The 72,089-nt window shown below is 45.9% G+C and overlaps 4 protein-coding genes across 6 annotated transcripts in view; 2 read left to right on the top strand and 2 right to left on the bottom strand.

The window, feature by feature from the left end:
• Positions 1 to 4,867, bottom strand: part of LOC142559586 (uncharacterized) — a 15,457-nt gene extending 10,590 nt beyond the window's left edge. For all 3 annotated transcript variants that reach the window (XM_075671168.1, XM_075671170.1, XM_075671169.1), the window contains exon 1: positions 4,711 to 4,867. In XM_075671168.1, the coding sequence (XP_075527283.1) occupies positions 4,711 to 4,736 (26 nt within the window). In that variant the 5' untranslated portion in view covers positions 4,737 to 4,867. The remainder of the gene's footprint in view (positions 1 to 4,710) is intronic.
• Positions 4,868 to 15,004: 10,137 nt separating this feature from the next.
• On the bottom strand, positions 15,005 to 48,357 carry LOC142559273 (uncharacterized). The gene is made up of 6 exons (XM_075670896.1): positions 48,231 to 48,357; positions 45,853 to 46,000; positions 43,281 to 43,438; positions 39,975 to 40,042; positions 35,714 to 35,803; positions 15,005 to 15,045 (listed from the first exon to the last, which is right to left on the bottom strand). Exons 2-6 carry the CDS (start codon positions 45,988 to 45,990, stop codon positions 15,005 to 15,007), a joined length of 495 nt encoding a protein of 164 aa, XP_075527011.1. The 5' UTR covers positions 45,991 to 46,000; positions 48,231 to 48,357.
• Positions 48,358 to 58,287: 9,930 nt separating this feature from the next.
• Positions 58,288 to 66,294, top strand: LOC142559584 (uncharacterized). The gene is made up of 3 exons (XM_075671165.1): positions 58,288 to 58,356; positions 62,974 to 63,104; positions 65,246 to 66,294. Exons 2-3 carry the CDS (start codon positions 63,010 to 63,012, stop codon positions 65,901 to 65,903), a joined length of 753 nt encoding a protein of 250 aa, XP_075527280.1. The 5' UTR covers positions 58,288 to 58,356; positions 62,974 to 63,009; the 3' UTR covers positions 65,904 to 66,294.
• Positions 66,295 to 70,389: 4,095 nt separating this feature from the next.
• The window catches only part of LOC142559585 (uncharacterized), an 8,541-nt gene continuing 6,841 nt past the window's right edge, over positions 70,390 to 72,089 (top strand). The window contains exon 1 of the mRNA XM_075671167.1: positions 70,390 to 70,455. The gene's annotated coding sequence lies outside the window, so the exon portion shown is untranslated. The remainder of the gene's footprint in view (positions 70,456 to 72,089) is intronic.

The following is a 72,089-nucleotide window of genomic DNA, read 5'->3' as shown; positions in this document are numbered from 1 at the left end:
GTTATTTGCGAGGCACTTTTTTTTATTGTGATAAAGACTTGCCCTTAAGGCATAATTCTTGATGCGTATATGTGTATTAGATGTGAGCTGTGAGGCCTGTGTTGTGTATGAATTTAAGCAGTGTTTTGTGGAATCTGTTGTCATGTATCCAGCGGTCATAGCTGGTTGTCACACTGTAGCGGAGGCCGGCTTGCAGTAGGAGACGCGAGCGTTCCGATTTTAAACCAGTACATATCCATATTAGGTGGTAAGCATCTGCTTCCATCACAGGAACGGAGCAGTATGGACACGTAGCACCCAGTGGTAAATGCGACCAGTTCCACCTTGAGATAACAGCCGGTGTAAGGGTCACCCCGGCCCGAAGCCTCCTAAGCACAACTTCCTCCGCCCTAGTACGGTGAAGGGGGAGGGAGCAGACACACGGTGGGATAAGAGCGCGTGTGTCCTGCCGGAGAAATCTTTTACGGGCTCGGAGCGAGTTAAGTGGTTGAGGTGGGAGGGGAATAGGCGGAAGATCAGGATTAGGAGGGCAGTGTGCCTGCTGGTCAGCAGCAATGTTGTGAGGATTCGGTGAATGGCCTTGAATCCAGTGTACTTTGACGCAAGTAGCTGTTTTACTATTCATAGTGTGTATTGTCTCGCAGATTTCCATTGCCTTATCAACCTTCTTGAGTTCCTGAATAGCCGCTAAAGAATCAGTGAAGATATCTATTTGCTTGATGGTAGGCAGCTTAGATGTCGCATCCTGCACAGCGTCGTGAATGGCTTGAAGTTCTATTACTAGAGCGCTGGCTTCCGTAGATAAATAGCGCTGATGGCCGCTGATGAAATTATGCGTAGTACTCAGGAATGATGTCCTTCCGCCGTCTGGGAGAATGGCAGCAAGACTTTGCAGGTGTTAGTGCATGATGCATCGACGATGTTGTGTTCGTCAATAATACCTGTTGTATCGCTGCGTCGTAACTTCGTTGGCTTGTTAGTTGTGATGCTGGTGAATTCCCAGGGAGGCATTGGATAGGGATGATTGTCAATCCGAGAGCCGCGGTGAAAATGAGCATGCGACGGAGCGACAGCCGGAATAAGTTGCTTTTTTATTTCACGTGCTTTTTCACAATGCAAAATTAGCTCTGCAATTGTGTTGAGCTGGGCATGTTTCTGTAAGGTTGGTATCGGAGTGATGCGGGGCAGTGCTGTGATTGTGCGCATAGCATCGCGATTAATCGTCTCCAAACGTGCCAGCTGTGCCACAGTCAGCCGTTGAAATTGTGCCTGATAAAAAATTCGTGGCTGCAAGACTGCACGCACCAACCGTCGAGCTACGTCAGTACGAGCTCCAGCTGCTTTTGCTACAATGCGACGAATAAGGTGAAGTGTTTTTGTCGAACTCTGTCTGATTTTACGGAGCCAGTGTGCACCACCGCCGTAGTGGTGAATATCGAGACCCAGTATGCGGACCTCAGAAGCCTCAGGGATTGTCACTGCGCCGAGTCTAAATGTAAAGGGGTGCTGCGTGATTCTTGTACGTCCTTTCTTGTTGGCCACCACAACATAGCTTGATTTTGGGCGGAAATGTCCAACCCTGCTTTCCGAGCGTAGTTGTTCAGCCCATCAAGGGCTTCTTGAAGCTGTTGAGTTTGTCTAGATATATCTTTATGCACGGACCACAAAGTGACGTCATCCGCATAGATTAAGAACCTCACGTCTGGAATCCGATGTAGTTGCCAGGCTAGAGGTATTAGAGCAACGTTGAAGAGAAGAGGAGCGAAAACCGAACCTTGTGGGACTCCTCTGTTCGATGTGAAGTATCCTTCTTGCCTTCCATCTACTCTAATCGCAAATGTGCGATTCTGAAGGAATGAGTAGATGAATCTTATCACCCGCGGTGAAAGTCCCAGGTCGATGAGGTTAGCTATAATGATTTCATGGTCTATATTGTCATAAGCTTTCGTTATGTCTGTTATGCGAGGCACTTCGAGAGGCTAACTACGAGGAGACGTGTACGTTACGTATATCTTAGTGTACTACAGCCTTCGATACTGCTTCAGTCACGGTCGCACGTTGCCTTTCCGCATAATTGGCCACACGCCGAATGACCCAAAAGAAACGGGGTTAAACAGCTGTGAGAAATTTAGGGAAATGAAAACAACCGTCGAATATTAGGGATATGTGTAGAAGTCTGGTGCGCTTAAGGCATACATTCAGGCCGACGGTATAAGTACACGCTTAACGTGGACATTTATTGCGCAACTAATTTAGCGCCGCACAAACACGGGCTCACAGGTAATACTTTGTAGGGCGAAATTACGGCTACCTGAGCCCGACCATCTTATCGCGCATGAAAACGATGTAGCCAAAATACTATAAAGGAAAAAAGGCGTGGAATATCGTTATTCAATTAGTAGGTACTTGTGTCTTGCTTTGGTATATTTAGTAGCGTGCATCGCAAACATAGGTATAATGTCATTAGTTGTTGTTTCATGACACAAAACAGAGGTGCCCTGGCTCCTACTCCTGAGTTGGTCAAGCTATAGACCACACTGCCCTGTTGGCTTCGCGTAAACACCGTAAGGTGAAGCTTAACAATAATTCGCGTTAAAATTATGCACATCTGATTCGCATGCTAGCAGCGGACTTAAGAGGAAGCTCTAGCTCGCGGGGTCCTGTCTAAGTACAGTGGAACGGAGGAACCGTTTTTCTCTGTAATCGCTGCACTAAATCTGGCGAGTTTTTTGCATTTAAAGAAGAAAAAAGAAAGGTAAGATCCATTGACCATTGGAAAGAAAAAGAAATTAAAAAATGGTTCGAGATTACAGATTTTGAGAAAGTAATGCTATCACGTTTAAAACTCCGTAACTGAGAAATACAAATGATGCCACAATTTTGCAAAACACATCTGATAGTACAATAAAGCAGACTAAATTGATGTATTATACTCGGTTCTCAAGTGCACCACTAGTGTGCCAGTAGGACACTTGAGAAACCCTGGTAAACATAGTAACATAATTACTTATTGTATAAGTTGTCATGTCAACCCAACTCTACGCCTGTTATTGATGTAGAGTTACGAATTTGTAGATTTCCTGCTTGTTGTTCTTGCAAACGAAAAATTTGGTAAAAGATTGATGCTAAAGAAAAATTTCGCTTTGAACGGACACTACAATATAACTTTGTCAGTCAAACAGAACAAATTTAATTGAAATTGGCACGCGTTATCTCGGAAAAAGCGCTTCTGTGTTTTAGATACATTTGAATAAGGGGCATTGAAATAGGGCCCAAGATAGAGGTTGTGATAATCTTCATATATGTAAGTTGTACGCGTAAAATTGTGTATACTTTCTTGGTATAGAACGTTCATTTCATCTAATATTGGTTTCTACATCGTACAGGTCACAGTGCAATGGTCATAACATTCTTCTGTTTACGCATTATTTGCTTGAAAAGCAGCTCATGCGGATGTCAGCTGAATGACGTGGACTCAGTGACGTCAGCAGGTTGAAGGCGATGCTTTGCGCTTGCGGAGAAAATAATGGAGAGGAGAGATAACCACTTCACTGTGGTGGCTCTGAATGACTCAGCATGTTCTGTGGGAAGCGCGAGGGAGGAATGCGGCTTCATACACGCCCCATACATAACGCGCCTCTCCGCCTGCTATACGGCGGATCGCTAATTGCCTCAACTGACATTGACGCTGACATTCATCTTTAGGTGGGCTCCGTCAGAACTTCCAGCGTCACAAGCAATTTTGTGCACACATGTCATGAATTCAACTGTTATATAAATAAAACATGGTGGCTACATAATGCAATATACCACGTAAATTAACCTGTTATTACAAACCATCAATATATTTACCACTGTGCGAGCATGTACATCAAAGGGGATTCGCATCCGCTGAGTCTCATAGCGAGGGATGATCCGCATAATTTTTTTTTCGGTGAAACTATTTCGTGCTGGTGACGATGCCGGCTGCTGGGCTGTGTTTTCATTTTTCTTCGAAGGGGACGAGTTGAGAGAAACGTTTGCGTTGCTTTGCTTGGCAGCTTGAGCTCGAGCACAGCGTGTTGATTAGAGAAGATGTCGGTCGACGTTCGGAAATTCCTCAAGCAGCTAACCGATGAAATCTCGGCAGAGCTTACCGAACGTCACTGCTCCATTCTTGTGTAGTGCAGTGAACCACTTCTCATCTACTGAGACTCAGCTTTGTAACTTGCGCAGAAGCAACAGCTACAGCTATTTATGCTTTACACACGCAGTTGCACAGATCTGTGCACATTGTTGCACCCATTGTGCACATTTATGTGTGCACAAATTTAACCCAAGGCCAAAAGGTGAGAGAAAGGTGTGCGTGTGCAGCAAGGTGGCCTTTGTCCGAAGCGGTAATTGTAGAGGCAATGGCTACGAGGCATGCGCAGAAACATACATGGTGCTAATGTTAATGAGCAATTCTGCTTGTCCTTGAAACATTCAGTTTTAGTTTTTTTGGGTAAAAGTCAGCTGAGTGGCAAACACGGCAGGCAGACATCCCAAGGACATTTAAAGACAAAAAATATGGACTCCGGGGAAATGCGCCTAATACTCTTCATTTTCATGCATGCTTATGCGCCATGTATTCAGTGAACGCGAACACATTGTATCGTTATATGTCATCCGATTGTACTCTTGGAGTAAAACGTCTAGACACAACAGCGAAACTCACTTAAATGTGCTTACCTTTTATTTTCAACGGTGTGCGACATATACAGAGTGAGCCCAACTGATTGAGCTTCTTGGTTTTCCGTGAAACTTTCAATGTCAAGTCGGATGCAGATATTCTTTTTGTCTTCGTCGCTTGTGGCGATCCCGACGAAACGGTTGGTTTCCGAAATCATCTGCGGGCACACGAGTAAGAGTCATCATTCGCACCATGCTCGACATTTGAACTCTAACTATTTTTATTCACTGCTTTCGTCGACACATGAGTGCAACTGCGACCTGAAATAACGGGCTTTGCCTGACGCATGGACCAGAACTCCTTCGATTGATTTCAGTGAAGCGAAAACGCGGTTTACTTGAGCATGACAGTTATTTGATTGCTTCGCGTCAGAATAGGAATAACGAGCACTACATGGCAATGGATGAATGGCGAAACGAAGTACTCGTGGTGAATCGATAGCCATCTTCTTAGTCTAAAACAGCGTCGCATGCTAACACTACGTACTTAATTCAGTGCATCAGTAAGACGGCGGCACTATGACGATTTGAAAAGAGCAGGCAGCAATATTTTGCGTACAAAAGACAGGACAAACCTGGCCATCAGCAGTCGCAGCTTCTTGAATATGGCCGAAATACTCACGCATCACCAGAGCCCCAAGACAAGCGGCAGTGAAGCGCTTAACATAAACACAAAGTAGTGGCGGCGCCTATGAGGTCTCCCTCAGATTGAAGGAAATCGGCATTACATTTGTATTCATGATCGCCATTAACTTGCAGTTAACAGGATACTGATGGGCCCAACCATACATCTTCCAACAGTGACCCATCAGACCGTGCGTCATGGTGCATAAAAGACGAATCGCGTGCTGATTAAAACATAAACAATGACAAAAATTGAAACAAAGTCGTAGTGAAAGAAGACGAGGCTGACGTACATAGCCCATGTAATTTGATGCACTGCAATTGGGGGCACTATAGACAATGCAAAGTTGCATATTTGCATGTTATTTTTATATTATTTGCCTTACTTTCTTCGTACTATTGTCAGACGCTATATTTCGTAAGAGACCTTGTATTTCTTTTTTTACATGTGGCGTTTTTTTTTCATTGGCTATTCTTTAGGACCGTCTACATCAACGTCGCCATCTTTAGCGTCAATGTGGTTGACCCGTGTCCTTTCCTTTCTGATTAAGAGATTAGCTGGGCTGATTTTGGAGGTAATAAAGCCTATGGCGGAATGTAGTTATTTTCTATCATATTGATGCTAATTACGGCCGTGCCGTTAAGTATACCTATGTGTGACTAATTGTCATTTTGTGCATCGTTGAGAACTATATTTTGATACTTATTACGACTCGCAGAGATGAAGGAGAGGGCCGAAAGGACCGTTTATCGACCAGTGGGCCGGATAGATGCTCACATACCACGCATGCGAAACCCACGCGATTTTGGCAAACAACTTGTCTTTAAATGCCTTGAAAAAAAAAGTTGTTGTTAATAAAACCTCGGTATACTGTGTATGTACCGTAGCTGGAAGCACAAGCTATGTAGGCCGAACATCTGTCTTTTCTGAGTATACAAAAACTCAACTATTTTCAGAGCGGGAAGCAACGAAAAGTCATGAAATTTCACGTCCACGACAAAAATCGAAATGGCAATCAGTTCAATGAATAAAACTGTCGTAGCACAGAGTTTAATTTGATGGCTGGTTCTTGTACCAAAACGCAAAATACAAAAAGAAGTGATCCCACCTGAACAGTATCTAGCTGTCTCAGTTAAATTGATAGTAGCTTCAGTTCAGTAACACCATTATTTATAACCGTAACCAGTCTCATCACGAGAATGCTGCTTCTGCTTAGAATTTCTGGCTAGCGAAAGATGGAAGAATGGCACTTGACTACAATTTTATGTGGTTAAAATATAGCGTGGAATGCAGTGCAGTTCACGTTATTTCTGACCTGACCCTGCTGACACCTTAGGGTGCCCTGTCGAAGTTGTCTGGTATGTGGGGTTGGTAGCGAAAGTAATTTTGTTCGTTAGCTAGGGACTGATCATTATTCGATCCTCGATCTATTCGCTTAGAAGCGAAGAATAGCACTTGGCAACAAATTGTTTCATTATACGTTGCTCGATGGTAAAAGCAGTAGGAAGGAAATGGCCAAATTAAGAAATATTTATATATTTTTTTAAATGTTCAACTAATTGAAACACCACGTATATGCTGTTCTTCATTTTTCGTCGGGAAGTCGTTGTATGAGGGTGCATTATTCTTTCGCCACACAAAGCACCCTGCAAAGATACTTGCCTGCGAAAGGGATTGGCGATGCTGGGCGTCATTTTCAGCGGAGTAATTCGGGTTGTCATCTTCAGCCTTCGCATATCTGTTAAGCGATGCTACTACAGCGATGACAGTTAGCACACTGACAGCTTTCCTCTTCAACATACTGGGAACACTGGGCAAGGGAAGAGAGCAAGGCATTGAAGCTTTAGCATTATTTAAACTACAGACTTATGGCAGATTAAGTAAGTCTGCATTGTGCAGGTGTGTATAACGCAGCCGGAAATTTTATTCGGCGGAAAGGGGTGCGAACGGGCGCACCTGTTCGACTAGGCACAAGGAGAGGGAGGAAAGTGGGAGGGGAGATGGGAAGGCCGCATACTAGCACAGGAATTTTATTGGGGAGGGGGGGGGGAGTCGACGTGCCCCGTGTGCAAGCCGCTGGCTACGCCACTGCGCGTGACCACAGGCAACCGCCGTCGAAAGAAGTATAACCTATCTCAATGCGACGTTTATGGGGTACACTTATCACCATAATCGTACTGTTACTGCTGCTCAGCCCACCGTATTCGAGAACGTTCCTCCACTCAACAAGAGTCCCCCTCGACCCAAGCAAGTATAGATAGGATCGCCAGCCTTCGAGAGAAGGGGTCACTGCGTATCATGATCATCGAGGCCATTTTCGAGAAGTGCGCGGTCTTAATCAGTGGGGAGGGTGGCGTGACGCACAACTTGTGGAGAGGAGGAAGAGTTTCAGGGTGGGGAGTGTTTGAGAATACGGGGCTAAGACGTTCTGAACGACACTTTCATTAATTATCAGGAGCTCGAAATGACTGAGCCCGAAAGGCTTCGCGACTTCCAAGGGTGCTTGAATACTTGTAAACTTTTCCATAACTCTGCACTTCTTAGTAATGGTTCCTCGAAACTAAGTTAACTCCTTGAGCCTTTCGGTAAAACGGGAGATGAAATGTACTCTAGCTACTAGGAATGAGCGATTAACAGATGACGCTGTACTATACTTTTACTATTGCTTACTGTGAGTTGTTCCCTTGGTTTACTATTGAAATCTTAACGTTACCAAAGTCTATATGGGTAATTTGTTAGTTGTGTGCTCGCTTTTAAGGTATTAGCACTGCTGGCTCCCTATCATTCTAACGCACAAGCTACGCGCTCCACAGCCACCATCTTATTGCAGGCTAGCTCACACACTGTCACGAAAGTTGCAATTCGATATTACGAAGTTTATGACGAGTATTTGTTACATGTAGTTACAAACACATTACACATATTTGTATTCGTTACAATCTCGTATTGGCGAGAAACGTTTTAGATTTTCTTCATTATACCCGATGATTCGTTATGTCAGTGTTTGTTATAATAATTTTTTGCAGTGCCGTAAAGTGCAAGAGGGAACGTAAGCGATATTTTCCAGAAGGCGCACGGCCACGCCAGACGCAATGGCACACATCTCCGCGAACGAAGTTACAGCTTACAAAGGTGGCCGTTATCGTGAAACTACCACAACGGTACGCTAAGGCACAAGAACAGTAGAGCTATCAATTAAAATTTAACAGAAGGCCAATTTTGCTCTCAACTGAAGGCCAGACGGCTATCAAAAGAAAGCCAGGATAACTGAAAAGATGTTGATACCTACATGGGGAAGCAATCGACTACCGCTCGTAAAGAAGGAGATGATTGAACAGCTGGAGTGGGTGACGAAGGACAATAGTGCTCTGTGAGGTATTCCGCATTTAAGTACGCAGCGGCTGGCTACGCAGGCAAGGTAAAAAGCACCTGTGTTGGTTACGTTATCTCTCTCATAAAGACGCTTACGCATAACTGCGTTCCCGCGTAACTTGGCATACATGGGCGACGTATAACTGAACTAGCTTTTACGAACAGTAAGAATTTATTCTTTCGTTGTTCCCTTGTGGCCTTGACAATGCATCTGTCACTTTTTGAGCGCTGGGTCGTTCCGGACGAAGCAGCTGCAACTTTAGTCAAATGCTTTGCAGTCGTAAAACTCTGGGGCGATTTCTAGCGAACTATGCTTCGCCGAATGTACAGCGCCAACTACTACTACGTTTTTTTGTTTTTTATACATTTATTACGCCATTACACAAGTGTACTGACGCCGCAGTAGACAGACTCTGTAGACGTGGGTGTAGGCGTATAGGCAAGTTGGTTCGCTATGGGAGCCCATGGTAAAACCACAAATGAGGCAGTGTATAGGGTGGCATGGGTTGGGTCCCTTTTGAAGCTGAAGAAGCGCAGAGCAACATTAGTTATGAAGAAACGCTAATGCTGAATTCGAATGGCAGATCGCGAACGCTCGGCAGCATCGCGCACGGAGTGCATCGTTGCGACTGAGATCACTCTCGTCAAGTCTGCGAATGCAATGCCTGCGCTGCCGCGGGGGCACCAAGTACAAGGAAATCAAGTGTGAGGCCGCTAGACTAGAGGTGGATCGGAGATCAGGATGCCTTAGAACACGTACCTATAGAGCGAGATATAAGAAGGAAGAAGAAGCATGTGCTTGCTGCGGTAAAGCTATGGAAACGAAGGAGCATGTTTTATTAGAATGCGAAGCCCAGCGGTCGATTTCGGCACTACTGGCCTCCTTGAAGCCCTTGGGTTCAGCGAGAGCAGGGGAAAAGTAAACATGTTCCCAATAGAGACTAGTAAGAGACGATAGGAAGATTGGTGGAAGTAGGGAAACGAGAAAAAAACGGAGAGCTACAAAAACAAACTTCACAACAGGGGGTCAAAAAATTTGGTTATGGGAAGTCATCGTGTTTTTTTTCTCTCTTTTTATTTTTTTCCCTAGGTAGGGCATTAGGCAGTATAATAGGAAGAGCTTGCTGGCGAAATCCACCGCCCCGTTCCTAAGGAGACTTTCATAACATCCATCCATCCATCCATCCATCCATCCATCCATCCATCCATCCATCCATCCATCCATCCATCCGTCCGTCCGTCCGTCCGTCCGTCCGTCCTTCCGTCCGTTCCATCCATCCGTTCCATCCATCCATCCGTCCGTTCCATCCATCCATCCATCCATCCATCCATCCATCCATCCATCCATCCGTCCGTTCCATCCATCCGTCCGTTCCATCCATCCATCCATCCATCCATCCATCCATCCATCCATCCATCCATCCATCCATCCATCCATCCATCCATCCATCCATCCATCCATCCATCCATCGGGTTGGCCTTATCACCATCACCACCCTCATCTGGATGATCTTGGCATTCCGTGCGTTTTTCTTCCGTGTAGGAAGAATCGTCATTGTACTTGGGAACTTAAAGTGTTTGTGTCGGAGCTGTCACTATCGAGGAGCAGGAACAAAAACGCATGGCACGACGTAGCGTCCATGTTTTCCATGTCATCCACAGCTGCCCGCGACCGGAAACAGGTGACCGTGACAGGAAGCAGAGGCGGGTGAAGGAAACACGTCACGCGGACTTCCGGTCAAACCTGCCGATTTCCGCGGAGCAAGTATTTTTGCTCCGCAGAGGGATCCGGAATGAGTCCCAATTGGCCATTGGAACACACAACTCACGCTCTCATTCTGCCATTGGAATAGGATTGCTCCATACAGAGCAGAAAAACTTGATCTGGGTATACTATTGGAACTGAACATAACAAACATGGATCAAAATAAATGGGCGGCTAAAGTGCACAAGTATCTGTACCTGAAAAGTGCGGACACAGAATGGAAGAAGAGGTCATGAATGTTGGCCACCAAATACAGGGCGATTAAAAGTGTAGATAGACAAGGAGGAATTGTCAAAAAGAAAGTGAGAGAAACAGGGATGGTGAATGGGATAGAAAGAATGGAAAATAAAATGAGCATGGAGAGTTACAAAAATTAGAAGAAAGAAATTGCAAGGGAATTACAATCTGCAGAATATTATGAAGGGAAGTGCCTTCCTATTTTAGTGCCCAACTGGTTGCCCAGGGGCGAAAACATAGCGGCGCAAATATTCCGAATAAGAGGAGCCATGTGTACAAGGCAGCGAAAATCCTGAGTTTACTCAGCACATCCTAATTGAATACGAATGTATTCACCCACTGGGACCCGCAGATAACGCGCTCGTTCAATTAGCGCTTGCATTTAAAATGGACGGAAGCACCAACCGCTCAGCCGTCGAGATACGGAGCAGACGTTTAGAGTATTGGTGGAAAAAAAGACGAGCCATTTCACTATGTGAAGGTGGCTGGCCAGTGAAGCTGTGTAGCATCCGGCAAAGAGAGGTGACACAGAATTTTGGAACAAAGGCGCGAACACATTTATTGTCTCGATCGGTGGTCATTGTGACGAAAGGTACGCACACACATTTGTTTTTATACATCCGTGTTCGTTCGTGTTATGCGTCCGTTATATGCGTTCGTGTTTTCGCCATACACTGAGGCAAAGAATTTGAGACCGAAATCGCCGCACAAGACTGGCAGTGTGCCAGTGCTGTCAGCGCCTTGGCAGACAGGGAGGGCCAGCATGAAAACGCTGGCATTATGAGCGGCATCGGAGCCAGCTGTGGAAGGCGACGGTGACGACGACAACAACGACGTACGCGCGACCAGTGGCACGAGCCATTGCTGCTGCTGGTGCTTGTTTTCGCTCACACAGATTTGTTGACGGACACAAAAAATGTGCGGAACCCAAGCCAAGAAAGAGCTTCGCTGTAAAAATCAGGGAAAGGATTGATGTGACCAGATCGGGTACATGCATAGGTAGAGGTACAGGGTAGATAAGTTTTGAGAAAGAGGAAAAAAAAAGATTTCGCTGATGTACACAAAAATGTTGCAGTGAAAAGGAAGCACAGCACAGATTAATAAGTCAAGCAGGTTAGGTGTCTGTTTGCCACCGCCTCATTTCCAATGGGAGCCCAATAAATCATCATCATCATCATCATCATCATCATCATCATCATCATCATCATCATCATCATCATCATCATCATCATCATCATCATCATCATCATCATCATCATCGTCGTCATCATCATCATCGTCATCATCATCCCGAATGCATGCACTTCAATCTTGCAGTCGAACCTAAGCGTTGTATCTGTCGTTCTAAACGCGCTGTTAATGATCGATACGGTGAAATGTACATCCTATTTAAGGAACAGGTAAAAAAAATCTAAAGTGTGAGCTTATCAAATCTGAAAATTCGCTAACCGCAAAAAAAAAAAATGCTACGGACATTTTTAGGCACCTCCAAGAGCAGGCTTATAGGGTAAATGATCAAAGCTTGCTAAAAAGAAAAAGAGAAAGAAAACGAGTGAAAGGTGTGCGAACTGCCCGCCACTGGCTCTGACTACAAAAAAATCATTCGTATCCGGGGAATAACCTTGTTTCAATTTTTTTCGGTAGCTCCTGTGTTTAAAATAAAAATTAATTGTTTCTCTGCGTATTCGCTCCGCGCATCGCATGAATTTTAAGTTTCAGCGAAGGAAAAGTTCAGCTGGAATCTAGTCCTGCGTGCTTCTTGTACTTGCCCTAGATTGTTTCTAGCGCTAGTTCATTAGGCCTCAATTCTAGGGTACGCACAAACTAAAAGCTCGTTATAATGAAGTCGAAGGAATAACAAGAATTGCTTCGTGAGATTCATGAAGTCGAGGACTTGACGGAAGCCCGTCTGGTCGGGAGGCATCATGAAGAAGGGCAATAATACAAAAAAAATACTGAAAGAATACAAGAAAAGACGTTTCGGCGCCCCTGACGGGAGCCTTGTTCACAATGAAATCTTATTATTAGATTCATTACTTCATCGCATCTATTACTGCGTGTACAGCGACATCAATCTCCGTGAGAACATCAAAGGTATTTCACTTTCTTCGTCAAGTGAATTCTTTCGGTACATCACGTTTCGTTCTAACGAGCTTCGGCTATTAGTTTCGACAAATTTGGGTGGATCCTTCCGGTGGACCCCAATCCCATCGTCATTGTGGGCGGCTTCAACGTCAATGCGGATCGTCCCGAAAGGAAAGTGGTTCTCGGCGTTTCTCTTGAAAAAGTTCGGCCTTCAATGTGACACCAAGACCAATGTATCCACGACGCGCCATCGGGCGTGCATAGGCCTAACGTTCGCTAAGAACATCTCCAATGTCGTCACAGAGTCCATGGCCGTCTGTCATAGAGACCATAAAGCCATAGTTACAGTGGTCACGAGGTAAACGTAAATACAAATAAATATAACAACGCGCATATTTCTGCCATAGTGTTTTGTTGTTTTGTTTTATTTTATTTATAGTTACACACAGCTGTAGTGGTCACCTACCTTCACAGAGTGGAATGGCTTTGAATTTTTTTTTTCTCCCAACCAGCCAATCAGCGCGGACTAAAAGCGATGTCTCTGAAACTTCGTTGAAAGAGCCACTGGCGTCACGGCACGTGACCCAAAACACAAGTGTACTTCAAGCTGCCTACTGACAGTACTAAGTTGGTTGCACTCTTGTAAAGCACACGTGGATTTCACGAGGATTGGAATGAGTTAGTTGAGGCAGCATGTACGTATGAAAGTTATATGCGCGCTGAGTGAAAGTTCCAGCCAACGGGATTGTGCAACCCATTCATGCTGGCCCTCTAAGTGCCGCAATCAAGCGCAGTTCTGTTCGGCAGAACCACGAGCGGAACTGCTACAGAAAACCTGCAGAAATAACGTGGGTTCACAGGTATCTCTAATGCATGCCGACCAGTTGTAAAATTCTGTACTGTATATGGGTACACTGACATTTTTGTTTTAGTTTTAACTATTTGACATTTGTCAGTGTGACACAAGAGACACAAAAATGTTATAAGGTTGTTTGATCTGTGTCGTACTTTCTGGTAATCCCCGTTCTTCGATTGACAAGCAGCACACATCACCTTTGTGCTCTTGAAGTCGTCGCGCGTAGAGGCCTTACGCGATGAAACCGTCTGATTGGGAGCTTGCATTTCGGCATCGCTTATGAGCAGTACTGCGCATAGACACATATACATAAATATATGTTCGGAACCCTCTGGCGAATAAACAGAAGCATTGCCGGAAATTACACCTTGCATAGGATGAAAATAGGGAGAACTTTACTCGCCGTTGTTAGTTGCAACGGTGATACCACTTCAATAAAGACTAAAGCTTCACCAAATGCCCTTAAGTAAAAGCTTCACTATTACCGCTTTACTAAAGCTTCGACTCAGGTAGATTCCAACACGTGTGTTGGATTTGCATATTTCTTTGTTATTCTTTCGCTTACGACATTGACATATGTGCACTCGTGTACGACGCTCGTAAATCGCATGCTAAATGACATGTGCGTTATCGGTACAAAAGTTTTTTTTTTTCATTGGGAGACGGGGAAGAAGACATCTTTGTGACGGCGGTTTGGCAGAAAAAAAAAAAAAAAACGTTCTGCATGGTGAGCAGATGTTACGCAAGCATAAGCGACTTCCCGCTCGTGAGCCAGCATTGCAAGTGGTTTTTTAATGTCTGCTCGCAGCGCCGGCGTTCAATTGCAGCGTTATGCGCCGTAAAAGAGAATGACGCATCATACGTGACATGCGCATCAGCGGCCTGTCGCTAACGCTTCAGAAAGGCGGAAATTTTCGGGTCCCAGAAATTGCAGCGATGCGTGCCATCTCTACGCGGCAATCTACAGTGTTAAATTTCCTGTCGTCTGGCGCCGCTCGTTCCACTTCAAATTAATTGAATTATGTGTTATTTATGGGCCAAGAACCACGACCTGGTTATGTGGCACGCCGTAGTGGGGGACTCCAGATTCGTTCTGGACAACCCGAGGAGGAGAAGGAGGAAGGGAAAAGCAGAAGGCAGGGAGGTTAACCAGAATAACGTCCGGTTGGCTACCCTACGCCGGGGAAATGGGAAAGGGGAACACAAAGATGAGAGGGAGAGAGAGGAGGGAAGGAAAGAAGGAAATTAGCGGTGAGTTCACTGACGCGTGTTGCATAATAGAAATTGCCTTAATATTAACAGACCTTCGCACGAGCCCATCGTCCTCAAGAAGAACAAAAGCGCCTTCACCACTTTATGGGCCGTCGAGCGATGAGGGCGGTGTTCCAGCAGCACCTGCACAGAAAGTGGCCGATTGTCGAGTTTTTGGAGAATGTTGGCAAGTTCTTGTCTTTCTGGGGCATATCGTGGACAGTGCCACAGCAGGTGGTCGATATTTTCTTCGGTGCCGCAGACCTCGCATGCTGCACTGTCGGTCACTCCAATTAATGTAGAGTATGCCTTTGTGAAGGTAACTCCTAACCAAAGGCGACAGAAAAGCGTAGATTCACGTCGAGGAAGTCCGAGTGGAGGTCGGAGTTGCAGTGAGGGGTTTAATCGATGCAGTCACGTAAGTCGTACGTTTGGCGAGTTCCACTCGGTCAGTCAGAGACTGCGTGCCAGGTGTCGAAGCTGCCTTGCGGCGTCTATCCGCGAAAGCGGAATTGAAACGCTGTGCTCTTCTTGATGTGCTGTGCGAGCAGCGTTATCGGCGGGATAATTGCCACTGATTCCACAATGGCGAGGTACCGATTGAAAAATATCCTCGTGACCTTGTTGTTGCACGTGATGGTGAATTTTCACGATTTCGTATGTCAGTTGTTCATGAAATCCGCGTCGCAGAAGTGACTGCGTGCACTGTAATGCTAGATTGTTTACCCGGCATTACCCGAGGTTCTTTACTGGTCACAGCGGATGGGATTCAATCTCGCGGCCTCGCGAACAGCACTGGAACGCTATTGCCACTCAGATACCATGGTGCTTCGCTTGTTCTCCATCGACACGAACGGCTAAGTAGCACAAAGCAAGATTCCATACCAACCGAACGCGTAAATGTGACACTCGACCATACTTTTTTCTAGAGCCGTGAATCCGTGCGCGGCTATGCAAGGAAATCGATACCTGTACACTGCTGGTCGCTTTGAAATAAAGAATGCTGGCGATCAGGGTATTGGGAAGAGTGGTACACACAGTGTTCAGCTCGGTGCCTTGTATCTTGGAGCAGCTGTGTTATTAATCTCTGCTCTGCAGTGCAGCATTCGATCGCTCCAGACAGAACTGTGGATAGCTTGATTGTAAGAATCCGAAAGGGTTGCAGTGCAGCTTTCTTCAAGGTGCACAGACAACCGAAACGTGGAATCTACGAAGAGATTTCCACACGAAAGGGTCATTTAGTCATGGGGAAATGGTTATAGACTTTCAAAATGAAAGGAAAGGGTTACTCTCACGAAGTGTTTAGGAGGCATGCTGCAGTCGATGCACGAGGCGTGCTGACTCCGGATCATGTCCTCCACCTGGGCTTCGCGGACGCCCACGCAACTCACAGCAGACGAGTATTTTAGCACTCTGACCCCATCGAAATATTTCCGCCGTGAGAGGGATCGAGCCCACCACCTCGTGTCTAGTACAGCAACACCATAGGCCCTTATCTACCGCGGCTAGTTCCTGCGCTTCTTATGGGAACTACACAGTCAGGACCAGCAACCGTCTGTTGCCTCCCCCCCCCCCCCGTCCTTTCTTGAAACGACAACTTCAGTCGAGGCAGGAATTAACCCTCACACCTATTTCATTAACAGCTTATTACTATCATTAGCACCTAAATCTTAGTTTATGCGGTTGAAGCTACGATTAACTGATTTGTACGATTGATCTCATATGTGAATTCTGCATGAAGCTATTCACTGAGGTGCACAGCACACTGACAATGACCTTATGCCGCTACGCAAAAGAAAGAGAAAGAAAGGTGCGTTCCTGTATCCAAAAACACTGGTGTGGCATGCTGCAAGTGTGCTCTAAAAAATGCAACTGTTTCACCCGAAAGGGGAAGCAGCAACGATATACGCATCGCGATGCGTATGCATGTTTTAGCCTGTGATAAAAGGTCTCGGAAAAAAAAAAAACATTGAATGTGAATGTGGAACACGTCGTAAGCGGAAGGTTGAAGTTCAGCTTTAGGTCAAGGTAATAAATATGCTCTGTGGTCACACCGAAGATGCTATCTAAATGGCGTCCGCTTTGTACAAGTGTGTGTCCGAAAATATTTAACCGCTATCAATGGTTACTGTAGGAAAATATATGAAACCCCAGAATTCGCAGTCACTTTTGACGTGGATAACCCGGAGAAATAACGTGTTTTGTCAATTTTATAGCATATCGTAAGACATAGCGTGTCAGAGATGCTTGCCGTTGCCATCTGTAGAACGTAACGGCGGGCAAGCATTCTTTGTATACACCGTAACTTAAAGACAGACTGACTGAGTGATATTGGTTATTGGCGGTACTTATAACATGCCAAGACAACACACCGGTTATGAGACACGCTGCACTTGAGAGCTCCAGATTATTTTGAGCACATGCGTTTATTTACCACCTACCGAGAGCTCGGAACATGGGCGTGCCTGCATTACACCACCATTGAAACGCGGCACCGCGGTCGGTAATTGAATCGGGGACCTTCTCCGGGGCAGAATGCCGAAGCTTCTAGGAAGCTCGCTACCAAATGTGTAGTATGAAATCGCCGCAGAAGGAAGCCCCCAGACTTACTTCTTTTTCAACATCACAAAGCAACAGGTGGATTGGCACCTCTAACCTTGAGATCAAATTGCAAAGCGCATTTGCAAGCATCGCCCCTTACCCTCTGGCAGCCATCGCTGGAGGATGTTTAACTGAAATCGAAACAAAACCATGGCTGCGTGCCCGCCTTGTGGCGGCGCAGTAACAGTATGCCGTGGTGTAGCGGGTTTTGTTGTCCCCCGTTTCTGAAAGAACGTCAGCGTAAATGGCAGCTGGAGAAGGAAGAGAAGTGTTTTCCGCTGAAAGTGAATCTACGTGGCAAAAGCTGGCGGCAATAGCTCTATCGGAGCGCCACATATCAACAGCTGTATGGGGTGAAGCTCGTCGCAATACATCATCATCACCACCATCATCATCATCATCATCATCATCACTTAACCACCACCACCACCACCACCATCATCATCATTAGCATCATATTTTGTTGCGATAGCAATTATATGGACACTACATGCGTATTTGTGCCTGCGCGGTCGCCATCGCCGTGATGTTCTGCACAAAGTCCAAGGGCGATAGCATCGCCGCCAGGCGCATCATGCGGCATGTGAGTGATAGCGTGCGGGGGTGACGACGGCGATTCGATTTCGCGCGCAAGGTAGGAAAGCGGGAAGGAAGCGCGCCGCGTCCGTCGCGCGCAATGCACGGAGTTGGTGCGCAGGGAGGCGTTCTACTCGATCGTCTCCTGTGATGGGGGACACAGCCCGCCGGGTGCTGACGCAATCGTGTGTGCTGCTTTGGCCATTTAGTTCCCGTTGAAGTGAGAGGCAGCACGAAGGTCAGTTTGCTCTCTGCTGCTGCCGCGTTTCCTCACTACAACGCTTTGAAAGCGAGTTTGCGCGTGCCTCGAATGAGATAGGTTAATGTTTGTTTGTGTGCGCATGACGCTATGCTTACTAACTTAGTGAGCGAATGTTTACAAGTGTATACAGCTGACAAAACGACTATCCTTACTTCGTATAGCAGTCTACTAATTTGCTATCGCAATCCACGCATCGCCTTTGGGCAAAACTGAGACATTTCTTTAATGTGCACCGCAAGAAGAAGACCTCTCCCAGCGATCTCTACTTGCGCCTGTCTTGCGTCAGCTTATTTCAGGTTATGCCAGCCCCGACAGGGTGGAGTACGGCGCGGCAGCACACTGGAGGCAATCTATTGGTCCAATTCTGGATGACGTAGCAAAGTGTCGCCTCAAGGGGCGCTGCTTTTCGCTCGCTGGAGCCTCCTATTTTCGGTTTCGCGCTCTTTGCTCGCCGAAATTTGATGTGGTAGAGCTGCGCGAGTAACCGCATTTTTACAAATCCAAAAGTCGATATGGCTTGCAAGGAGAGCAAGCTTCAATTTCTGTGAAGTAAGCTCTCCAATAAGCCAGCTACAGTAAGCTTTCTGAAACTAAGAGTTTAAAAGCTAATAATGATTTTTTCTTGATTAGGGTATAATTACAAAGTATCATCCATCACCCCGTAGTCGCCATCATTGATGGCATGTCTGCGAAGGAACTGTTACTTTTTGTTTCAAAACTTCTATTTTTAATTATTACTTAATGGTTTAGTAAAAATCACCTGGTGTAATGCTATTTCAATAATACGCTAAACAAATCAATGGTGCTGAAAGAAGCGCTCTGCGTGCCTCATAATCAGAAAGTGGTTTTGGCACGTAAAACCCCATAATTAAAAAAAAAAAAGAAGCGCTCATTTACGAACAAAGTACAGGGTGACACATATTGAGCCATGACGGAGAGACTTTCTAGGGCCCGAACAATAGCTGAATAATGGCCACGTCCTGCCACCAACTGAAGGTACCGCCGCAGCACTAGCTTTGATTCGACAGAATGAGCTCGCTGACACAGGAATGCCAAAACACACCCGCCGTGGTTGCTCAGTGGCTATGGTGCTGGGCTGCTGAGCACGAGGTCGCGGGATCGAATCCCGGTCACGGCGGCCGCATTTCAATGGGGGCGAAATTCAAAAACACCCGTGTGCTTAGATTTAGGTGCACGTGAAAGAACTCCAGGTGGTCGAAGTTCCCGGAGTCCTCCCCTACGGCGTGCCTCATAATCAGAAAGTGGTTTTAGCACGTAAAACATCAAATCTGAAACGGCGAAACACTGTTTATTGCAATAGACATCACGCGCAAGAAGTACGCGCGCAGGAAATAACGTAGCCCTATTTCCTACGACCTTCTGCATCAGCAACGGACGACGAAATAATGCTGCCACGATCACGCAGGAAGCCTCGTGGCGTCGTGGTGGCATGCTCTCGACGCAATCAATAATGTTGGTGAATGCCCCTGCATTTATTAAAGGACGTACAATCTTCGTATTTATTCTTCAGTGCTCGTGCCTTCTTTCTGCTGGCTCCCGCAATCGGTCTGGAAACAATCACGCTTACGCGGGGGACAAAAATTTCTGCATCTGTAGGTCTCGCTGCTAGGCAATTTGTCGTCGGCGAAGACGAAAACGTTCTGGTGCCCACCTGCGAAAATGGATGTCCAATGCAGCCGTTGATAACCGCCACTACAACTGTTGAATGGGGGTACGCAATGCCTAATTGCTTTAGTGTAATGGTAATTTAGAGTAATGGCAGTAACGGTAATTTTTGGCAGCACGCCACCGCTGGTCGTATATCAGACAGCTTTAGAATAACGTTTGCAGCCAAACGTAAATGCATTGTGTACGTAAAGAAAATAATGCCGTCCTCACTGCGCATGCTACGATAGTTATTGGGTTTCTGTGGTTTACGTGCGCTCTGATAACGTAGCTTATTTTGCGAGTTTACCGTTCCTGGTGCTTATGGACACTAAGAAATAGTGTTGTCGAACATGGGGGGGGGGGGGGGGGGGGGCGGCAGCCATGGCTCCCTCTCCTGCGTGAATTCTCGTGATGGCTACGCTCTCACTAGCGTTGATCGCCAGTAAATATTGTAATGAGCTTTTCCTTTGTCTAAACTCAACTGAAAGGTTAGTTATGAGCGAATAGCGCTTCCATTTTCTGTCGTCGTTCGGCGATTCCGGCGCCCGTATATATATATATATATATATATATATAGGCCTAACGAGACGCGTCCGCATAGCAACAACAGGATGGTCGCTAATGGATCGTCTTGCCTCGGATATGGTTGGCACGAGGCACCAGACGGAGCCCTCTTTTATAACATCTCTTTAACATAAGGCGCTTCCGTACGTTAAACTACAGGACTTCAAAGGACGCACACCTTAACGTCCCGCAAAGGTGCTTGCGTTTAACCTACGTAAGGCGGCAAACGCTATTCTAAAGCTGTCCCTTTGCCGCTCTTCGTGTTCACGCTGCTCCTCTGCAGCCCTAACTATGCGTTGCCTACACGTAACGATGCTGCAATGGTAATGAAATTATCTACTGGTCTGGTTCTCTTATATACGAACCGCTAGTGACGTGACTCCCCGCGGGGCAAGCTGACGTTGCCGTGGCAACTTGTGCAACAGTAATCTTTACCGGGAAAAGTGTGCGGGGGGGGGGGGGGGGAGGCTACACGCTTAGCAACTGTTATCAGGAGCGCGTTATCGTGACTTTTGTGGTTAGGATGCTGATTTATTGAAACAAATGAGGTCTGCACGGTGCATTATTATTATTTTCAGCTACAAACAACCGGGGATAAGTAGCGTAGAATGATATCATTTGCTACGTAAAAATGATAGCTATAAGAAACTGGTCTTGCGTTGGGAAATGTTTTTTTTTTTTACCTCGAACAAGGATTGCAATCACAGTCCTACTGATCGGCCATCACTGTCTCATTGTATGGCTGCATAACTGCATTTAAACCGCTGAGTTGACGCGAAATAGGCTAGTCGGCAGTGAATCAAGGTATAAACGTTTACAGCTGCTGTTACTATGATAGCGTGTGTTCTGACTACAAGTCAAACTGCCACGTGCAAAAGTACCAGAAAAAGACTGGGATGGAGCACGATTTTTTTTCTGGTTTGTGGCTTACTTGCATCACATGTGTTGCCATGTTTGCAAAGAATGATCGTCACGGCAGATTGTACGCCCTGCGCGTGTTTCTTTAAGATATAAAAGAAATGTCGTAGGTGATATAGCGGCCCATAATTATTTGACCAAGATGGTCATCAGTAACATAAATTAGTTCTTTGCATGGAGACTAAATATAACTTCAGTTATGAGGCTTACTGTTTTATTCAGTACTCCGTGTGACTGTCAACTCCCGCGCAGTCAATGCACGGTGTAAGAGCGTTTTAGCATTCTGCAAATATTTATGCTGAGCGATACGCTTGCGAATCAAATCTGTTATCTTGCACTCAGTAACACATTGCATCGTGTTGAATGCAGAAGGATGGTTGCTATATCGGAGAGCTTGAAGTGGACCTATGCACCGTAGTTCTTTGACAGGTATAGACCTGACCAAATGCAATGTTTAAAAGTTTTAAGCTATAAGACTGCGTTGTTTCATGGGGAAACTGGCTAGGCGTTATATTGAACTTGAAATCTGTGTTTAGCGTTTCTCTTATGTCATCGCAGTTTTCTTAGCTTTCGCGAAAGAAATGTAATTGTGCACCACACGCCCTAGGCAAGCTCAAACGCTAGCCCGGGTCACAAGTTTCTCCTTTATACATTTCATGTGTCCTCAGCTAATGTACATGCCTGTGCTACAAACTCCTTGGGGATTCCGTATTTTTAAAATTTTGTATAGTTTACTGGTGGTGGTCCATAAAAAACAACTTTTCCATTTCAAGCTTGTGTAGTGATAAATTAAGGTGCTTTTGAACGCATCGAAACCGGGAAGGTAACTTCACACAGAGAACAAACCATGCTTGCTATTCATTAACCTTTTGTGGTGCTCTATATTGTCTTGGTTTGATGTTAAAAAACTTGGTATGTATTTTGACTAAGCGTCATGCTTTCCTCCGTCTGTTAAATGAGTTACAGAGCACGCCCTTCGGACTATGTCCAACAGCGGATGACTTCCTGTACCCAGGCCTAGGCAAATATACTTGGCAATGCAGCGTGCAGCGTTTGGCAGTAAACATTATGCTTACATAACCTGTAGTTCCCTGGAAGCGTGATACGTGGTGATAAACTTTATTGAAATGGGGAAGGGTAAAATGGGGACGCGGCTGAGGGTTTGGGCTCAAGTAAGGCCCTGGGCCTGCTTGGCCTTTTCCGCCCAGTCCACCAGTTCAAGCTGTCGGTCGACGTCCCCGGAACTGAGCCAGGCTGTCCAGTCAGTCTCGCTGCTGACGGGGGGATGAGAGAACGGGAGCGAGGTGCATTCCCACATTATGTGTGTGTGAGTGTTCCTGTTTCTGAACAGAGCCTACATTGGTCGGTTTCCTTGCCCCCTGTGATTTTGTTAATGCATTTTGGGTGTGGGTGTGGGTATGTGATAAGCGGCCGATCTCTGAATGCTGTCGCGTTTCACTGTTACATGCGAAGCTTAAGCAACCTCCAAGTTTTTGATCGTTTTCTATGTCCACAATGCCACATAACTGCCGCCGTTACCATGCGGTCACCGTGGCTGGGTTATGAGCCTACGACCTTCACAAAAGAGCAGAACGCCATAGCTAATAAGCTGTTTATCCGAATGCGTAACTTGCCGCTGGTTCTAAGCAAACCGACTGGTCCCGAAGGAAGAGGCACATGTGACAAATTCCGCAACCAGTGAAAGTTAAGCACACGTACATTTACTATGCACAACAGCACATATAGCAGAATACCAGTAAGCCTTGATCGAAAATGTAAAGCTCTTTTACAAGCCTCACGCAGTCGTTTCCAAGTCAAACGTCACAAGTTGTCACACTCAGATCGGAACGGAACCGCATCAGCAATAGCAACGTAGTGGTAGCTCAAAAGTAGCCAGCTGCAATGTAAGCATTTGCTTTGTCGAAATTTTGTGGGACAGTTCTATGCCTTTACGTTTCTTCGAAACACATCACTTGATAGCTTATTCAATAAATCAGCTTACAATAAATGAACTATCAGTTGGCGGACTATGGCATCCGCGTCGTAATTTTCGCAATGTTTTTTCACCACATGAGTGCGGCAACGCTGAACTTTGCGTCACAAATTGGCCGCGCTGCCCTCCTCCCTAGCTGCCCCTGCCACCGTGAGAGGCATGGATTGTTTACAAATGCCCAGGAGGAAATATATAACCGGCAAATGGAGACCTCAGTAGAGGATCTGAGATTGCGATAAAGCAAGCGTCGCAGGGTTTCCGGGGCATCCATGAACAGCGGGGGTGATCAGAGTTGGAACCCGGACTGGTCCGTGGGTTCCAGTTTTGGTGTCATGGAGGCGTTGCTAAAGCGTGCTTAGTAATGACACGATGTAAACTAAAGAGTAAAGAATTAATGCAGGCCTGGCGCGAGACAGCAGCACGCAAAACCACCAACTGTTGGCGCTAAGTTCAGCGCTACCATAACGCCGAATGCTTCCCAACTCCACCCCCCTTGCAAAGGCGCGTCAAGTTGTCCGTTATCATCTAGAGTGCTAAATACATTTGGGATAGCAATAAACTACACGAACACATTTTGCGTCGTATAATGATGTTGCACTATACATACAGCAGAAAGAATTTTCTTATAGTGGCATACCACTTTCACACACGTAGCCTCTCATACGACATTCTCCCTTCCCCAGTACGATAGCCAAAGGCACACAAGCTCTGGTTAACCTCCCTGTCTTTGCTTCGATATCTCTCCATTTCTATCCATTGGCCCTAGCGTCATGAGCGCTAGCACCAAAGCTGTTCTTTGCGGAAACCTCGTTTAGAAACAGGTAGCGAAGTCGCCGTTCTTTTACTCCTACGATACCGAAGGACGGGCGCTTGGCCATTTCCTTTTTAATGCATTCTAACAAGCGTTTGCCCGTTTTGGAGTGCATTTATTATCCCACGACAATAATCTCCACCTAACGTTCGCAAATTTCCTAGCTTTGTTTCCTAGCTTTCACTAACGCTGCGCGCCCTGTAATAGCAGTTCACGAATGGTATGCGCGTTATAAGCGCGACGTAGCATTCTTCACAGGAAAGTAGCGAGCGCATCCTTTTCCAGAAAGAACACGCAAGCAAAAGGGATGACGATTGCTGCTTGCGTACAAGATGCGCCCCGAATGGTGTGAATTACCTGTACTTAGATATGCGGAGAATCACAGTGCACGCCAATTGCACTGCATGCTCACTGACCTGGAGAGGCAAAGCAGAAGACTGGGTCTAAAAATTAATCTGCAGAAAACTAAAGTAACGTGTAACAGTCTCGGAAGAGAACAGTAATTTACAATAGGTAGCGAGGCACTGGAAGTGGTAAGGGAATACATCTACTTAGGGCAGGTAGTGACGGCGGATCCGGATCATGAGACGGAAATAATCAGAAGAATAAGAATCGGCTGGGGTGCGTTTGGCAGGCATTCTCAGATCATGAACAGCAGGTTGCCATTATCCCTCAAGAGAAAAGTGTATAATAGCTGTGTCTTACCAGTACTCACCTACGTGGCAGAAACCTGGCGGCTTACGAAAAGGGTTCTACTTAAATTGAGGACGACCCAACGAGCTATGGAAACAAGAAGGATGGGTGTAACGTTAAGGGATAAGAAAAGAGCAGATTAGGTGAGGGAACAAACGCGAGTTAATGACATCTTAGTTGAAAAAGAAATGGGCATGGGCAGGACATGTAATAAGGAGGGAAGATAACCGATGGTCATTAAGGGTTACGGACTGGATTCCAAGGGAAGGGAAGCGTAGCAGGGGGCGGCAGAAAGTTAGGTGGGCGGATGAGATTAAGAAGTTTGCAGGGACGACATGGCCACATTTAGTACATGACCGGGGTTGTTGGAGAAGTATGGGAGAGGCCTTTGCCCTGCAGTGGGCGTAACCAGGCTGATGATGATGATGACTCTGCACACGCTGCTACTACACTTCGGCGTGCCCTTATTAATGCGAATAGCATTACTTGCCTACTTCAGGTGTTTTGAATCCATCCATCCATCCATCCGTCCGTCCATCCATCTATGCATCCGTCCGTCCATCCATCCATCCATCCATCCATCCATCCATCCATCCGTCCATCCATCCGTCCGTCCATCCGTCCGTCCATCCATCCATCCATCCATCCATCCATCCATCCATCCATCCATCCATCCATCCATCCATCCATCCATCCATCCATCCATCCATCTAGCCAGCCAGCTAGCCAGCCAGCTAGCCAACTAGTAGCCTCCTATGACGACCGAGTGACCCAAGTTGACTTGCTTGGGCCGCTAGGTGTGAGTTCGTGGGCGCGATGCCGTCGTGGTCTTTGCATACGGCTCTCACCATGCCATCATCGCCACACCATTGCCATCATACAGTCGTCATGCAGTCTTTGTCACACGGCCGTCGCGATGCCATCGGTATCATTCGATCGCCGTCATTGCAACTTCGTGATCCGACTCTTGTCATGCTGTCGTCGTCATGCATTTCCCTCCGACCCCTGATCCGAGCTCACCAATTGCTTGGGCCACTAGGGATATACGCTCGTGGCTGTGATGCCGTCGTTTCCGTTGCATCGTCGTCATTCCCCAGCTTTGTCATCCGACTCTCGTCATGCCATCGTCTTCATACCATCGTTTTCACGCTCTCGTTTTATAATCGGCATCACTTTACTATCGTCATCCCACGGTCGACATACCTTCGTCGTCCTACTGCCTTCGTCGTTTCATCGATGTCAATTACGTCATTCTATTGTAATCATACTGTCACCATTATATCGTGTAGATGCCGCCCTTGTCATACCGTCTTTGTCAGACGATTGTCGAGCTCCTATGGTGGCGCCACCGTCGTCATAGTATCCCCCGTCTTATTTATCCGCTTGCCGTAATACACTCGCCATGAAGACATTGCCACCATGCAGTCGTGGTCATCTCATTCTACTCATGGCGCCGTCATATTCTCTTGTCACACCATTCTCGTCATATTGTCATAGTCTTCACACCATCGTCATAATTTAAGAATCGACATTTCATTGCCGTCGTACTTATACAGCCTTTGTCATCTCATCGATATCATTTGTTTTTCGTTTTTCCATCGTCACTGCATCGGCGTAGTACAGTCTTCGTCGTGCCACTGTGGTCATGGTTGACTTTGAAAAGTGAGTGCCATAGCAAATTGGGACGATATCGCACTATGTGGCACATAACCGAAGCAACAAATGCCACAGAATTACTCCTACAAGTCGTTAATGAACGCCACTTTGGGAATATTGTCTGTAGCTATATTGCTTCAATGCTATTCCCGTACCATAAACAGTAATCGCGAGATGAGTTCTGCCGAATATTTTTTTACTGGTTAGATTTGCCCTGTAATCTGGCGATGGATAAAATTACTGGAGCCATAGCAAATAGACTTATAAGCAAACTCACCGGCGTTGTCCGCGTCGGGTTTGTGAACGGCGCGGACGAAAGGTCCGGAAACCTGCTGTTCCGTGCGCGGCGCCAAGTAACACGAGTCTGGCCTTTGCTACACAAGCCTCCTCAAGCCGACGGAGCACGTACTATCAGCATATGCTATCAATAGTGCTATCAGGCTATCAGCGTCAAATGAAACGTGAACAGTGGAGCGCGTTGCCCAAGGGGGGGGGGGGGAGGGAGCATTAGGGAAGGTATAGTGCGCACAGTCCAGTCATCCCCATTGACAAGCGTGCAGGTGTGATTTGGCCGCACTGTGCCAGTTTGTGAGTCAACCGGCCAAACGCGCTCGTCACGCCTAAGCCGGCCACAGTAGCGGCTGCCAGCGATATCGCGCTGCGCAAGTTCGCCGATTGAAAGAATGAATGTGGCGAACAAGTGGCAAAGTACACAAGTGAATCTATGTGCAGTGATGACGGTGCAAACTCCACCACACGCACCGCTCTTCGCGGCGATAGCACTCATGGCTGCCGCGAACTGTGCGACAATTCTCGCCGTAAGCTTCAATATTTTACCTTTTGTTGTCTTTTATGTCCTCCCTCTCAAATATAAGAACAAATACGTGCGTACCTATCAATAGTGATGCCTGGAAGGCGCGCACTGTACCTTCTACCTATGCTTGGGCCACGCGCTCCGCTGTTCACGTTTCATTTGACGCTGATAGTAGTACGCTGAGTGCCCTGCCCGACACTTGCATTCCCATCGCACACCAACTAATGCTGATCGCAATAACGGTCGAAGTTAGGCCGCCACGCGGACTAGCTACTTTGGCGAGTGGCGCGGGCTCAAAATCCTATAGCGAGCGAACGCGCCAAGCGTTGCACTGTTATCTTCGACTGCTCACCTTTATTCTCGGTCTCGAAGCGTGCAAACGTGTTCCATTCCGCTCACCTAATAGCGACGTATAGCGCGTCCACCCCTCCCCCCCAAAGAAAAGAAAAACGAAGAGCAACAGTGAATGCTCGTGAGAGAACTGTCGCCATATATATATATATATATATATATATATATATATATATATATATATATATATATATATATATATATATATATATGATGCAGTGGTGAAGGGGAACGCAGACGATATTTCGGCACAAAAGCCGGGGGTGGGGGGTGGAAGGGGTACACGAACGAGAAGGTGCAAGAGCGTGCGCGCGCGCGCACAGCTGGCTCGGCTGATGAGCAGCAACGTACAGCAGCGAAAGTTCGCCAACATAATCTGAATAACACTTCCTTGTGTGCTCACATCTGTTCACTTTGCGCATCGTTTTGTTTCTTTTTCTCTCTTCGTACATCTAAAAAGACCACTTCAGTTCATCTTATTTGATGACATTATTGTTCTTTTTGTTGTTCATTGTGTTTTTCTGCTTTATTTTGTATTTTCTCCCTTATATTCTTGATGATAGCCCCTCCACTCTTTAATGCTCTGTATGCCTGTATGCCCTGAGGGTACAACAAATGAATAAATATCCACATATTGAAACAATTGCACACCTATAAGTTATTCCCCCATATATGAACTTCATACCCCTGTAGTTATCCCAGGACAGCGGAAAAGCTTTCCACACAGTTCGTAAAACCCAGTTGTAATATTCTTGAGCTCGTTCATCAGTAATTTACTAGAAAGGGCATAATTAGCCACATATGCTTTCCTATGCATATGCATATGGGCCTATGCGTTGCCCATAATTCGCTCGCTGTTTCTCGTGGAATATAAATAAGTTTGTTCGTTTCAGTCCATCTTCTACCCCCTTCCGTGGTAGCTCAGTCACTATGGCGGGACACTGCTAGCTTAGCTCGAGCTTGCCGGTTCGTAGCTCGTCCGCAGTGGCTGCATTCCAATGGGAGCTAAATGCAAAAAAAGCCCCGTTTGATCAGGCACACGTGGGCGTTAAAAATGCCCCGGATGGAGGGAAGTAACCCGCATACTCCTACTACGTGGCGTCTTTAGCCAGATCGCCCTGTTGGTCAATAAAACTGCAGAAGTAGATTGAACTGGATGCGTTACGCTTAAAGAGAAACGCTATACAACCGAGGGTTTGGGGGGGGGGCGGAAACGCAAGCATAACGCGTCCAGACTACACTGCAAAACAAATCAATGACGCTGAGGTCGGCGCTCATCTGCGAACACAGTGTAGGCTGACACATTTTGCGCAATGTTGGAGAGAGTTTCCAGAGCTCGACCAACAGCTGAACAATGGTCACGTCTTGCGGCTAACTGAGGGCGTCGCCGCAGCACCAGCCCTGGTTCTGGAAAATGAGCACTACGCAACGAGAACGGCAAAACACTGTTTATTGTAGCAGACAGCAGGCGTGAGAAGTACGCGCTTAGGATAAAAGAAATATAGCCATACTTTGTCCAACTGTTCGCGTCAGCAACATATGTATAGATAATGTTGCTATGATTGTGCCGAACCCTTGTGGTGTCTTCGCGACACTCTCTCGACTCGATCAGTGTATGCTCATGATTGCCATAGCATTCGTTAAAGGACGTACAATCTTCATATTTATTCTTCAGCGCTCGTATCTTTGTTCTGCTGCTTCCTGCAGTCGGTTTGGAAGCATTTAGCTCCATAATTGCCGATACGTTTACAAAGCTCCTTTCTGCATTCGTCGACCTCGCTGCTTGGCAAACGGGCGTCGGCGAAGACGAAGTAAGGTCCAGCTGGACAAGCGAATAACATGCGTGAGGTACAGAAAAAAACAACACGACTCAAACACACAGCAGGACACGCGTGCACTTTCATACGGTCATGTAAAACTCTTGCTTGGGCTAGTTGGTTGACGCTTGAATTAGTAAAGCCAAGGCACAGAAGACCAGGACTCAAGAAGAACACAAACGACCTGGACACAAACGACCTGAGTCCTGGTCGTCTGCGCCTTGCCTCTACTAAGCCAAGCATGAACCAACTAGCCCAAGCAAGAGTTTTACTTGAGCATATTTCTTCTACATTGGGGCGCCGGTCCTGTCGTTTGTGTTCTGCGTGAGTCCTGGTCTTCTGCGCCTTGCCTTTACTAATTTCATATGGACACGCCGGCATGCATGCACGCTTTATCTTTACCCGAGCTGCAATAAGGCAATTTTTCCTGTTTCTTTTTTTGGCAAGAAGTGTCAAGATATACTAAAATTGAGCTTGTGTATACTGCTAACCGGAGGACATGCAAGGAAATTAATTGTTTCGACAAATTTTTTTGTGAACCGAAAATTACTGATCATCTCAAACCAAGAAGGTTCAAAAAGAAGATAAAAGGAACCGGAAAGAAACTTAGCAAAGATGCTCTTGAGGTGGCGTATGGCTCCCGCAACCACGTCAACGAAAATCCTGGCCACCGGGGCGCTGAGTCTATCAAGAACCGGCAGAGTGAGCTTAATAAAGGGACACTAAAGGCAAATAATAAGTCAAGGTAAAGTGATATATTAGTCCTCAATAATTTCTAAGGAATCAATATTATCGCGAACAGAGCCTTAATTGTCGAGAAATTGAGGTAAATGCAGTACATGATTGGAGACTACCGCGGGGCATTCAAGTACTTGGCCAATGACGAAAGCACTCCTCAGTTCAATTCTGTCTCTAGTACTCAACCACTCGTTGCAGAAAACGTCCTTGTATTGTATTATAAGACGAAATAAAATGCTACTTGTCCAGTTCTATTTTACTTTTCGAAATAAGAACTCCTTGAAATAACCCTGACAACGACGCGGTCGGTCGAAAGGTTTCGTTTTCGTTAGACTCCGAGCCGCCCACGCTTTCGCGTTTCAATAGTTATCGCATAGTGCTGCACTGGTTTTGCTCGCTCATGAAACCCGCACAAATCGCAAGTAGCAGAGAATTCAACTTCCATGTGATGTCGCGGGATGCCCGAACGGTCTACGCCACTTGACCAAAAAGCAGCTGCAGCGGCGAATCCGCCACTCTGTCTTGGCTCGGTACCGCCGTCTGTCGGGCGCCGCTTTACTCACCGACGGCAGCAAAAGGTGGTGACGGCGTATGCAACGTCACCACTCCTCCGGTTGGGTGGCGGGAGATTGAAATTGCGATAAAGGTATACGGATCCTTCAGATGCAATTTTCTCGTAAACTAAGTACTTTGTTGGCACGAAACAAGTGTTGCGAGGTTTCTGGAATGGTATTTAACCAGTCCACGTCCGCTTAGTATTTGCCTTTAGTGCCCCTTTAAATTAGCTATAAAGACAGGGGTCAGGCAAGGAGACACAATCTGTCCCTCATTTTTCACTGCACGTTTAGAAGTATTCAAGCTATTAGACTGGGAAAGAGCAGCAGTGAAGATCAACGGCGAGTATCTCGAGAACTTAGAAGGGTGATGGTTTCGGCTAGTTGGTTTCTCATTTTAGACTGTGTGGTACAGCGCGAGGCAGGGACAAGGGACGCAAGAAAAATGAGCACAAGCGCTGGTGCTCGTTTTTCTTGCGTCCCTTGTCCCTGCCTCGCACTGTACCATACAATCTAAAATCTCAACAACCTTCGCTTTGCAGATGACAATGTTCTGTTCAGCAACACTGCGAATACATTGCAACAAACTATCGTGGACCTTAACTGATAAAGTGCCATAGCAGACTTGAGTATTAACATACGGAAGATAATAGTAGTATCCTGGCAAGGCATCAAGAATTAATGATCGCCAGTCAGCCTCTGGAGTTGGTGCAGGAAAGCGTTTACCTTGGTCAGCTACTCCCAGGAGACCCTGATTATGAGGAGGCTTTTACATAATATTACCAATTGCTTGGAGAACATACGCCAGACATTAACAAATCTTGACTTTAAGCGTACCAATGTCGTCGAAAATAAAAGGGTACAATTATCGGATTCTATCGGTGCTACTAAGGGTGTAAAAATTTGGAGGCCAACAAAGGAACTCGATAAGTTAAGGACCGTGCAAGAGCGATAGAACGAAAAATGTTAGGCGTAGCGTTAAGATAATGAAAGAGAGTGCTGTGGATAAGAAAGTGAACGGCGATAGCCGATATTCTAGTTGACATTAAGAGCAAAACTACAGTTGGCCAGGCCATGTAATGCGTAGGGCAGGTTAGCGGTGGACCATTAGAGTTGCCCAATGGGCGCCAAAGGAAGGAAAGCGCAGCCGCTGACGACCGAAAACTAGGTGCGTGGATGCAATTAGGGAACTTGAAGGCGCAAGTTGAATCAGCTAGCGCAAGAAATGGCTAATCGATACCACTGGAAGCAGTCTTCGTCCTGCAGTGGGCCTAACAACAGGCTGATGGCGATGGTCATAAAATACCTTTACAGATATTTATCGTCTACGTTGTTCCCGCGCCAACGTTACCACGCAGAAGCACTTAGTCTTGCCAGGAGAGGGTGCAGGAGCTCGCGTGCCTGAAATTTCTCACCCTGCATCTACAAAAAAAAAAAAAAAAAACGTTCTCTGAAAGCGAAACTTTTTCTCTCGCTTCGTTCGACTTTTCGGGCGCTGCCGCTGCTGCTGTGGTGTGGCTCGCGCGCGCCGCCGGGTTCCTTGCAACACCACCAGATGGCGCTCGCGTCCGCACTGAGTCTGTGCGTAGTCTGCGCATGCGTGGTCTGTGCGTATGGCATGGGCTGTGCTTGCTTTCCTACGCGACAAAAAAGATGTATACGTGTTGTGCTGTTGAACTCGCGTGCTGGGCTGTGATAGCGTAAGCATTACAATCGGCCATAGCCTGAAGAGAGTGCTTGGAGCTGGCGTCTCAACAGAGTACTGGTCACGTGTGCGGAAGGAGCACGTAAACACGCGCCAGCAAAAACGGCTCCAAAGCGTGCACTCAGCGTCGACGACACCCGAGTCCCAAAGAAGCGTCACGCTGAATGGCAGTGCCTTCGCGCTACGCAATGAAACGTGGTGCAAACCGCGAATGTATGTATTTCAACGTGCCCATACAATTGTACAATAGTCAACTGAATCATGCACGGCCGAACTATTATATTAAATTTTAACACTTCTGCCGCGATGCGATCTGCCATGCGAGACAATGACAAGGCTCAACTGTCACAGATTATGAAAAAGGACGTACAACAATGCCTCAAGCAAACAACTCTCATTGTGTGTTCTGTGGATTACGCAGACAAACATCAGTGGTGCACGCAAGATAACGCTTAGCATCGACTCACCGCTCTCGTATTGGTCTAAACGCTTAAAAAATTGCACATTCGCCGCCATGATCGCCGATCATAATCATCGTTCAAAGCAAACAGCATACAAAGCTTCGCGCACATCGACTCCCACATCATCCGCCAATTCTTTTTCACCCACCTGCAGACAAGTGGAAGTCCCGACTTCCGCAACATCCCTTGTTTCACCACCGTGGAGTTCCATGAAGTGTTTATCATTTTGTAAACCTCCGTCATGCTTGAATTGAGCCACTGCCACAATTTCTGCATGGGGAGCACCTCTACTCCTTTGTATAGCTAACGATACATGACATAAGTAAAGCTGATTGAATATTATAGGATAGATTTTTTGTTATTTGCTATAGGCGGCGTTAGCCTGGAAGTCTGGGCCGGCAGTTGCTCCGCTTGTGCGTCTTTCGCTGTTCGGTGATTTGCTATCACGTATGAACGTGTTCAGGGTCGCCATGACATGCATACAGAAGCCGTGAGACTTCCTTAAGCGCTATCCTTAGCCCTTCGCGCAACACTTCCGGTTACACAAACGCGCGTGGGAATTAACGTTCCTTTCGGCAGTGAAGCGCTTACACGAACAAATGGGGTGTTGCACACCGCCACTTTCTCAACATTTCGTAAATAACCGAGACGTTGCTCACGCGGTTTCGAAGACCAAAGCGGATGTTCGCAGCGATCTTGTTCGGTTCTTTAGGTTAGAGTGGCTCTTTATCACTGACGCTTCGTCACTGTTCAATGCACATTTGCAAGGACCCAAACTGCGTTAAGTTAACAGCCAATTGCGTTCTCTGCAAACTGGCCGCTGTTCGGAACTTTGAATGTTTGTCTACGCGGGTGTGCGTCTCTGACAGTCTTAGTCAGACCTGTATGCGTTACAGAAAAAAGGTAACGCGTTACAATTACACACACTTCATTAAAATATGTAATTGATTACTGTTACCAGTTACTGCCCCATCTAAACAATTGAGGAATCACGCAAGAGTAATCGCGCACTACTTCGTTAATTTCTACCAAACATTTATTAGAATTGTACAAATACAGTGAACAGGACGAGCTGGCCTGACACTTTCAGTGCGTTCTTTCCAGCACTTCATGCATGCATTGCTTAATTATCTACAATAACACTTGGTTTTAATATTTTTGTAGGTAATCGCCCCTCGTCTTTGTTCTCAACGCATCGGCAGTGACACTCAAAAGTCGCTCGAGGAGGAAAATACAGGAAAAAAGGGGGAGGTTCGCCAGTTCACCCGGTGTGGTTTCTCGAGGTTATGGTGCTGTTGTAACTTATACGGGTCTCGAGTACAAGGTAGCCCTCACTGCGCCATCTGGATCGCTAATCAACAGCCACGCTTGATTGCTGCTGGGACACGAAGAACAAGTTCCAGGTTGGGCCAATTAAAATTTAAATGTTGGAAAATTCGTCCGTATGTAAATTGCTAGCAACAACGTCCTATGTTGCATGTTTACCCGCGCTGGTGGGGTAGTGGCTCTGGTGTTGCGCTGCTAAGCCCCTGGGCGCGGGACTAAATCCTGGCCGCGGCTACAGCATTTAGATAGGAGCTAAATGCAAAAAAAAAAGCCGTGTGCCATGCATTGGGTGCACGTTAAAGAACCCCAGGTTGTCAAAATTAATTGGGAGTCTCCCACTACGGCGTGCTTGATAATGATATCGTAGTTTTGGCACGTAAAACCCCAAAATGCAATGTTTTTTTTTTAAAGTAGCACTCGACCGTTAGCGAGAAATACCAACACGGGTTCAAGAGGAAAAGAAAAGAAAAAAACAACTGAGAGCCTGATTTCCCTTTCCGGACATGCTCTTTCGCGAGGCTGCTGCTTGGCGTGACCTCAGGCGTTATGTTGTTGCTTTCACCAAAATAAGCTTCTCAAAGCTGCGCCGCCTGTTAGAGCAAGTCTCGTGGATAACGCAAATGATAACATGCAATTGGTCACTGACAAAAAAAGTTATTGAATTACAGTGAACGTTGATGAGTAATCGCTAAGTCACAAGTTTACGAAGAAATGTAACTGATAACAAGTAATTATTCACATGTAATTCGTCGAGTACAAGTCTGTTTTACTGAATGCAAGTTTGTGCATGTTTTGGTGACTCCAAGAATGTCCGACTCAGACACAATGCCGATTGATTTTGAGCCCAGAGACCTTCATGCGAAACTGGGTACCCTAGATCAGAAGTGAATCTTGCTCTATAGCTACGAGCGGTGTTGAGCCTACGATTCGGGGAGCCTGAGCGAGTGAGTCTTCAATTTTGAAGGAGCCCGCCTGGTCGTGTCCTGGTGAGTGAGTTGTGATGCGCGCGGAGTCCGTGAAAACCCGACTTGGTTTGATTTTGGTGCAGCGAAGTGACTTCGGTGGTAAATATTTCTATTTTTTTTTCTAACCTTTCTAACTGGTATAACCTTGTAAGCATCTCACTTCAGCAAAACGAAATCCTCCTAAGCTTGTCGATTGAGGCTGTCATCAAAGGCCGCGGGCACCCCACGTCAGCTGATTCAGACAGTGCATATTGCGCATGTGTTGCAAATTTCACGTGCACCATATTTTGCCCAGCACATATTGCGCATAATAATTGGCGGCAAAAGATGACCACTCACATTGATCGCCATTGTACTTCGGCACGACGATGAAGCAGGTTTGGTTTTCACTTGGAACAAGCTCGCCACGTACCTCTATCACATGAGAACCTTGGACGGACAGAACAGAGTAAACGCGAATAAGCACTTCGCCTCATAATTCGGGGCCGATTTTTCGTACGCATTCTCACTGAAATGTGTCCCAGTGGTAACTGAAATTTCCGAAGACATATCTTTTTCCAAGTGAGGCCGTTCTTGCGTAAAATCTTAGTCCGTCACACCTCTAAAAAAAAAAAAAAGAAAATTGCAGTCTATGTGGCTTTTGCAGACCTCGATAAATAACTGCCATCTGTTTTACGTTGATTTCCTTTTTTTTTAACGCTGTTCGCGCGGAACTTTAAATTCACGAACGACATGCGCATTTTCAGCGTAACGAAGAATTCTTGTTAGGAAAGTAGTGTGTGCCGTGTTTTCAAAAACACACACAAAAAAAAAGAAAACTCACTCGCAATATTCCTGATCATTATTGACTGGGGACAAGATATGCCCCAAAGTGTGTAAACTTTTTCTTTATCGTGTATATATATATATATATGTTGAGCTACCTCAACTACGTTGCGTAATTTTTATCAAGCTGTCTCCATGTCTATATAAATCATGCTTGCTGCCTTATTAAAGGCTGTTGGGCGATGAAATCGCGGTTATTAAGTCTGGCAGCATGCGTGGGTGTCTGTATTCTTCCTAATACTGTCTACTTCTGCCGTTTCTCCCTCCAGTGCAGCCATGAAAAGCGCTCCGACCAACACATGGCATGGCAGAACTTCTACTACGTGTAAGAACACTTTGAAGCTCGACGTGTCACCGCGATCATGGCCCACTCAGAAACGCGACGAAGAGATGTCGCGCTCCTTCGTAACAGTGACAGAACAGTAAAAGCTTCACTTTCTGAAGTGACAGAATTGAGAAAGTGATAAGGAATAATAAAATGATCAAACTAAAGAGAACGGAACTTACGAAATTGCACTTCTTTTAATCATTTTCTTTTATCTTTGCGCTACACATTTCCTTAGCCCAGCAAACGCCGTGAAACAAGAAAAAAAGAATGATTATTCTACAATCGGAAATAAAACAATTCTGATAATACGTTTCCCCATTTGCTTTGTGCACGGTAGGACAAAATAGCAAGACTCTTGTCCGATGAAAAACTACCACGCATCCGCACGCTCTGCCCAATGGCTTCCGTGGTGGAGGCAGAGAAAGAGAGAGACAGAGAGAGAGGGACGGAGAGAAAGGTAGAGCGAGAGATAAGCAAGGCAGGGATGATAACCAGTCAAGAGTCTGGTTGGCTACACTAAGCTGGGGGAAGGGAGAAGGGGAAGAGAGAGAAAGGGGAGAGAGAGGGCGTAGAGACGAGTACAGACAGTCATTGGGTCAAAGCCGCTTGTGCAAACCAGACGTTCTTAGAAAGCAGAATAGTGCCTTCACTGCCTTCTGAGCCAGGGTCGCGTTCAGCCTTTGCTCTACTAGCGTGAGCGTTGTGCGTACTGGAGATGGTCGATTATTATTTTTATTCAATTAACGAGTAATCATTAATCATTTTAGCCTTTAGTCGATTAATCGCCTTGTATGCACGGTTTTTCGTTGATTAATTGATTAATTGAAAGTTTAACCGGGCACGTCTGAAAAGGTTGAAACACAGTTATCTATTTTCTTAGGACCCTATTAATTATTTGCGAGGTGTAACCATGTCTAAAACAGAAGTGTATAAACGTTTGATAAAGCATAATCTTTAACTTGCTGAACAATAAATATAGTTGACGCTAGTGCGTTCTTACAAGACAAACGATATGTCTAATAATATGACAATAAGTAATATACATGGTACTAGTGAATCCCTGTACAGTACAGGTAAACAAGAAAGAAAGAAATGTGACAAAAGTGAGAGGTGAAGTCCAATTGGAGCGTGCAAGAAATTGAAATTTACACAGGGGAAAAGAAGATTACTGACTTAACATTTTAACCCACATGCTCTTTTCTGCAGAGCGAAGGATTGTCAATTGGCTGGGATGTGTGGGCGAAACCGACACCTTCTGCGAAGGGCCACATAACCCGCATGCTTTAATAGATGGTGATGCTCAGTGGATACCTCCACATGTAGGAATCGCCGGAAGTGGCTGACTGACTGGCTTTACATTGCGCTAAAAACAACTGTTGATGCCCTGAAAATTTGTGCAAGCTTGATGACGCTCGTCTGATGATTCAACGCCACCTACTCAGGCAGCATGCGGGCCAGCGCGTCACTAATGTAACTTTCCCGCCCGGTGTTCACGGTCAAGGCTTGCTTCGTCGTGCTACAGCTCAACTGCTTAAGCCGAGGGTTGGCTGTGTAAACGTGTGCGAGCGTTTCCACAGACAAGGACGTGTGACCAGCCAACCGTGCACATCTTGCGGTTGCTGCGAGACACTTCAGCCCTGGATATTGGAGTGCGCCGCTTTCAGTGCGCAGCGCATGTCGCTATAGTGAGGGGCGATCATCTCCTTGGCCTGCGGTGTTTGACACTCGACGAATGCAGTGGTCGTTCGCCTCGACGCGATTAGGCTCATCGCGTTCGTTTTACTTTTCTATAATTAACTAACTTCGGTTGACATTTGTAGCAGAGAAACTATTTTTTTTTTCTGTTTAACATTCCGTAGCAGCATGACCTGCAGTGACCTGCCCTACTGTGTGTTCTACTTTATTCTTTTAGATTTGTCCTATTGCTCTTTCTTTCCTCATTTCTCCTTTCCTTCCTATCTTTTATTTCCGTGTTTCTGTCACCTCATTTCTGAAGAGTAGGCTCGCTTTCACTTTCCTGTCACACACACACACACACACACACACACACACACACACACACACACACACACACACACACACACACACACACACACACACACACACACACACACACACACACACACACACACACACACACACACACACACACACACACATATATATATATATATATATATATATATATATATATATATATATATATATATATATATATATTCAGGACAAATAATAGTAACAACAATAGTTCCATCACTTGTAAGGCCTTCGATAGATCATAAAAAGGATTTGATGAAGACATTGTGCAATTATGGAGTACTGGAATCATACGTGAATATCTTAGCAAATATCTGCAAAGGTTCCCTGCTACCCTAGTTCTCCACAAGATAAGCGGATAAATACCTATCAAGAAAGGGGTTAGGCAAAGAGACACAGTATCTCCAATGCTATTGTCAGCATGCTTAGAAGCATTTGAGCTATTAGACAGGGACGGGTTAGGAATGAGGATCGACGACAAATATCTCTGCAACGTATGGTTTCCAGATGAGATTGTCTTGTAGGGCAATGATTGGGCTAAATTGCAACGAGTGATTGAGGACCTTAATCGGGATAGTGTAAGAGTTGGGTTGAAGATTAATATGCAGAAGACAACGTTCAATAACTTGGCAAGGGAACAAGAATTCAGGATCGCCAGTCAGCCTCCAGAGTATGTACATAGAAGTACGCCTATGTAGGCAAATTACTCACAGACCACTCTGATCATGAGAAGGCAACTTGCAGATGAATAAAAATTGGTTAGAGTGTATACGGTAAGCATGTGCTAGATCCTGACTGGGAGCTTACCACTGTCGTTGAAAGGAAAAGTATGCAATCTTTGCACTCTGCTAATGCTAACATATTGGGCAGAAACTTGGAGGTTAAGAAAGAAGCTGGAGAACATGTTAAGGACCGGGAAATGAGCGATATAAGAAAAAATGTTAGGCGTAGCGTTAAGAGACAGGAAGAGAGTGGCGCGGATCAGAAAGCCAAGGCGGAGAAATTAGAATATGGAGCTGGGCAGGCCATGTAATTCATAGGGTAGATAAGCGGTGGACAATTAGAGTAATATAGCGATCGCCTAGGGAAGCGACGTGCAGTCAAGGACGGCAGAAAATTAGTGGAGTCACAAAATTAGGAAATGTTCAGGCGTAAGTTGGAATCCGCTAGCACAAGACAGGCGATATTTGAAGTCGCAGGGAGGGAAAGGCCTTAGTCCTGCAGTAGTCATAAAAATAAGCTACTGCTGCTGATGATGATGGAGGCACACAGACCCTTCTTCGGCTGATCTCATCGCCGAAAGGGGAGGAGGAAAGGAACAAATTACTTTTGTGTGCTTGAAAACACACAATCATCGGGAATAAAGAGAGAAAGAACGATAATATTTGAGGGCGTAGTTACGATACTCACCCCGTGTGATATTCATGTGAAGGTTCTTGCCTTCTGTTACCTCAATGCGCAGCTCTTCTTCATTGCTACTGCTCAGAAAAGAAAAGCAAATCTTTAGTCTTATAGAAGCGTGTTTCAGATCTAACGCACTATGGGAAGTGGTGTCATGGGGAGTATTCTGAATGTTCCTTTCCACGGAGCATCGTTAGGAATAATGTAATGCTTTCCTTGACGGTCAAAGATGTTAGCCTAAAATGAAGCAGGTATATGTTCGACAAGATCAGCAAGAAGATGACGAGGGTGACCTACGTTAATATGACGCAGAAGGCTTCACGACTATTTTACTGTACTCCGGCGAAGAAGCATTACCCTGTTCCGCCGCACACGAGCAACTTTATTCTCATGCAATGTTTATTCTTTAGCATTTCAACGTTCACAACCTAAGCATTAATGCCTACACGAGATCAGGGCAGATGCACAGGGGGTAGGTGCTGACGTCGCAAATGGATTATGGGATTAGGACAAAGGTTATTTGCGAGGCACATCGAGATGCGAATTATGATGAGACGTACACGTTACGTGTATCTTAATGTACTTCAGCATTCGATACCGCTTCTGTCACCGTAGCACGTTGCCTTTCCAGATAATCGACCACACACCGAATAATCCAAAACATGGGGTAAAAAAAGCTGGGATAAATTTAGGGAAATGAAAACAACCGTCGAATATTAGGGGATATGTTTAGAAGTCTGCTGTGCCCAAGAGATATATTCAAGCCGATGGTATAAGTACAGGCTTAACGTGGACATTTATTGCGCAACCAATTGAGCGCCGCGCAGACACGGGCTCAAAGGTAATACTTTGTCGGGCGAAATTACGGGGACATGAGCCCGACCATCTTATCGCGCACCAAAACGATGTAGCCAAAATACTATAAAGGAAAGAAGGCGTGGAATATCGTTATTCAATTAGTAGGTACTTGTGTCTTGCTTTGGTATATCTAGTAGCGTGCCTCGCATACATAGGTATAATGTCATTACTTGTTGTTTCATGACACAAAACAGAGATGCAGTGGCTCTCACTACTGAGTTGGTCAAGCTATAGACCACACTGCCCTGTTGGATTCGCGTGAACACCGTAAGGTGAAGCTTAACAATGATTCGCGTTAAAATTATGCAGATCTGGTTCGCATGCTAGCATCGGACTTAAGAGGAAGCTCTAGCTCGCGGGGTCCTGTCTAAGTACAGTGAAACGCAGGAACCGTTTTGTAATCGCTGCATAAATCTGGCGAGGTTCGTGGCATTTAAAAAAGAAAAAAAGAAAGGTAAAATCCATTGACCATTGGAAAGTAAATTTGAATCAGGCAGGCAATTAAAAAATGGTTCGAGTTTACAGATTTTGAGAAAGTAATATCACGTTTAAAACTCTGTAACTGAGCAATTTAAATGATATAACAATTCTGTAAACAACATCTGATAGTACAGTAAAGCAGACTACTTGATTAATTATACACGGTTCTCAAGTACACCACTAGTGTGCCAGTAGGACGCTTGCAAAGCCCTCGTAACGATTTAACATAATTACGTAATATATAAGTTTACATGTCAAGTTTATTCGCGTTAGATGATCTAAAAGTACGCAGTTGAAAGAATCGGGACACCTGTTCTTGGTGTAGAGTTACTGATTTGTAAATTTCCTCCTTGTTCTTGCAAACAAGATTTCTATAAAAAATTGATGCTGAAGAAAAATTTTGCTTTGAATGGGCACTACAATATAACTTTCTCAGTCAAACGGAACAAATTTAATTAAGATTGGCACGTGTTATATCAGAAAAAAACGCTTCTGCGTTTTAGATGCATTTGAATAAGGGGCATTGAAATAGGGCCCAAGATAAAGGCAGTTATAATCTTCATAGACGTAAGTTTTACGCGTAAAATTGTGTACACTTACACTGTACACGTTCATTTCATCTAATATTTGGTTTCTACAATGTACAGGTCACAGTGCTATCGTCATAACATTCTTCTGTTTACGCATTATCCGCTTGAAAAGCAGCTCATTAGGATGTCCGCTGTAAGACGTGGACGCAGTGACGTCAGGAGGACGAAGGTGATGCTTTGTGCTTGCGGAGAGAATAACGGAGATGAGAGATAATCACTTCGTTGTGGTGGCTCTGAATGACTCAACGCGTTCTGTGGGAAGCGCGAGGGGGGAATGCGGTTTCCTACACGCCTCGCACATAATGCACCTCTCTGCCTGCAATACGCGATCGCTAATTGCCTCAATTGACATTAACGCTGACATTCATCGTTAGGTGGGCTCCGACAGAACTTCGACCTACACAAGCATTGCCGTACACACATGCCATGAATTCAGCTGCTATATAAATAAGACATGGTGGCTACATAATGCATTATACCACGTGAATTAACGTGTTATTACAAACCGTCAATATATTTACCACTGTGCGAGCATGTACGTCAAAGGGGATTCGCATCCACTGAGTGCCACAGCCAGGGATGATCCGCATAATTTTTTTTTTCGGTGAAACCATTTCGTGCTGGTGACGGTGCCGGCGGCTGGGCTGTCTTTTCATTTTTCATCGAAGGGGACGAGTTGAGAGAAACGTTTGCGTTCCTTTGCTTGGCAGGTTGAGCTCGAACGCAGCGTGTTGATTACGGAATATATCGGTTGACGTCCGGAAATTGCTCAAGCAGCTAAACAATGATTCTCGGCAGAGCTGACCACACGTCACCGCTCCTCCCTCGTGTAGTTCAGTGAAGCACGTCTTCTATACTGAGACCCAGCTGGATAACTTGCGCAGAAGCAACAGATACAGCTATTTATGCTTTACACACGCAGTTCTGTGTGCACATATTTAACGAAAGGGCTAAACGTGAGAGAAATGTGTGCGTGTTTTGCAGGGTGGCCCTTGTCCGAAACGGGTAATTCTAGAGGCTATGGCTACGAGGCACGCGCAGAAACATACATGGTGCTAATGTTAATGAGCAATTCTGCTTGTGTTTGAACTATTCACTTTTATTTTTATTGGGTAAAAGTAAATGGACCGGTGAACACGAAGGAAAAATCGACAGGCGACAGGCTTGGACAGTGGAGTGGCAAACACGGCCGATAGACATCCCAAGGACACTTAAAGACAAGAAATATGAACTCTAGGGAAATACGCCTGATGCTCTTCATTTTCATGCATGCTTATGCGCCATCTATTGAGTGGACCGAACACACTGTATGGTTATGTTTCATCGTTTTGTACTCTTGGAGCAAAACGTTTCGAAACAACAGAGAAGCCCACCTAAATGTGCTTACCTTGAATCTTGGTAGATGCGTGAGATATTCACAATGAGCTCAAGTGTTTGAGTTTCTTGGTTAACCGTGGAATTTTCAATTTTCAGGTGGATGCAGATATTCTGCCTATCTTTGTCGCTTGTGGCGATCCCGACGAAATGGTCGGTTTTCGAAATCATCTGCGGACGCAGGAGTAAGAGTCATCATTCGTACCGCGCTCGTTATTTAAAATTGAACTATTTTAATTCACTGCTTTCGCCGTCACGTGAGTGCAGCTGCGACCTGAAATAACGGGCTTTGCTTGGCGCATGGACTAGAACTCCTTCGATTGATTTCAGTGAAGCGAAAACGCGGTTTACTTGAGCATGACAATTATTTGATTGCTTCGCGTCAGAATAGGAATAACGAGTACTACATGGCGATGGATGAACGGCGAAACGAAGTACTCGATGTGAGTCGACAGCCATCTTCTTAGTCTAAAACAGCGTCGCATACTAACACTACGTACTTAATTCAGTGCATCAGTAAGACGGCGGCACTATGACGATTTGAAAAGAGCAGGCAGCAATATTTTGCGTACAAAAGAGAGGACAAACCTGGCCATCAGCAGTCGCAGCTTCTTGAAGATGGCCGAAATACTCACGCATCACCAGAGCCCCAAGACAAGCGGCACTGAAGGGCTTGATATAAGCAGAAAGTAGTGGTGACGCCTATGAGGTCTCCCTCAGATTGAAGTAAACTCGCATTAAACCTGTATTCGTGATAGCCATTAACTTGCAGTTAACAGTATACTGATGGGCCCAACCATACATCTTCCAACAGTGACCCATCAGACCGTGCGTCATGGTGCGTAAAAGACGAATCCCGTGTTGATCAAAACATAAACAATGACAAAAATTGAAAGGCGTGTCAAACAAAGTCGTAGTGAAAGAAGACGAGGCTGACGTACATAGCCTATGTAATTTGATTTACTGCAATTGGGGGCATTATAGACAATGCAAAGTTGCATATTTGCATGTTATTTTTGTATTATTTGCCTTACTTTCTTCGTACTATTGTCAGACGCTATATTTCGTTCCAGACCCTGTATTTCTTTTTTTAGATGTGGTGTTTTTTCTTTTTCATTGGCTCTTCTTTACGACCGTCTACATCAACGTTGCCATCTTTAGCGTCAATGTGGTTGACCCGTGTCCTTTCCTTTCTGATTAAGAGATTAGCTGGGCTGATTTTGGAGGTAATAAAGCCAATGGCGGAATGTAGTTATTTTCGATCATATTGATGCTAATTACGGCCGTGCCGTTAAGTATACCTACTGGGTGACTAATTCTCATTTCGTGCATCGTTGAGAACTATATTTTGATACCTATTACGACTGGCAAAGATGAAGGAGAGGGCCGAAAGGAACGTTTATCGACCAATCGGCCGGATAGATGCTCAGGTACCACGCATGCCGAACCAACGCGATTTCGGCAAACAACATCGTGTCTTTAAATCTCTTGAAAAAGAAACGTTTGTTTTGATTAAAACCTCGGTATACTGTGTATGTACCGTAGCTGGCAGCACAAGCTATGAAGGCCGATCACCTGTCCTTTCCGAGTATACAAAAACTCAACCATTATCAGAGCGGGAAGCAACGAAAAGTCACGAAATCTAAGGCTAGGCCAAAAAATCGAAATGGCAATCAGTACAATAAATAAAACCGTCGTAGCACAGAGTTTAATTTCGCGGTTAGTTCTTGTGCCAAAACGCAAAATACAAAAAGAAGTGATCCCACCTGCACAGTATCTAGCTGTCTCAGTTAACCCGCCGTGGTTGCTCAGTGGCTATGGTGTTAGGCTGCTGAGCACGAGGTCACGGGATCGAATCCTGGCCACGGCGGCCGCATTTCGATGGGGGCGAAATGCGAAAACACCCGTGTACTTAGATTTAGGTGCACGTTGAAGAACCCCATGTGGTCGAAGTTTCCGGAGTCCTCCACTACGGCGTGCCTTGTAATCAGAAAGTGGTTTTGGCACGTAAAACCCAATAATTTAATTTCGTTGCCGCAGTTAAATTGATACTAGCTTCAGTTCAGCAACACCATTTTTTATAACCGTAACCAGTTTCATCACAAGAATGCTGCTTCTGTTTAGAATTTCTGGCTAGCGAAAGATGTAAGAATGGCACTTGACTACAATTTTATGTGGTTAAAATATAGCGTGGAATGCAGTGCAGTTCACGTTATTTCTGACCTGACCCTGCTGACACCTTAGGGTGCCCTGTCGAAGTTGTCTGATATGTGGGCTGGTAGCGAAAGTAATTTTGTTCGTTAGCTAGGTACTGATCATTATTCGATCCTCGATCTATTCGCTTAGAAGCGAAGAATAGCACTTCGCAACAAATTGTTTCATTATACGTTGCTCGATGGTAAAAGCAGTAGAAAGGAAATGGCCAAATTAAGAAATATTTATATATTTTTTTAAATGTTCAACTTATTGAAACACCACGTATATGCTGTTCTTCATTTTTCGTCGGGAAGTCGTTGTATGGGGGTGCATTATTCTTTCGCGACACAAAGCAGCCTGCATTGGTTTCATCCTGCAAAGATACTTGCCTGCGAAAAGGATTGGCGATGCTGGGCGTCATTTTCAGCGGAGTAATTCGGGTTGTCATCTTCAGCCTTCGCATATCTGTTAAGCGATGCTACTACAGCGATGACGGTTAGCACACTGACAGCTTTCCTCTTCAACATACTGGGAACACTGGGCAAGTGAAGAGAGCAAAACATTGAAGCTTTAGCATTATTTAAACTACAAACGTATGGCAGATTAAGTAAGTCTGCATTGTGCAGGCATGTATAACGCAGCCGGAAATTTTATTCGGCGGAAAGGGGGCCAAACAGGTGCATCCGTTCGACTGGGCACAGGGAGAGGGAGGAAAGTGGGAGGGGAGATGGGAAGGCCGCACACTAACACAAAAATTTCTTGGGTGAGGGGGGGGGGGAGTCGACGTGGCCCTTGTGCCACCCGCTGGCTGCGCCACTGCGCCTGACCGCAGACAACCGTCGTCGAAAGAAGTATAACCTATCTCCATGCAACGTTTATGGGTTGCACTTATCAACATACTCGCACTGTTACTGCTGCTCAGCCTTCCGTGTTCGAGAACGTTCCTCCACTCAACAAGAGCCCCCCTCAACTCAAGCAAGCATAGATAGGATGGCGAGCCCTCGAGAGAAATGGCCACTGCGCATCATGATCAAAGAGGGCATTTTCGAGAAGTGTGGGGTCTTCTTCAGTGGAAGGGGGGCGTTACGCACAGCTTGTGTAGAGGAGGAAGACTTGTGCGCAGCATTACTGACTCTGCGAGTAAAATTACATCACGTGGGGTATCTCTCGTTGCTCAATGGATACCTTCACACGTAGGAATCGCCGGAAATGAAGAGGCTGATCGGCTCGCTTAAAGTTGCGCTCATAACAATTGTGACTGCCCAAACATTTTGTGCAAGCTTGATGACGCTCGTCTGCTGATTCGTCGCCACCTACTCAAGCAGCATCCAGATCAGCGCGTCGCAAATGGAACGTTCCCGCCCCGTGTTCGCGGTCGAGGCTTGCCTCCTCGCGCTAGAGCACAACTACTCAAGCTGAGGGTTGGTTGCGTGAACGTGCACGAACGTTTATACAGACAAGGACGTGTGACGAGTCCATTGTGTACATCTTGTGGCTGCTGCGAGACACTTCAGCACCTTATATTTGAGTATCCCGCTTTAAGTGCGCAGCGCATGTCGCTAGTGAGAAACTATCATCTCCTTGGCCTGCGGTGTGAGACACTCGAGAAATGTTTATACCCCAGTCGTTGTGCGTCTAAACGTGATCAGGCCCATCGCGCCCTACTTATCTTTCTAGAGTTAACTAACTTAGGTTCGCGTTTGTAGCGTGAACATTCAACATTCTGTAGTAGCGTGACCATCAGTGACCGGCCCTACTGTGTGCGATCTGTACTGTGTTCTACTTTAGTATTTTGATTTGTTCTGTTGCTCTTCCTTTCCTCTTTCCTTCCTTCCTTCCTTCCTTCCTTCCTATATTCCATTTCTGTGTTGCTGTCATCTCCCTTCAGAAGAGTAGGCAGGCGTTGTGCCCCTTCCGGTGGCAGTTGCCAGCCTGCTCCTCGCTTTCCCTTTCCTGTTAACTACGTATATGTGTTCAAAACAAATAATAATAATATTAATTCCATAACTCAGCATTTTTAGTAGTGGTTGCTCGGAACTAAGTTAACTCCTTGAACCTTTTGGTAAAACCGGAGATCCAAATGCACTCTTTCTACTAGGAATGAGCGATTAACAGCTGGTGCTGTAATATACTTATAATATTTCTTGCTGTGAGCTGTTCCCTTGGTTTACTATTGAAATCCTAACGTTCCCAAGCTCTATATGCGTAATTTGTTAGTTGTGTGCTCGCTTTTCGGGTATTAGCACTGCTGGCTCCCTTTCATTCTAAACCACAAGCTACGTGCTTCACCGCCACCATCTTAGTGCAGGCTAGGTCACATACTATGACGAAAGTCGCAATTCGGTATTGCGAAGTTTATGACGAGTATTTGTTACATGTAGTTACAAACACATTACACATATTTGTATTCGTTACAATCTCGTATTGGCGAGAAACGTTTTAGATTTTCTTCATTATACCCGATGATTTGTTATGTCCGTGTTTGTTATATTAATGTTTTGCACTACCGTAAAGTGCAAGAGAGAACGTAAGCGATATTTTCCAAAAGGCGCACGGCCATTCCAGAAGGAATTGCACACATCTCCGCGAACGTTGTTACAGCTTACAAAGATGGTCGTTGTCGTTAAACTACCACAACTTTACGCTAAGGCATAAGAACAGTAGAGCTATCAATTAAAATTTAACAGAAGGTCAATTTTTATCTCAACTGAAGGCCAGATGGCTATCAAAGGAAAACCAGGATAACTGAAAAGATGTTGATACCTACATGGGGAAGCAATCGACGACCGCTCGTAAAGAAGGGGATGATTGAACAGCTGGAGTGGGTGACGAAGGACAATAGTGCTGTGTGAGGTATTCCGCATTTAAGTATGCAGCGGCTGGCTACGCCGGCAAGGTAAAAAGCACCTGTGTTGGTTGCGTTATCTCTCTCATAAAGACGCTTACGCACCATTGGCTTCCCGTATAACTTGGCATGCGTGGGCGACGTATAAATGAGCTAGCTTTTACGAACAGTAAGAATGTGTTCTTTTGTTGTTCACTTGCGGCCTTGACAACGCATCTGCCACTTTTTGAGCGCAGGCTCGTTCCGGACGAAGCTGCTGCAACTTTAGTCTAACGCTTTGCAGTCGTAAAACTCTGGGGCGAGTTCTAGGGAACTATGCATCACCGAATGTGCAGCGCCGACTACTACTACGCTTTTATTGTTTTCTTATACATTTATTGCGCCATTGCACAAGCGCACCGGCGCCGCAGTATACAGACTCCGTAGGCGTGGGCGCAGACATGTAGGCAAGTCGGTTCGCTATGGGAGCCCACGGTAAAACCCCAAATGAGGCAGTGTATAGGGTGACATGGGTTGCGTCCCTTTTGAAGTTGGATAATCGAAGAGCAAAATTAGTTACGAAGAAACACTAATGTTGAATTCCGATGGCAGATCGCGAGCGCTCGGCCGGATCACGAATGGAGCGCGTCTTTCCAACTGAGATTGCTCTCGTCAAATCTGCGAATGGAATGCGTGCGCTCCAGCGGCGGCACCAAGTGCAGGGAAATCAAGTGAGAGGGCACTAGACTAGAGGTGGATCGGATCTCGCTTTTCGAAGAGAGATCAGTGTGCCTTAGAACACGTACCTATGGAGCGAGATATAAAGAGGAAGAAGACGCATGGTGCTTGCTGCGCTAAAGCTAGGAAAACGATGGAGCATGTTGTATTAGAATGTGAAGACGTCTGCGCAGCGCTCGATTTAGGCACCACTGGTCTCCTCGAAGCCCTTTGGTTCAACGAGGGCGGGGGAAAAGTAAACATGTCCACAATGGAGAGTAGTAAGAGACGATTGGAAGATTGGGGCAAGAAAAGTAGGGAAACGACCGAAAACGGAGACGTACAAAAACAAAATTCACGATAAGGGGTCAGAAAATTTGGTTGTGGGTGTTCATAGTGGTCTTTTTCTTTTTTTCTTTTTTTACCCCAGGTAGAACATTAGGCTGTGTAATAGCAAGAACTTGGCGGCGCAACCCCCCGCCCCGTTCCAAAGGGAACTCTCCTAACAGCCATCCATCGGGTTGGCCCCATCCCCATCACCAACCTCATCTGGATCCTCCTGGCATTCCGCGCGTTCTCCTCCGCGTTGGCAGAATCATCATTGGACTTGGGAACTCATAGTGTCTGAGTGGAGGAGGAGGAGGAGGAGGAGGAGGAGGAGGAGGAGGAGGAGGAAAAAACATTATTCTTGTCCTGTACAAGGTGTTGCCACGAGTCGGAGCTGTCACTTACCAGGAGCAGGAACAAAAGCGCTTCGCGCGACGTTGCGTCCATGTTTTCCATGTCATCCATAGCTGCCCGCGACCGGAAACAGGTGACCGTGACAGGAAGCAGCGGCGGGTGAAGGAAATACGTCACGCGGACTTCCGGTCAAACCTGCCGGTTTCCGCGGAGCAAGTATTTTTGCTCCGCAGAGGGATCCGGAATGAGTCCCAATCGGCCATTGGAACACACAACTCACGCCCTCATTCTGCCATTGGAATAGGATTGCCCCGTACAGAGCAGAAAAACGTGATGTGGATCTACTATTGGAATTCAACATAAGAAACACGGATCAAAATAAACGGGCGGCTAATGTGTACGAGTGTCGGTACCTAAAAAGTTCGGACACAGAAAGGAGGAAGAGGTCAAGAATGTTGGCCCCCAGATACAGGGCAACTGAAAGAGAAGACAGACAACGAGGAATTGTCAAAAAGAAAGTTAGAGAAACAGGGACAGTGAATGGGACAGAAAGAGTAGTAAAAAAAAAAAGAGTATTGAGATTTACAAAAATGAGAAGAAAGAAATTACAAGGGAATAATCTGCAGAATAGTCTGAAGGATAGTGCGTTCCTATTTCAGTGTCCAGCTGGTTGCCTAAGGACAAAAACGTAGCGACGCAAATATTCAGAATAAGATGAGGCATGTGTATAAAGCAGCAAAAATCCGGAATTTACTGAGCCCATCCTAATTAAATACGAACGTATTCACCCAGTGAGATCCGTAGATAACGCGCACGTTCCAGAATCGCTTGCATTTAAAATGGGCGGAAGCATCAACCGCTCAGCCGTCGATATACAGAAGAAATGTTTAGAGTGCTGGCGAAAAAGAAAAAAAAAAACGTGAGCCCTTTCACTCTGCGAAGGTGGGTGGCCAGTGAAACTGTGTAGCACACGGCAAAGAGAGGTGTCAGAATTTGGAACAATGAGGCGAACACATTTATTGTCTTGATCGGTGGTCACCGTGACAAAAGGTACGCACACACATTCGTTTTTATACATCCGAGTTCGTTCGTTTCATACATTCGTTAAATGCATTCGTGTTTTCGCCATGCGCTGAGGCAAAGAACTTGAGACCGAAATCGCCGCACAAGACTGGCAGCGGGCCAGTGCCGTCAGCGCCTTGGCAGACAGGGAGGGCCAGCATGAAAACGCTGGAAATATGAGCGGCATCGGAGCCAGCTGTGGAAGGCGACGACGACGACGACGACGACGACGACGATGACGACGACGATGACGACGACGATGACGACGACGATGACGATGACGATGACGACAACAGCGACGTACGCGCGAGCAGTGGCACGAGTCATTGTTGATGATGATGATCGTGTTTGCTCATACAGATTTGTTGACGGACACGAAAAATGCCCGAAACCCAAGCCAATGAACAGCTTCGCTGTAAAAATCAGGAAACGGATTGATGTGACGGGATGCGCTACATGCATAGGTAGGGGTACAATAATAATAATAATAATACTTGGGGTTTTACGTGCCAAAACCACTTTCTGATTATGAGGCACGCCGTAGTGGAGGACTCCGGAAATTTTGACCACCTGGGGTTCTTTAATAATAATAATAATATTTGGGGTTTTACGTGCCAAAACCACTTTCTGATTATGAGGCACGCCGTAGTGGAGGACTCCGGAAATTTTGACCACCTGGGGTTCTTTAACGTGCACCTAAATCTAAGCACACGGGTGTTTTCGCATTTCGCCCCCATCGAAATGCGGCCGCCGTGGCCGGGATTCGATCCCGCGACCTCGTGCTCAGCAGCCCAACACCATAGCCACTGAGCAACCACGGCGGGTAGGTAGGGGTACAAGGTAGATAAGTTTTGAGAAACAGGAAAAAAAAGATTGCGGAGATGGATGCAAAAATGTTACAGTGAGAAGGTTGATAGCACACATTAATAAGTCAAGCAGGTTATGTGTCTATTTGCCACCGCCACGTTTCAAATGGGAGCCCAATAAATCATAATCATCATCATCATCATCATCATCATCATCATCATCATCATCACCATCACACCACCATCACCATCACACCACCACCACCACCACCACCACCACCACCACCACCACCACCACCACCACCACCATCATCATCATCATCATCATCATCATCATCATCATCATCCCGAATGCATGGTGGAATGTACATCCTATTTAAGGAACATAAAAAACTAAAGTGTGAGCTTGTCAAATGTGAATATTCGCTAACCGCAAAAAAAAAAATGCTACGGATATTTTTAGAGACCTCCAAGAGCAGGCTTATAGAGGAAATGATCAAAGCTTGCTAAAAAAAATGAAAACGAGTGATAGGCATGCGAACTGCCCGCCACTGGCTCTGACTACAAAAATATCATTCGTATCTGGGGAATAACCTCGTTTCAATTTTTTTCGGTAGCTCCTGTTTACATAAAAAAATTTAATTGTTTCTGTGCGTATTCGCTCCGCGCATCGCATGAATTCTGTTTCCGCGAAGTAAAGGTTCAGCTCGGATCTAGTCCTGCGTGCTTCTTGTGCTCGTACTAGATTGTTTCTAGCGCTAGTTCATTAGGCCTCAATTCTAGGTCACGCACAAACTAAAAGCTCGTTATAATGAAGTCGAAGGAATAACAAGAATTACTTCGTTAGATTCATGAAGTCGAGGACTTGACGGAAGCCCGTCTGGTCGGGAGGCATCATGAAGAAGGGTAAAAATACAAAAATACACTGAAAGAATACAAGAAAAGACGTTTCGGCTCCCCTGGCGGGAGCCTTGTTCACAATGAAATCTTATTATTAGATACATTACTTCATCGCATCTATTATTGCGTGTACAGCAACATCAATCTCCATGAGAATATCAAAGGGATGTCACTTTCTTCGTTAAGTGAATTCTTTCGGTATATCACGTTTCGTTCTAACGATCTTCGGCTATTAGTTTCGCCAAATTTGGGTGGATCCTCCCGGTGGACCCCAATCCCATCGTCATTGTGGGTGGCTTCAACGTCGATGCGGCTCGTCACGAAAGGAAAGTGGTTCTTGGCGTTTCTCTTGAAAAAGTTCGGCCTTCAATGTGACACCAAGACCAATGTATCCACGACGCGCCATCGGGCGTGCACAGGCCTAACGTTCGCTAAGAACATCTCCAATGTCGTCACAGAGTCCATGGCCGTCTGTCATAGAGACCATAAAGCCATAATTACAGTGGTCACCAGGTAAACGTAAATACAAATAAATATAATAACGCGCATATTTCTGCCATAGTGTTTTGTTGTTTTATTTTATCTTATTTCTAGTTATACACAGCTGCGGTGGTCAACCACCTTCGCAGAGTGGAATGACTTTGAATTTTTTTTTCTCCCAACCAGCCAATCAGTGCCGACTAAAAACGATGTCTCTAAAGTTCCGTTGAAAGAGCCGCTGGCGTCACTGCACGTGACCAAAAACGCAAGTGTACTCCAAGCTGCCTACTGACAGTACTAAGATGGTTGCATTCTTGTAAAGCACACGTGGATGTCACAAGGTTCGGAACGAGTTAGTCGAGACAGCATGTATGCATTAAAGTTATATGCGCGCCGAGTGAAAGTTCTCGCGAATGGGCCTGTGCAACCCGTTCATGCTGGTGGCGCAAGCAAGCGCAGTTCTGTTCCGCATAACCACAAGCGCAACTCCTACAGAAAACCCGAAGAAATAATGTGGCTTCACAGGTATGTCTAATGCACGCCGACCCGTTATAGGATTCTGTGTTATATAATGGACACACAGTCATTTCTTTAGTTTTAATTATTTGGTATGTGCCAGTGTGACACAAGAGACACAAGAATGCTAAAGGTTGTTTGATCTGTGTCGTACTTTTCTGTCATCCAGTTTTTCTAGTCTTCTTTCGACAAGCAGCACACATCACCTATGTGCTCGCGAAGTCGTTGCGTGTAGTTGCTTTACGCGACGAAACCGTCTGATTGGGAGCTTACATTTCGGCACCTCTTGTGAGCAGTGTTGTGCATAGACACAGACATAATGAAATATGCTGGGAACCTTCTGGTGAATAAACAGAAACACTGCTTGAAATTACACGTTGCACAGGATGAAAATAAGGAGAACTTTACTGCTCACCCTCAGGGTGCAACGGTGATATATACCGCTTCAATAAAGACTAAAGCTTCATCAAATGCGCTTCAGTAAAGCTTCACTATTACAGTTTTACTAAAGCTTCGACTCAGGTAAAGTCCAGCGCGTGCGTTGGATTTGCACGTTTCTTTATTATTGTTTCGCTTACGACACTGACACATGTGCACTCGTGTACGACGCTCGTAAATCGCATGCGAAATGACATGTGCGTTATCAGTATAAAAGTTTTTTTTTTCATTGGGAGACGACGAAAAACACACCATATTTATGACGGTGTTTGGTAGAACGAAAAGAAATTTATATATACATTCTTCACGGTGAGCAGATGTTACGCGAGCATAAGCGACTTACCGCTCGTGAGTCAGCATTGCAATTGGCTTTTTAGTGTCTGCTTGCAACGCCAGCGTTCAATTGCAGCGTTATGCGCCGTATAAAAGAATGACGCATCATACGTGATATGCGCATCCGCTAAGGCTTCAGAAAGGCGGAAATTCTCGGGTCGCAGAAATTGCAGTGATGCGTGCCATCTCTACGCGGCAATCTGCAGTGTTAAATTTCCTGTCGTCTGGAGCCGCTCGTTCCACTTGAAATTAAGTGAATTATGTGTTCTTTATGGGCCAAGAACCTGGTTATGTGGCACGCCGTAGTGGGGGACTCCAGATTCGTTCTGGACAACCCGAGGAGGAGAAGGAGGAAGGGAAAAGCAGAAGGCAGGGAGGTTAGCCAGAATAACGTCCGGTTCGCTACCCTACGCCGGGGAAATGGGAAAGGGGAACACAAAGATGAGAGGGAGAGAGAGGAGGGAAGGAAAGAAGGAAATTAGCGGTGAGTTCACGGACGCATGTTGTATAATAGAAATTGTCTTAATAGTAACAGACGTTCGCACGAGGCCGTCGTCCTCAAGAAGAACAAAAGCGCCTTCACCGCTTTATGGGCCGACGAGCGATGAGGGCGGTGTTCCAGCAGCACCTGCACAGAAAGTGGCCGATTGTCGAGTTTTCGGAGAGCGTTGGCAAGTTCTTGCCTTTCTGGGGCATATTGTGGACAGTGGCACAACGGGTCGTCGATATTTTCTTCGGTGCCCCAGACCTCGCATGTTGCACTGTCGGTCACTCCAATTAATGTAGAGTATGCCTTTGTGAAGGTAACTCCTAAGCAAAGCCGACAGAAAAGCGTAGATTCACGTCGAGGAAGTGCGAGTGGAGGTGGGAGTTGTAAAGAGGGGTTTATTCGATGCAGTCGTGTAAGTCGTAAGTCTGACGAGTTCCACTCAATCAGTCAGAGACTGCGTGCCTCCCTGAACAGGAGCTGATGTGTGGCAGTGATGTGCGTGGGGGTTATGCTGATGCAGTACGCGTGTTTTATTTAAAAATGCGTGAGCACTACGAGCAGTGCTGTGCACCTATTTACAGTGGTGACTTATACATTCGGTACCACGCCGACTGCCAATAATGGCGGTCGCATAATGCTACGCATAGGTACGACAGTTCGTGTTAGGGGACGTCCCGCTTATTTTGTTTGCGCGATGGCCAGAGCGGCATAACCAACACGTTAATTGGGTAACAGGCAGGCGAGAGGGCACGGCTGCGCGTACATGCGTAATAAATGCACGGGTGGCACATCCTCTCGTTTTCGGTCCTCTTTAACCACCTTCCATCCTCACTGGTAGGGTATTCACAAGACCCACCGCGGTGGCTGAGCGGCTATGGCGTTGCGCTGCGAAGCGCGAGGTCGTGGGATTCGCTGTGGGTCAAATCGATCCCGAGTACCTGACTGCCCCGGGCCTCATAATAATATTGCGGTTTCGGCATGTAAAACCCCGGAATTCATTCAAAGCGGTCTTTCACCGGGCGTCCTACACTGCTTGCTATCGTCCTTTAAGCGTAGGCGTAGGAATTTCTAGCCTGTGCTTAACTCCTGTTTTCTGTGTATAGGTAACGACGAAAGCGGATGTGCTAGCAGAATGGTTGCGCCGGCGCGACTACCGTTGTGCGGAAGATGGGTCGTTTGTCACTATAGTGCGGATGGCAGCTATCCAGCGCGAGCGCTGCGGCCTTAAACTGTACGTTCTCGACCTGTATTGAGAAAGGGGTTTTCTGGCTTCACACAACTTTTCACCGAATAACCATATAATGGTACGCATTAAAAGAAAAGGCGGCTGAAATTGTTGCGAAGCTTTCCACCATGTTAATAAATACTTAGAACGCTAAAAACACGAAAGACATGGAGAAAGGAGCACACACCACACGCGCTTGTGATGTGTGCTTCTTGCTCTACGTCTTTCGTGTTTTTAACGCGCTATGTTTTTAGTATTACGCGTTACCAACTAGCCCACCTATCCACCCTTTTCCACTATGGCTTCGCAATCGACCAACGGTGCCATCTCAGAACGATGAAATTCCGAATTCTTAATTTTTACTTTACCCAAAGCTACGGTGCATTTGAAAGACTTTTAGGAGTGCCTTTGCGCGGCTCCGGCGTGTAGATAACACGCCACGTAATGGCCTTGATTTTACCTGACCGGTATACGAGGACTGCAGTTTAAACTGGCAACGCGTTTCGTCGGAGGTTTGGATGGATGGATCATGGGTGCGAAAATCCTAGGCGGGACAGATTAGAAATGGCTATAACTGCTGAATGTTTTCTATTCGCGTTAGTACGACCATGCACTCTGCTTTGGAGTATCTATTCTAAAAAAAAATACCCATGCACTTGGATCAGCTGCAAGAGTAAATACGCACGATGCCCAAAGTGGAACGACGGCAAGTTTGTGCAACGCTACAAGCCGCACCACAAGACTTCAAGGTTATTCAGCAGATATGAGTTTTTTTTAATGATGCAGGACTAGGAGCATGGTTTAACGATTTTGTAAAGTTTGCTATAAGCCAGTTCTACAGCGGGACCACATGGCAACGGTCAATACTAAAATAGCAAAAGGGGGCAGCAGGTATTACTTTCAGCTAGAGGCAACCGCGACCAATCAGCGTAGAACGATAACATTTGTTACGTAAGAAATCAGAAATATAAGAAACTTGTCGTGAGAGCGTTAGTGTATCTTTTTACCTCGAACAAGGATTGTAATCGTAGTCCTATTTATCGGTCATCGCTGTCTCATTGTATGGCTGCATAACTGCATAAAACCGCTGTGTTGGCGCGCAACAGGATAGCCTGCAGCGACTCGAGTTGTAATGCTTTACAGAGGCCATTTTAACACTGCACAGTTTGCACGGGTGCCGCAAGTAGTGCACCTGGTATAACCTCGTCATGCCATTGGCAAAAATATAAAACGACGCAAACATGGAAACCGAACCTGTTGAGAATGTCGCACATAGATACATTAGCTTCAATTAAATTGTGGGGTATTACACGTGCCAGAACCACTTTCTGATTATGAGGCACACCGTAGGGAAGGACTCCGGAAATTTCGACCACATCGGGTTCTTTAACGCGCACCTAAATCTAAGTACAAGGGTGTTCTCGCATTGCTCCACCATCGAAATGCAGCCGCGGTGGACGGGATTCGATCCCGCGACCTCGTGCTCAGCAGCCCAACACCATAGCCACTGAGCCCCCACGGCGGGTATTGACGCAATAGCTTGTTCAGCTTTTAACGCGACAGCATTAAGGAACTCGTGTCACAGAAAAGCCGGTGTCGTCGGCGTTGGGCGGGAGCGAAAAATCCCGGAAGGCAATTCATAAATAAAAACAACTTGCAAGATGGGCTGGGTGGGAATCGAACCAGGGTCTCCGGAGTGTCAGACGGAGACGCTACCACTCAACCATGACTTCGATGGTTCAAAGCGCGACAAAAGCGCCTCTAGTGAAAGCGGTGTTGCCTTAGAAACGTACCGTAGAAAGTTATACTGTGGTGTATATCGGTACTTATGAGCATGTAAATTACAGACTCGCAGTTAAACGAGTAGCGAAGTACGTTTCCGCTACATTTCTTCTGCGCTTGGCGCACACGCAGAGCCATCTTGCGGAAAACACAGAAGACACGCTCCTCGCAATGTATGGCGCTGCCCCGACAGGTGGCGCGCCACTCGCCGGCTTCTGCCTTTCGTCTCGTTTGAGCGCATTGGGGCCTTGTGGGGACCGGTGCGAGGATGCCCCAATACCCTTGCGTTGAATGAGTGGGCGGCGCGAACGGGGTGCAATAACGCTATCGCGTTCCACTCTGGAAGGCGAATCTTAAGCGTCCTCCAATTTTTTTTGAAAAAAATGCGAAGTCAGTGATTCTGCGGTGAGTTTCATGAGATGGAAATTGGTCGAGTTGTTGTTGTTGTCGTTGCCTCAAAACATGGCTTGTCGAGTTGGTGACGCCACCATGAAGTTAAAGCAGCCGGAGGAGGAAGAAGAAGAAAGAGCTGGCCGGCGTTGCACGAGCTCTTTCTTCTCCGCCCACAAATCAACGCCGTCGACATTATTCTGTGATATTGGCTGTCAACTGCCAGACAGCCTTGTGACCAGAATCGAGGTGAGAACGTTGTACGAGCCTCTTATATAATACGTCTTGACGCAGCCGAATCGCTGCCATTTAAAAGAGCTGCGTAGTTGGTGAATATTTAGTACCGTGTGTCCAGTAACGAGCTTTTTCGTGTCCTCGAACTGCCTCGGTAAAGTAACTGCCCATTACGTCACCTCCACTCCCGCACTTTGCCTTAAAGCTGATAATTTCATGGTTGTATTATGCTTATGACGAGCATTATGTCACTCAGCCGCATAGAATCGCATGGCAGCCGCTTAGCCTACGTCGTGATTTCCCGTCACTGAGACACATCACGCTAATTTGTCAACGCAACCAGCGATACCGTCCTTTGAGTGCACTCGGATGAAAGAGGCTCTCAAACACATTGAGCTTGAAGGCAATCTGATATTCTGCGGTAGCCAAGTAACTATGACGTTCTGCTGAGGTTGTAGGTTTGATCCCGGCCGTGGCGGCCGCATTTCCATGGGCGAGAAATGTAAGAACACTCATGTACATAGGTTCATGTGCACGTTAAAGAATCCCAGGAGGTCAAAATTATTCTAGAGTACCCCTCTACACTGTGACTTGTAATCACGCTCGTAAGTTTGGCACCTACAACACCAGAATTTAATTTTCGGAGGCGAAATGAGAGTTTCTTTTTTGCCTTCGCCATCCTCCGTGCAGGTGCTCACTCCTACTAGCTGGGTACTACTTTTGGAGACGCGGGGACACTGCGCCAGTGCCAAACGTAACTTCCGCGTTTTTTACTTGTCTAAAAAAAACCTTAAATGTTTACTCCCTGTTACTATGATAACGCATGTTTTGAATACAGGTAAAACTACCACGTCCGGGAAGACCGGCAAGGATCACGATTCTTTTTTAATAGTTTGTGGCGTACTTGCAGGACATTGTGTTGCCATGTTTACGAAGAATTGTCTTCAGGCAGATTGTACGCGCTGCGCTCGTGAACTTAAGATATAAAATTGTTGTAGGTTATATAGGAGCTCTTAATTATTTGTCCAAGATGGTCATCAGTACAAGAAATATTAGTTCTCTGCATGGAGACGAAAAATACCCTCAGTTATGAGGTTTACCATTTTATTCAGTAAACCGTGTAACTATCAACCCGCGTGCAGTCATAGCACGGTACGCGATCGTTTTCGCATTCTGCCAATATTTACGCCTGGGAATCAAATCTGTTATATCGCACTCAACAACACAATGCATCACCTTAAATACAGCGCGGTGGTTGTTATATCGGAGAAGTTGAACTGGAGGTATGCACCGAAGTTCTTTGACATGTATAGAATTGACCAAGTGGAAAGTCTAGCTGACATTTTTAAAGCTATAAGACTGCATTGTTTCATGGGGAAACTGACTACTCCTCACATTGGCTTTAATGAAGGCTTTGTTCTTGCGTTTCTGTTATGCAATCGCAGTTTTCTTAGCTTTCGGGACAGAAATATATTTGTGCACGCCACTTGCTAGGCAACCGCAAACGCCAGCCCAGGTGACGAGTTTCACCTATAAACATTTCATTTGTTCTGAGCTAATGCACGTGCCTATGCTACAAACTGATGGGGGATTCAGTCTTTCTTGCATTTCATATATTTTAGTCTTGGTGGCCCATAACAGGTAACTTTTCGTTTTCAAGCTTCTGCAGTGATAAACTAAGCTACTTTTGAATGCATCGAAACTGGGAAAGTAACTTTACGTAGAGAACAAACGATGCCTAGTATTCATGCACCCTTTCGTGGTGCTCTATATTGTCTTGGTTTAATGTAGTTAAAGACCTTGGTATGTATTTTGACTGAGCGTCATGCTTTCTTCCGTCCGATAAATGAGTTGCACAACGCGCCCTTCGCACTATGTCCACTAACGGACGACTTCCTGTACCCAAGGCTGGGCAAAGGTACTTTGCAATTGTACCACGATGAGATGCAACAAACTCGGGCGACAAGTATTTGAGATACAGATACAAGATACTACCACAATTATTGTATCCGATACGATATTTTCGATTTGTATCTTAAGATACTTCAATACATGTTTCAATAAATTTTTCATTATAAATCTATATAATGTAGCAGCGAACGCGTGTGAACAAAAATGTTTGCTTCAAGTTTTCGTTTTAGTCTGACCAACTGCGTTTCTTTTGAATGAAATATCTGTTAGCACCTCAAAATTATTTGTTTCCTGCTGAAAGTATAATATTTCCATTCCGAAACAATTCATTGGGGTTGCTTCAGCTGCTTAACATGAAAGCTCGTTATGCGCTGTGCTGACAGCGGTTTTTGCTTGTCGCTTTTGTAATTGATGGAAGTCGGTGCTCTGCTTGCCGTCCAACTAGTGGGTCACCATCAAATTACAAGAACATCAATAAAAAGCCTCGTCACAAGATTTACCTTGTCCGTAAACGTATTAACGTTTACGCAATAATGCATCACGGGAATGTACAGCAGCAAAAACGCTGGTAGCGACGTTTTTTTGTGACGTATCGTGTATACAGAGAGCGCATAACGCTGCAATGATCTTTCTTATCGTACTTATCTGCTGGCACAAGGCGTTCGTTAGCGACATATTCATTAACGTGTGATGCCTATACGATGTTTCTTCTGCGAAAAAACTTGTGCAGCCCGAAAGCGCTTCATACGTAATATAGTTGTCCAAAGCTTCGCTGGATGCCGCCGCTATTCACACTACTGCCACTCATAGCTCCGACTACCGGATGTAAAAGTAAGAAATTTAAGTTTGCGCTAAAAAAAGAAAAATATGTCCAAGTAAAATAGAAAGGCGGTTCCGTATCACACAACCATCGTGAATACGTATAAACACGATACAGGCGCCACCACTAATAGCTATGACATCTAACCATGAAGTGTTGTCAACTTACCTGTTAAGGTCAGACAACAGAAAATTTAGCGCCTGTGGAAAATGGTATAAACCGGCTCTTGTGGTCGCTCATGAGTAAAACGGAGCATGTTGTATTGTAGTGTTTCTATAAAAGAATGACGCTAGCTTTAACTTTCTTTAGGTAACTTAGTAGTAACTGTATCAGCTTGAGAACCGGAGTTCAGACAATGTTTATAGTTTCGCCCAGTGATGTTGCGATAGCCAGTGTCTTGTATCTTAAGATACACGATACATTCTTTCGTGTAACAGAAATGAAGATACTGATACACGTCTTTCCAGACGTATCATGCTACAGATACAGGATACTCAAAGAGTATCGAATATCGTATCTGAGATACATCGAAATTCGATACTGCCCAGCCCTGCGGCTTTGCCCCCACAGTCTTTCTCAAGGTTCATGGCTGTACTATCCTTCCGCTACTAAGAGTGCGCTTCAGGGGCTGAATTATGCAAATCTGATTCTCGCCTTATTGATTCAGCCCTTTAGAAATTTATATCTATCTTCTAGCACCATTTGTGCCGTTGTAATGACCATAGTTCAGTTCTTTCAATGCTATTCAACTTACAACTCTTCAGTCAAAAACCGATTACGTATGAGCTGTTGTTTCCATTTAGGGTGGTTCACGGTAAAATATATATGGCCCTATGCTTTATATTCAGACAGAACTTCACATACTGTAGAGATTTCTCAAGAAAAACATAGTTGCATTATTCACTGTGCCACACCTAAAGAAAAAACTAACTAAATATACAAATGAGAACAAAAGACCTGCATCTCTACACTATCCGTAATGAGGTATTTCACAATGCATTCTCGGCGTACTGTACAAGCGTGGACGATCACGTATGACTAACTCGCTTTCAAGCCCACCTCATTGCTTTGGTTGTCTTGTTTGTTCCTCTGCCTATTAGTCTACTCTTCAGGACGATTGCCTTTTCTGCGCACTGTGTTATTCCGAGCTTTTGTGTAGCATTACAAAGAATTCAAACCACTTTCTGCTCCCCAAAAGACGCCTTTTATTGAATATTTGAATGTTATAATTTTGTTACTTCTGCGTCTCAAATTTATTAATATTATTCCATCAAACAAACGGTCAGAAAGTGGGCACCTTTCTTGTTGCGAGGAAAAAAAATTTGTCATCGCTGCATGCAGCAAGCGTTCTGTCGGACCACCAGTTTTGGCAAAACGATTTTGGATACCAGCCCCATGTGCTGGCCGTTTGTGGTTTAGACAGAAGGCCGTGAATGCACGCCCACATAACCTACCGCAGAAAGATGTACCCTCGTTTGGCCCAAACTACCGTGTCTTTCGACCAGCGAGATTTCCGGACTGGTATTCGCAAGAATTCTACGCAGGAGCCTCTCCTGATTGGTCGGCGTCTTAGCGCTAAGGAATAAAAGTAGTGATCGGCGTAATTAGGAGATGATCCCGTCAGCAACGACCAATCATGGATGGCACGTCGGTAAGACCAGTTACGCAAATGGGCGCCCGCCCACCAAGTAGTAGCTGAAGATGCACCAATGACGCAAGCCTGTTTTCTCAGTTCCCACTCCTTGCGCAACCGCTAAAACGCTATTCGCACCAACGACAGTCACACTATCAGCAAAACGCTTCTGTAACTAATGCGGTATGCGTTCTGCAGCATATACTGCTAAACAGGTTAGGTTCGCATGAAGAGTAATAATAGACTGCCGTTTGGCTTACATGTCCAGACGTGGCCGTTCGTCCAGCACGAAGAGAAAGGGGCAATGGACTCGGACAGCAGCAGCAGTAGCAGCGGATCGTCGGATAAGGCTCGTGCTGGATTCTCAAAAGACTCGACCGCGCCGCTCGGTGGTACAAGGTGAGGCACCGTTGGGTTTCAAGACCACCATCTCAATATGGCAAGCGAATGCATCAGGAATGCGACTGCATATTCATATTGTTACCTGGGCAACGTATATGTAACGAACGCGTACGGCTTACACAAACAAACGAGCCTTCCGAACAGTTAATGTTTTTTCAGTGGTTGTTAGACCCCGGTGCAGCCAGGTTATCGTACCAATGATTTGAGGTGTTGGATAAGAACGTGTTATTCTCCTCAATGTAACACACTTTTCGTTGTGTGAGTATCGAAGACCGCAGCTGTTGGTTTCGTAATTAAAATTGATCGAAAATTCCACAGCATGCACGGTACGAGCTCGATTTTTTGCTCTAAGCGTGTGCTGGCCTGAGCATGTTGTATGTACTAATATAGGGAAGAAGGCGCACGACACAGCACTGGCTGTCAAATTAACGTTTAATTACCGTTCCTACAGTGAATATAGCGCAAAAGAACCAATGGAGTGCGTCTTCTCTCGTCACGGCGAGTGCTAGTTACTTAGGCTGAGAGATTGGTCTTGCGGAGGCAACCTTTACCTCTTCCCTTGTAGAATTATTAGTACACTGATGCAACATTTGTCGCTGCCCTGCATGACCACGTATTCTGCGGCAGCTTGTCTCTCCTTCCATTCTAGAGCGAAGCTCCTTTAGGCGCCCGTTCCTGCGGCGAGCGTCGGCGTTGTCCCTCACAACCGACCGAACGAACACAGCGACGGATTAAAGCGAACGCAGCAGTGCAGTGCAGTGTTTAAAAATGATTATAAAGGTTTTCGGGCTTCTCCTTAATGCACAAATAGTGCCTTACCGCAGTTTACACGAATACTCGTCGAATAGTAGAGGCGGTAGCGAAGAAAGCGTGAGGAGGAAAGCGGAGGAACCATCAGATGGAAAGCGGAGGAGGATTGTGTGGCGAAAGCACGAGAAGGAAAGTATAATGCCGTGCAAGAAGGGGTTTGCGGCAACGATAGCGACGGGATGGAGCCAGAGTAGCGCGTGTCATCTGTAGAAACAAAGCGCTGCATGAGCGGAGGTTTGTCTGCCGCAGCAGCTGGGAATTGCGCCCACGCGTCATCCAGGTGCAGAGATGACGCGTGGGCCACTATATCGCGAAATGAAAACACTTATATAGTTGGGCTCGAATTTCGCATTTGGGAGTATTATAAGCGATGGTGAATAGTTTTTTTATATAAGATTACCGTCGTGAGTTTTTATGGTGCAATCATAATGACACTGATAAAGAAAACGACGTGCCCGTATGTTCCCTTATTAAGGTTATGCATGTTATGTGACTGTACCAGTTAGACACTTGCCCGTCAGGTCTAGCAGTTGGTGTCCGCATAAAATACGGATTTTCTGTGCCTTTCTTGTGTATCGATTACTGTTTTTGCTTTTCTATACCTCAGGCTCAAGCCGCAATCCGCAACAAGAACTCAGATATGGAAGCTCGAACATTTGACGCTTAGCTATCCCGACCCTTTTGGTGCAGTATAGCCTGCACAGACGCTTCACCATTAATATGACAAATCGTCATCATCGCCCTCTACGCAAAAGCTTGCACAACTCGGGGCGTTTTTATTCTCTGCGCTTATTGCTTTTCTGCCAGGAACGCTGAACTACGTTGATGCACACGTGCGGTTCGGGAGGCGAAAATCCTGCGATCGGATCGTTCGGGCAACATAGATCCCTGCTGTTCTTTTGTGGATAAGACAAGCACCAACTGGGTGCAAGGATCTTTAAAAGTCGATCTTGTGCTTACTACGACAAATCAGAGCATGGGCTACTCTACCATAACTTTTTCACTTACTTGAAATTGATTGCTGTAAATGGTTTCCTAGCACAAGGTGACAACTATAACGTATCTTACTGTCGTAGTTCATTTGGTGATTGTCTTTTGCGCTCTATTGACTCCTCAAATATCACTGTTTAAAAAAAAATGATTATAAAGGTTTTCTGGCGTTCTCCTTAACGCGCAAATAGTGCCATACCGCAGTTTACACGAATACTCGTCGAATAGCAGAGACCTGCCGATGTCACTTTCGTGCTATACTTGTCTGATATCTTCGCACCGATATCCGCATTATTGTAGAGCCATCGATTAAACTCTCTCGGACTTCCGCTATGCAGGGCGCCCCAAGTGAGGAAAGCCGGCGAAGCGCACTCGGAAAGTAGGGACTCCAAGACCAAGGGACACCAGTGCGACGTGTGCGGGAAGGTACTCGGCTACAAGAGCGCCATGCGCAGGCACCTGCTCACGCACACGGGCGAGAGGCCCCACTCGTGCCAGGTCTGCGACCGCAAGTTCGCCCGCAAGGAGAACCTCGAGCGACACGCACGCATGCACACGGGCGAGAAGCCCTGGAGCTGTCACGTGTGCGGCGAAGCCTTCACCCGCAAGGGGATCCTGACCATCCACGCCCGGCGGCACACGGGCGAGAGGCCCTACGCCTGCGCGCTGTGCCCGGCCGCGTTCGCTAGCAGGTACACGCTGACGGTGCACACGGCTACGCACAAGCGCAAGGCTCCGTACGAGTGCCTCCTGTGCGGCATGAAGTTCAGCGTGAGAGCCAAGTTCCTGGGGCACGAGCGAAATCACGCGGCCGAGAGGCCCTACAAATGCCACCTGTGCCCGGCCGCCTTCATCGAGAAGTGCCGGCTGCGAAGTCACCTCGTCACCCACGTGAGCGATAAGCCTCACCAGTGCGACATTTGTCAGAGAGGGTTCAAGCGGCGCAGTACGCTTATGAATCATTTGCGCCGTGTTCACGACGGTAAGAAGCCTTGACTAAAAGTCCGAGACCGCAGACAGGCATTCCCCGTTTGCGAGTCCGTGCGATTGACCAACTGCATGTGCCATCTTAAAAGCACTTCCCCAAGAAGGTAGTTCCCATACAATTCTGATGTTGTCGTGAACTAAAATATTGTGCTGGCAATAAACCCTTGTATAAGAAACTGATATCCCTGCTCGATTTGTGCGAGGGAGGCTGTTTTCGTGAGGAATGCGTGGGATATGGACAGACAATGGAGAAATAGCATTTTTGCTTCAATAACATTTTTGGATGAAAGATTACGATGTTGCTGATTTGCAGATGTTTTTGCGACTGGTGTACGCACGCCCATGCTGAAAAAGGTATAAATGGCTGGTGAATTTCAAATAAACTTCCAGTTGGAAGTCACCGCTTGTCTGTGGTATTTGTTTCCGTGTGTCCTTGTTTTATTCGCGCTGTTTAACCTCAGTTCTAGAAGTAGAGTCTCCTAAAGGCCTAAATATAGTTCGACGCTGCGTGAACGAACCCACACGTAACATCACGTTGGCGAGATCAACAGGGTCTATAGTTCTACCGACGATTCGACGTACTGGCGGACGCAGCTAACGCGTTCCGACGCGCCTGGCGTCTAACAACGCTCGCCCGTTTACGTTCGTAGCAATTTCCCCCTACTAAAAGCCCCGCCGTGACACGCGCTCCTACGTTCCGCAAAGTGCTTGCGTACTGCGTACGTATCGTCATGGCGCAGCATGGAAACTGTCTACTATCTCTTTTTTCGAGAAAATGCGCGGCGTTTCGCGGTGTCGCCGTATGGTACGATGCAATAATGGCGACAGTCCTTTCACGAGCACTCGCTGTTTTTTTCTTCTTTCCTGGCGACGCGCTAGGTTGCGAAGAGGGGAGAGGTAGCGAACGCGATCACACACCATGCGGACGAAAGGAAAGGTGAGCACACAAAAGATTACACAGTGCAAAAAAGGGCGCGTTTCAGTCGCTGTAGGATTTCGCGCCCATGCCAACTCGCAAGACAAGTCAGTCGGCGTTGCGGCCGAAATTCAACCGTGATTACAACGAACGATTCGTGTGCGATGCTGCAAGTGGCAACAAGCACTGGTGGGAATGTACTTACGTATTCGAGCGACTGGGTGGAAAAGGGAAGGCATGTGTAGGGAAGGCCAGACTCGTGTAGCTTGGCGCCGCACACGGAACGGCAGATTTCTGGGGGGCTCGCCCCCCGCCCACCAAAAAGCCCGACGCCGACAACGCCGGTGAGTTTTCTTCTAAGTTGGCGTGCTATGGGCTCCAGTAATTTTATCGCTCGCCAGGTTATGGGGCGCAGCAAAATCAGCAGTACTCATCGCACGATGACTGTTGACTGTAATGCGAATAGCATCCTAGCAGTGTAGTGACAGACCATATTTCCGAAGTGACGTGAATAAACCACTCGTAAATTTAACCCTCGCTTAACATTTGTAGTCATTCAGTGAGTTTTGTTGCTTCGGCTATGGCACTCGCTTGCCAATGTCACCCACGTGCATCGCGGTACGACGGAGCCTGTATTGCTCCGACGCAGTGACGATGGAATGACGAAGAGGAAATGGTATCATTAGCACGACAAGCACTGTATAACAACGACTGCATGAACGCAGATGTCTATTCTTAAATTATGACGATGGTGTAAAGACGACTGCGGGACGACGACGACATGGGTCAGCGAGACAACGGCGACTGTATGAAGACGATGGCTCGACGGCGATGGCATTACGACAACCGGATGAATACGACGGCGGAAATGGAAATGAAAAGATGGAATGAAGACGATGGCCCGACCACGGGAGCCCGGCCATAGACTGACAATGACATCATGAGAATGGCGGCATAATCGCGACTGAACGTCGACAGTATAATTACCATAGAACGAAGTAGGTTGTCATCGATGGAACGAGGAAGGCAGTATGACGACGGCGGCCTGACGACAACGGGATAACGATCGTGAAGAGATGACGAGGATGAAACGAGAGCGTGACGACAGCATGACAGCGACTGTGTGACGACGATGGGCTGATGATGACGAAATTAAGATGGCAAAGCTGGAATGACGACAATGCAACGACCACGAACTAATACATACTGGCCTAAGCAACTAGAGAGCTTGGGCTCAGGGGTCTTTGTGAAAGCCATGACGATAACAGCATGACGAGAGTCAAATCATGAAGTTCCAATGATGACGACGCAACCATAGCGACGGCGCCACGATGGTTGTATGACATGTAACGCATGACGACTGTACGATGACGATGGCTTGACGACGACAGCATGGAGAGAATAAGATCACGAAGCTGGAATGATGACGATTGAATTACCACAACAGAATCCGTATTAGGAGCACCTCCCTGGTCACGCAAGCAAGTGAACAACGTGGGCCACTGGGCGTCGGCGTAAGGGGCTGGCTGGCTGGCTAGCTAGCGACTTTGAGTGATTGATTGATTGATTGATTGATTGATCGATCGATTGACTGACAGACTTACAGATAGAACAGAGACGTGAAAATCGTTGGCGTGGCCGATTAGAAGTGCCAACTACTAATAACTTTCTTTTCACTTAAATACGACCATGCAGCCCACCCGCCGTGGTTGCTCAGTGGCTATGGTGTTGGGCTGCTGAGCACGAAGTCTTGGGATCGAATCCCGGCCATGGCGGCCGCATTTCGATGGTGGCGAAATGCGAAAACACCCGTGTACTTAGATTTAGGTGCACGTGAAAGATCCCCAGGTGGTCGAAATTTCCGGAGTCCTCCACTACGGCGTGCCTCATAATCAGAAACTGGTTTTGGCACGTAAAACCCCATAATTTATTAATTTATTTTATCATGCAGCTTGCTTTGGAGTACATAACGTCAAAAATTAAAGGGTCTCTTAAGATCTATCTGAATATGTGAACGGCGAAAGCCTACTCTTTCTCCTCCTATCATTCGCTTCTATCTCTTTGCCTCATCTCTTTCTCTTCTTTCTTTTAGTCATTACTGCTCACTACTAAGCATGTCTAATCAATTGTGATCATTACAAGCCGTTGTTGTACATGTTGATCATATCATAGCCATTAATATTAATAGTCATTACAAATTTTTTCAGTCATTACTGTAATTACGAAGCATTTTGTGTGATTTAAAATAAATTGTAGTCGTTACAAGTTGTCGTTAGACATATCGGTAATTTCGTAGTCATTAGTAGCCATTACTGCTCACTAGTAAGCATTTTTGGTCATTTGTAATCAATTGTGATCATTACAAGCCTTTGTTAGACATATTGTTCATTTCGTAGTAATCAGTAGTCATTTCAAGTCATTAGTAGTCATTTTAGTGATCAGTACTGATTACTAGACACTTCTAGTCAATCAATCAATTCTAATCAATTGTCCTCATTGCAAGCCCTCGTTAGACATGTTTGTAATTTAGGAGTCATTAGTAGTCATTACAAGTGATTTCTAATCATTACTAGTCATTATTAACCTCTACCAATCTCTATTATAACGTTATCATTCACTCACTGTCACTATCAATGATTTTTCACTCTTTAATCTGTCTTCATATGGCGTGATGACGCTTTGGCGGATATTATGGTGGTCAGGTCTGCTGACACAACTTCACTATGAGCCTAGAAAGGCTTAAAAAGTACAGATGCACTTGAATCACGTTGAACGCTGAATACGCGCGATGCCCACAGTGGGAGGGTCGCACCTTTGTCCCCATGCTGCAAGTGGTGCCACAAGAGTTAACTTGAAGATTATTCAGTAGATGTGAGTTTTAATTATTCACAAGAATAATGGCTTGACGCTGTCCTAAAGTATGCTTTAACCCAATTTTGCGGCGGGACCAAATGGCAATTGACATTTGGTCCCGCCGGTTAACGGCCAATAGTAAAATAGCAAAGGTGGCAGCAGGCATTATTTTCAGCTATAAGCAACCGCGGCCAAGTAGCGTACATTGGAAACAATTGATGCACAAAAATGAGAAATATAAGAAACTGGTCGTGAATGGGTCTTGAGTATTTATTTTACTTCTCATAAGGATTGTAATCACAGCCCGCTTGATCGGCCATCACTATCTACTTGTATGGCAGCATAACTGCATAAAACCGATGTGTTGGCGAGCAACAGGATAGTCTACAGCGAATCAAGGTATACAGCTTTCCAGTTGCCATTTTACTACTGCCCAGTTTCCATGAACGTACTAAGTAGCGCGCCTGGTATAGACTCCGCATGTAATTGGTGAAAAAATTTTCAAATGACGCAAAAGGATAATAAATGGGTTCGTTTAGAATGTCGCAAGTTGACATATTGTCTGTGCAGCTTCATGGAAAATGTGCGGCATTGTGCAGTCAGTCTATAAACATGGAAAATTGGGCGAGTTCGTGAGGCTAGCATGAAGTTAAAACAGGAGGAAGAGGAAGAAGAAGAAAGAGCTGACCACGTCGCGCGAGCTCTTTCTTCACCGCCCACAATTCATCTCCATCGACATCATTCTGTGATATTGGCCGTCAACCACGGGACAGCCTTGTGACCAGAATCAAGGTGAGAACATTGCACAAGCGTCTTATGTAACCTGCCTTGTCGCTGCCGAATGGCTGCCATTTAAAAAGAGCCGCTTAGTTGTTGAATATTCAGTACCGTGCGTCCGGTAATGAGCTTTTTCGTGTCCTCAAACTGCCTCGGCAAAGGAATTGCCCGTTATGTTGCCCCTCATATTGGCTTTAATGAAGGCTTTGTTCTTGCGTTTCTGTTACGTCATCGCAGTTTCCTTAGCTTTTGGGACGGAAATGTAATTCTGCGCCACACGCGCTAGGCAAGCTCCAACGCTAGTCCGGGTCACGAGTTTGACCTATAAACATTTCAGTTGTTCTCAGCTAAAGCACATGCCTGTGCTACCAACTCCTGGTGGATTCCGTTTTTCTTTCTCGTTTGATATAGTTTAGTGCTGGTGGCCCATAACAGAGAACTTTTCGTTTTCGAGCTTGTGAAGTGATCAATTAGGGCACTTTTGGACTCATCGAAATTGTGAAAGTAACTTCACTTAGAGAACAAACCATGCGTAATAGTCCTTCAACTTTCGTGGTACTCTATACTGTCTTGGTTTGATGTAGTTAAAGACTTTGGCATGTATTCTGAGTAAGCATCATGCTTTCCTCCGCGCGTTAAACGAGTTGCACAGCAGCCCTTCGCATTCACGGCACAGTACGCCGAATAGCGGACGACTTCCTGTACCTTGAGAAAGGCTGCCGAGGTACAGCCTGTACACCGGCAGCCTTTCTCAAGGTTCATGGCTGTACCATCCCTCCGCTACTGAGAGTACGCCTCCAGGGGCGAAATTGTGCAAATATGATTTTAGCCTCATTGTTTCGGCCCTGGAGTCCTTTATATCTATCTTCTGGCCCCATTTGTGCCGTTGTAGTGACCACAGTTCTACTCTTTCAAATGTATCTCAACTTAGAACTTTTAATTCAAAATCTATTATGTATGGTCGCTTCTTTCCATTTAAGGTGGTTCAGAGTACTGTCGATTTCACTATGCTTTATAATCACGCAAAGCTTTACATACTGCAACTATCAGGAAGGCACAACCTTGTTGCATTAGTCAAAGTCCTATGCCTCGAGAAAAAGATAACTAAACAAAAAAAATAAACGAAAATACGCGTGCAATTTGTCTACTGTCAGTAATGAGGTATTTCACAGTGTATTTTCTGTGTACTGTACAATTGTGGACGCACCCGCCATGGTTGCTTAGTGGCTATGGTGTTGGGCTGCTGAGCACCAGGTCGCGGGATCGAGTCCCGGCCATGGCGGCCGCATTTCAATGGGGGCGAAATGCGAAAACACCCGTGGTACTTAGATTTAGGTGCACGTTAAAGAACCCCAGGTGGTCGAAATTCCCGGAGTCCTCCACTACGGCGTGCCTCATAATCAGAAAGTGGTTTTGGCATGTAAGACCCCGCAATTTAATTTAATTAATTGTGGACGATCACATATGATTAACTTGCTTTAAATTCCACCTCATCGCTTTTGTTGTCTTGTTTGTTCCTCTACTTATCAGTCTACTCTTCACCGCAATTGTAATTTCTGTGCACTGTGTGTTGTCCAAACGTGTGTGGGCACGACTAGAAAGAATTCAAACCGTGTTTCTCTCCGCTGAAACGCGCGTTTCATTCAATA

This window comes from Dermacentor variabilis, chromosome 10 (assembly GCF_050947875.1).
Source record: "Dermacentor variabilis isolate Ectoservices chromosome 10, ASM5094787v1, whole genome shotgun sequence".
NCBI lineage: Eukaryota > Metazoa > Arthropoda > Arachnida > Ixodida > Ixodidae > Dermacentor > Dermacentor variabilis.
This window is presented reverse-complemented; position numbering and strand designations above follow the sequence as displayed.

What these genes read in the sequence shown, in the direction of transcription:
- LOC142559273 (XM_075670896.1), bottom strand. Translation starts at nt 45,990, where the DNA reads ATGTTGAAGAGGAAAGCTGTCAGTGTGCTAACCGTCATCGCTGTAGTA. An exon ending in ATCGCCAATCCTTTTCGCAG is followed by an intron (nt 43,439 to 45,852) that starts GCAAGTATCTTT and finishes CTGCGTCCGCAG; the next exon opens with ATGATTTCGAAAACCGACCA. An exon ending in CGCATCTACCAAGATTCAAG is followed by an intron (nt 40,043 to 43,280) that starts GTAAGCACATTT and finishes TTTTCTGAGCAG; the next exon opens with TAGCAATGAAGAAGAGCTGC.
- LOC142559584 (XM_075671165.1), top strand. Translation starts at nt 63,010, where the DNA reads ATGGACTCGGACAGCAGCAGCAGTAGCAGCGGATCGTCGGATAAGGCT. An exon ending in GCGCCGCTCGGTGGTACAAG is followed by an intron (nt 63,105 to 65,245) that starts GTGAGGCACCGT and finishes TCCGCTATGCAG; the next exon opens with GGCGCCCCAAGTGAGGAAAG.